Source organism: Emydura macquarii, unplaced genomic scaffold (assembly GCF_026122565.2).
Source record: "Emydura macquarii macquarii isolate MOO-44397 ecotype Brisbane River unplaced genomic scaffold, CSIRO-AGI_Emac_v2 contig_1045, whole genome shotgun sequence".
NCBI lineage: Eukaryota > Metazoa > Chordata > Testudines > Chelidae > Emydura > Emydura macquarii.
This window is the reverse complement of record NW_027131182.1, coordinates 5,877,003-5,949,091: the sequence shown is the minus strand read 5'-3', so window position 1 is coordinate 5,949,091 and position 72,089 is coordinate 5,877,003. Positions and strand designations below refer to the sequence as shown.

General features: G+C 43.6%; 1 protein-coding gene across 1 annotated transcript; it reads left to right on the top strand.

The window, feature by feature from the left end:
• Positions 1 to 29,661: 29,661 nt before the first annotated feature.
• On the top strand, positions 29,662 to 59,925 carry MEX3C (mex-3 RNA binding family member C). Its single transcript, XM_067545410.1, has 2 exons — positions 29,662 to 31,486; positions 56,810 to 59,925. The coding sequence occupies exons 1-2, from the start codon at positions 30,778 to 30,780 to the stop codon at positions 58,033 to 58,035; spliced, it is 1,935 nt and encodes a 644-aa protein (XP_067401511.1). The 5' UTR covers positions 29,662 to 30,777; the 3' UTR covers positions 58,036 to 59,925.
• Positions 59,926 to 72,089: the final 12,164 nt, after the last annotated feature.

Below are 72,089 nucleotides of genomic sequence, written 5' to 3'. Positions count from 1 at the left end.
GCTATCAACATCATATTCAAATACATTTTTATAACTGTTTCTAAGTGCAGATTGGAACCTCTATGTTAAAGGAGCCAACTTCATGTCAAAGCAATCAACTTTTATCAGCAAGCCTCAGTGCAGTTGTTGATTAGCTATTTTCCAATTAACCTTTTCACCTCCCCCCAAGTCAGAGAGTAAATTTATTTGCACGGGTAACTAGGCACAAACGTACACGTTCCATTAGACCCATGTTGGCAATGCCCTTAGCTAAATTTGTCGTTTTTTGGCTCCTAATCCAGTTACTACTTCCTAGTCACATCCCATCACATACTATTTACAGGTACACAAGGTTTCCATGTAAGAGACCAATATTTTCTTGCACCAGGAGATGTGCAATCCTATGATGTTTTCTCTCATATAAGGCCAGGCCTTCTCTGGCCTCAACACAAGACAGTGAGCCTGAGTCTCCACTACCTTGCTATATCAGAATGGCCATGTTTTACAATCAAGTTTCCAATACGCTTAGATCTGAAAGGTCTCCAGATCTGTTACTTATAATGCCGTAGATCTGTGGTAGACTCTTTTAAGAAGCAGGTAGTAAATATGGACATTGAAGTTCACTGTAATACTTCGGTCACTTTTAAGTCTATTATTCAGTGTTAATTTACTATAATAATCTCTATGCATTGACAAGTCTGATTGATAGTATGGGCTAAATTCACACACATGAGTGGGAGGGAAGAGGGAATCTTGTGCCAAGCTTGGGTGGAGTTGATTTAACTATTCAAGCCATCTGTAAACAAGTTATCATGTCCACAAATTAAATGGCCATCTGGAGGATTTGGGATAGCAACTGTTCTTTGGGGGGGATGCGATGTGATGGCCTCCCTTTGAATTTGCCATCCAAGGTCTAATCATATCCTCCGAAAAATGTTTGAACTCCACAGGCACATCCCACTCCTTCCACTAAGGTGTGTGCCAAAAATATCTATTTCCTTGGCCTCGAAGGCCAGTTATCTTGCTTGGCCTGAATATTTGATAGTGATCGTTTTTTCCTAGTTGACAAGACAAATCCTCCTCTCCACTGTGTTTGTCCATCTCTTGTACTCCCTCACCTTCGATCCCCACCCCAGATTTCATATAAGCAGCCTGGTTTCTTAAAAACTCCAGCAGAGTTGGCTCCAGCCTGAAAATATCCCAAACCAAATAAACAAATACATTTACCAGCACAAGAGCTACTTTATAATATGTTACTGTGAGCCTCTGAATTCCAATGTTTAAGAAACGGCTCCAAGGGATTATTGCAGAGCAAAGTTTCCCAGACTGTGGTTTGGGAATCACTGCTGGCTGGCGGGGAATCCACGGAGAGCTGGGTGGTGACATGGTGCTAGCTCTCCTCATTTCCAGCTGTTTCTACAGGTGTCCAGGATTTTCATTGCAAGAAGGAGCCTGATCACCTCTAAAAGCAGCAGGCGGCAGAGGCATCCTAGTCTACTAGGGGTTACTGCTAAATAACAAGAGAAGAGGAAACAGGAAAATCCATCAGAGACTAGAACTACCATTGGGCCTGCAGGCTGCTAGACAGCACTTGGAAAGGCGTGTCCAAGGGAGCAAGAGAGAAAGGAACAAGGCAATAGGTCATGTGTCTAGGGGAGCAAAGGGAGATGCAGGGCAATATGCAGGATTGCAAGGCCTAAGCAATCAAAAATTCTGAGTCGGGTCCCCCAAAATCATGAGATTAGCTTAAAAATCATGAGATATTAAAATAATAAATACGAACTTCTACTTATTTTCTTTCTGGTGTTCAAGCCTTCAGGGCTCATGTTTTCTTTGAGGCCATCCAAGCTCAAAACCTGCTTTCTTTTTTAAATGAAAGCTGAGATTGTCATGGAATCAGAGGATTCCAGAAGCTGGGGTATAAAGAAAAACATCAAGTCTCAAGAGACTCACCATGAAAATTGTGAGAGTTGGGATCGCTGAGTATGTCCAGAGGGGAAGAGAAGCAGAAGGCAGGGAAGCACGTCAAGTGGCTGAGGAAAGAAAGGGACCAGATGGCCCAGAAGCATATGCAGGACAGCAGGGGGAAAGAGAGGAACAGAACAGATTGTGGGGGGAGATGAAATGAACAGCAAAAATAGACAGTGTGTTTAATTTTTTTTCAAAGAGTAGCCAACAACAGTACATTAAAGGCAGTTTAAACTGCATTACTACTGTTACTTTTTCACATAAGTCATTGCTGTAGTTGCCATAGGGATGTTATGCAATTGTGATTGGGGGGAGACTCCTACTAGGCAATCTTTCTCTCAAGTTGATGGGGCAGGATTAGAGAAAGACAGCAATAAACTACGAAAATGAAATAAACAGGAGTCAAAAGCTGGAGGTTCTCAGGAGAAAGCAGTGGGCTTTTACAAGAAGAGGTGAAGACATCAAATGATTGGAAGTGGTACTTGTCAGAGTTCAGGGTAAATGCACCTGTATTCCCCCTCTGTGGTCCAGCAAGAGCACACACTCTCAGGCTTCCAGCTCCCCACGTCACCTCTCTTGGTCGAAGACACGCGTCTTTCTCCCTCTTGGCTGGGGGATTTCCAGGCTGCACAGGGCACTGTGTTATTCCTAAGCCATATAGAGTGCCTAAGCAGGCCAGCATCTCTGCTGTGCTTTCTCTTCTAAGGCTATAATTATCCACCGTTAAGTTACCACACATTCTTTCTAAACACGCACAGATATTTTGAAGGTAAAAGCATTATGGAGAAATATTAAAAATAATATAAGAAGCTACACACATTCTAACTTTACCAGAGATCACCCCTGACTCCAACAAGGGCTCAAACGGTGAGCAGTCCTTCAAACCCCACGAATAGGTTTTTCTATGGTCCAGGGCTCTGCACGAGGGGGGACAAGCAGGGGCACAGGCCCTACCAAATATTGGCGGGGGTAGAGAACTCCTCTGGCCCCGGGCTGCGATGGGGGTAGAAAGCTCCTCCGGCACCACGGACACGGAACACACCCCCCAACCAGTTAAATTTAAATTCCTGCGCATGCCCCTGTTGTGGTCACAGGTTGTTAATCATCTGGGCTCAAAACATGAATCTGCGAGCCCCATTTTTATCCAGTTTGGGCCACTGATCTTGTCTTCACGTAACAGGTGATCAGCTGACAATGGGTGTCTCCTCCAGGGTTGCTTCAAAAAGATGGCTCCGAAGGTTAAAAGTTGCCTTCCTCCCCTTCCAAATATTTGCTAGGAATCCCACTTAACTTTGTTTGTCCAGTACATTGTGTCAGAGCCCTCTGAAGCTCAAAACACTTCCTAAGATGTACATTGGCTACGTCTCCTAGAGAAGGTACCTTCAGTCTCACAATAATACATGCACATTTGCATTTTTGATAGAATGACCTTCTAAAATACAGAAACTTAATTCAATAACATTTGTTCAGCATATTGCAGGGAATTGCCATATCCGTCACACTACTAAGAAGGGAAAGAATGGTAACAGGGAGGTATCTAGCCACTACTCACTTCCATTTGGAAATCCAGAGGAAATCTATCTGCAGGCTGGACTGAGGGACAATTTCAAATGCATACGATACTCTTCTTTACTTCTTGTCACAATCTGTTATGTAGTGCTGCTCTTTACTATCACATTGGTTCTATATATGTGTCGTATGCTGGGTTGCAGATGTGGCTGCATTTTAGTGAGGGTTGAAATTGTCCCTTCGCCTCTTTTCTGTTTCAGGGCATGTCTACACTACAAAATGAAGTCGACTTAAGTTAAGTTGACATACAGCCAGCACAGTAATTAAGTCGGTGGTGCATGTCCACACTACGATCCTCGTGTCGGAGGAGCACATCCTCACTAGCAGAGTTTGCATCAATGCAGAGAGCAATGCACCATGGGTAGCTATCCCACTGTGCAACTCGCCACCATCTAACACAGGGAATGGTTTGCAATGCCTCATGGGGGCAAAACATTCTTGCAAGGGTGACTGGGAACATGGCGCCAACGTCCCATGATGCAGTTTTCTCCTCTAATTTCATCTACATCCCATAATATTTCACACCTGTTTGCAAAAGCCTCGCATACCCACGTGTCCACCATCTTTAGAGAATCCTGGGTCCTGCACAGCTCTGCACCATTGTGGTGAGCGTTGCAAACGCCTTGCGCCTGATCCTGCAGTATTTCCAGAGCCACCAGAGGCGCTGCCACGCGGAATATGGCAATTCTTTTCCCTGCTGGACACCATGGAAAGAAACAATTCCTGGTTGTTGTGGGCACGCCCAGAGCGGGGGACACAGCGGGAGCGACCTGCCCCACCTGCTTCCCCCAGGGAAGAAGGGGGCTGTCCCCACACTCCATTCAACCTATGGCCCGTCCACTTGGACTGCCAGTGAGGGGTGGCTGCTTGATGCGACAGTCCCCCCCAGGACTGGGCTGAGACCCAGCAACTCATTCCACACAGAAGCTGCCCCAACAACCCGCCATATGTGAGGGTAGTGGAAGCTAGTGGTTAGAGCATGGAGGGGCTGGGAGCCACTGCTCCTGGGTTCTATCCCCAGCTCTGGCTTAGGGATGTAAAAGGTTAACCCTTTAAATGATAATCAGCTATTTAAACATTTTAAACAGCTGATTATCGTTTAAACGGGGGGGGGGGAGGGGGGGAGAGAGAGCAGCAGCTGGGCTGGCAGGGAAGCCAGAGCCCAGCGGGGGGGAGGAGAAAGGGAGGGAAGGGGACAGGCAAGCCGCAGCTGGGCTCAGCTCAGCTCCTCAGGAGTGAGAGCTGCCCAGCTACCGTGGTGGAGGAGAGCTGCAGCTAGGCAGCTCCCACGTGGCAGTGAGGAGCCAAGCCCAGCACAGCTCCCCCCCCGCCCAAACCTCCTCCCCCCCCCCCCGCGTTTAACCATTGAAACATTCCATTTTTAAATGGATTTTTTATTAAACTAATTTTTACATCCCTACTCTGGCTCTGACTTCCTGTGTGACCTCATTCATATCCCGCCCCTTCCAGGTGCCTCAGTTTCCCTATCACCTTCCTTTTCCCCCTATGCTTTGAAGTAAAAAAGCTGAATTAAGTTTCCAAAAATGAACTTTTATCGCACACACATACAAACAAACCTCTATATACACGATAGAAGTAAACTTTAGAAATACTGGGGACGGGACTTGGGAGGGGGAAAGCACCTTCATCTTTTTTTTAAAAACCATATACCAACCTTGCCTGTCACACATCAGTGTATTTGCAGCTGTGATTGTCTGCACCCTGACCCAGGATGGAATGGAAGAGAGAGGTCATTAGCCCCTGGCGCCACATGGAATGTGTGTGGTGGGAGAAGTAGGGTGGTACTGGAATGCAGTTCCAGACGGGCTGCAAGAGGAGGGCGACCTCCAAGGGGTTGCGTCTGAAGGTCAACCAGACACCTCTGTTTGCTCCTTCAGAAGTGCGATCATCTCCCGCTGTGCGTCATGCTCATTCTCCTGAGTTTTTCTCCTGTCCTGAATGTCCATGCCCATTTTGTCCGAGGGAGTGATCCTCCGTGCCTTCTGCTCAGTGTCCGCTGATCCACAGGCTTGCACAATCTCTAAAAGCAGGTCATCCCGTGTTCTCTTTCTCCTTATCTGGCTTAGCTGTTCCGCTGATGTGGAGGGAGACGTGAAGGCCACATTTGCAGCTGCAAAAAATACAATGCACAGATGTATTAGTGTGAGTGCTCTATGGAAAACTTGCTATACTGAAATCACTCCCCTTAATCCAAGCAAGTGTAAAGCAGAAACGAGAGTCCTGTAGCACTTTAAAGACTAACAAATTTAATTTCTGCAGGCATAAGCTTTCGTGGGCTGCAACACACTTCGTCAGGTGCAAGAAATAGAAATCAGATAGGGGGTGTATATATATATACGTCCAAGGGTAAGGAACAACAACGGGGAGGGTACGTGTTAGCAAAGTCCATTCAGTTAGAGTGGATGAGGCCTATTCACAACCATTCATTAGAAGGTGAGAATGTGTGAACAGTGACAATTACTTCTTGTAATGAGTTAACCATTCCAAGTCTCTATTCAGACGCAGTTTGATTGTGTCAAGTTTGCAGATGAGTTCCAGCTCTGCAGTTTCTCGCTGAAGTCTGTTTTGGAAGTTTTTTTGTAGAAGTATGTAAAGCAGTACATTTTCATTTTGGTCAGGTATTCACTGAGCATGTGGGCTGTGCCATCCATGGTGAGTATATGTAATCCTTCTGCCAGACAGAGTCGGCAGCAGCAAGGGCCGGGTTCTATATCTAGGAGTCCCTGTCAATGATACCACACCAAACTGGCTCGAGCCCCCGCCCAGTCACCTGGGAAATCACACACTATCCCCTGGGCATCCCAAAGGGCAATACTTACCCTCTTGCAAGCACAGAGTCTGAGTGTAGAGAGTAAACCTTTTAATAGCAGAAGAGAAGTAACACTGCAAACAGAATTCATGAACTCAATGAGCCCAACCCATCCCAGAGTACTGGGGCACGTCCTTTGCCTCTCCCTTCTTGGTTTCCCCTGTACTGACATCATAGTTGCAATGTCCCCCTCTACAGGCTCCTGCCAGACTCAGGCTTGACCAGGCCTCCTCCGCTGCTGCTTCCTGCCACCTCCGGGCCTCACTGAGTCCCTGCTGCTGGCTTCCGCTGTGTGCTGACGCCAACTGCTCCTGGCTCCCGCTGTCTGCTGGCCCCCCTCTGTCTGCAGATGCTAACCAATCCTGGCATCTGCAGGTGCTGACTACACCTGTCTCCCACCATCTGCAGGTACTGCCCACTGCTGGCACCTCTCTGGTGGTTGTCAGTCAAGGTTTCCCAGTCTCTCTAGTGATTCAGCTCTTAGTGAATTTCAGGTCGTGGGAAAACCTTCTGCTGACACAGAAGCAACATCCCTGCTTTTAGCAAACCAAAGACTCTGAGAGGAATCATTCATTTTACCATTTAACAATGGGAGGAGATTGTCAATCCATACCTGAGAGTAGCCCTTTTCCAAGGCTGGTGTAATCTCAACAGCAGACTCCTCACCCTCCCCTTCCAATGCTGAAACATCCGCCCGCCATTCTTTTGGGGCTCTGTTTGGGTGAGAGTGAATTTTTTATCAGAACAGGCTAAACACGGATCTGATGCCCTTTATTCATACAATCGAAGAACAACATTTCATTACCCCTGCAGTTAACACAAAAGTGACTTGTAACACAATACCAGACACATTGACCATTTCCCATCATGCTCAACACTTAGTGTGCTTATGTAATATGCTGAGTACTTAATTGTACTCATGAAAATACAAAGCCCATGCAAATAAGGTGCCCCCTTTCAGCTGCTGAGCAGGGAGAGTGCCACTCAGATCTTACTTACATATGGCCCGGGGGAGACAGGGAAGGGAGAAGCTGGCACAAGGTGGACGGGTGCACACAGGTACTAGTGTTTGCTGTTCAGGCAATTGAACCAAATACTGGCTCCGTTTCGCACATGCAGCAGTGCCTTTAGCAGATATCTCACTCCTAAAGGTAATGGAGGTGGAAAGGTAACAGCTGCTGCACGTGTCTGGCTACAGACCTGGTCCATATAATGCTAACCTGTGTGTTGCAATGATGCCTGCTGAATTAATAGATGAGTGGCATGGGACAATGTCCTACCGTGGCAGAAGAAATAAGGCAGCCCTCTCCAGAAACCTTCAGCAATGGATTGCAGAATATCTCCAGGAAAGTTTCCTTGAGATCTCCATGGAGAATTCATGTGACATCCCGGTGTACATAAACAAAGTGTTTTGCAGGGCCCCCTCGGCCTAGCAATGAGGGTGGGCAATGAGAAGCAGATAACCCATGGCGGTAGGGTGGCTATTTCACTACCACTTGTAGCATGAATAAAAAAATAGTAAATGAGAAAATGTGTCCCCGCAATATCAATGCCAACTGCATACTTACCAGTGGTTTCTTCCCCAGCGTCACACTCTTCCATGCTGGAGCGCTGCAATTGGCTGGACTGCTTTGGGGTTACAGCTTGTGGCTCGCTGCAACAAGGGATACCCCACTCACCTGTCCCCCATTCTCATCCTCCGCTTCCTCATACAGCACCTCATCCTCAGAGTCGCCTGCAGTGGCCCATGACTGCGACTGGGCCAATGTATCCACTGGGCTCTTGGGTGTGGTGGTGGGGTCGCCACAGAGGATAGCATGCAGCTCCAGATGATAGCGGCGCTGCCCCAGAGCGATTGTTTGCCTTCTGGCATGCCTGCTGCAGTTTCTTGGCTTTCACGCAGCACTGCTGCAGGTCCCTCTGGTAGCCCTTCTCCCCCCATGTCCTGAGAGATCTGCTCACAGATGTCCACATTTCTATGGCTGGATCTGAGATGTGCCTGCACAGCCTCTTCTCCACACAGACCCAGGAGATCCAACACCTCCAGTGTACTCCCCGCAGGAGCGCGGTTTGGAGCGTGTACCCAGCATGCTCCGCTGGGCAGCTGCCAGGTGAGCTCTCCACACTGACCAAACAAGAAATGAAAATTCAAAAATTCACAGTCCTTTAACAGGTTTGTTCCTGTGTGCCTGGCTGCTGGGCAGTGGAGTTGAAAACAGTGACCAGAGCGGTCACAATGGAGCATTATGGGACCTCCTGGAGGCCACCTAAGTCGACATAAACAACGCAGTGTCTACATTGCCACTGCGATGATCCAACTACACCGACTTAAGCACTACACCTCTCGTGCAGGTGGAGTTATTAAGTTGACGTAGCCAGAGAGTTATGTCGGTGGAAGAAACACTGTAGTGTAGACGCTAACTTTGTTAGGTCAGCGTACGTCAACCTAATTCTATAGTGTAGACCAGGCCTTCGTTTTTAAAGCCCTGAGTGCTGTATATATAATCAGCATTACATACTTGTAAATTACTACTATCCCACCAAATCTTCCTGGTTATCTTATGTTATTTTGTTGCTCCTACCCCTATTCTCTGCTCCACTATTAGCAGATCATAGTAGTGTCAATCCCAAGAACCACCCTTACTGCTTTTGGGCTACACATGGAAAGAAAATTAAGAATGGAATATTTTGTCTATTTCATAAGACCATAAGAACGGCCATACCGGGCCAGACCAATGCTCCATCTAGCCCAGTATTCTGTCTTCTGACAATTGCCAATGCCAGGTGCTTCAGAGGGAAGGAACAGAACACGTAATCATCAAGTGATCCATCCCGTTGCCCAGTCCCAGCTTCTGGCAAACAGAGGCTAGGGACACTTCAGAGCATGGTTTTGCATCCCTGCTCATCCTGGCTAATAGCTATTGATGGACTATCCTTCATGAACTTATCTAGTTCTGTTTTGAACCCTGATATAGTCCTGGGTTTCACAACATCCTCTGGCAAAGAGTTCCACAGGTTGATTGTGCGTTGTGTGAAGAAATACTTCCTTTTGTTCATTTTAAACCTGCTGCCTATTCATTTCATTTGGCGACCCATAGTTCTTGTGTTGTGAGATGGTGTAAATAAAACTTCTTTATTTACTTTCTCCACCCCAGTCATGATTTTATAGACTTCTATCATATTCCCCCTTAGTCATCTCTTTTCCAAACTGAAGAGACCCAGTCTTATTAATCTCTCCTCATATGGAACCTGTTCCAGACCCCTAATAATTTTTGTTGCCCTTTTCCAATTCCAATATATCTTTTTTGAGATGGGCGACCAGATCTGCACGCAGTATTCAAGATGTGGGCGTTCCATGGATTTATAAAAAGGCAATATGACATTTTTTCTGTTTTATTATCTATCCCTTTTCTAGTTTACACTATGCAAAGATATTTCATCAGTCCAACACATGGCCGTTTTATTTGTTTGGAAACCATTCCTTTGAAACCTACCTGAACCACTCTCTCCCTTTTGCCTCTGTGATGCTTACACATTACAGAGAAGCCTCAGATACAGCATCCAACCTGGAGCCATGACAGCGGATGCTTCAGCCCAACATAAAAAGGAGCTCTGACTTCTGTGTTACGGGTGGGTGTATGATGGGGCTGGCTCTGATGTTCTAACAGCTGCACAGAGCACAATGATGAGGCAGATTCTAGTGGTGCATTGAATACTTTTTGACAAGGGAAGCGCTATACTTCAGCTAGTCAGACAACAACATGCCTGTAATCCACAGCAGAGAGCGAATTACAGAAACACAAATTCCAGGCATGACTAGGCTGCCTCACAAACCCCATTGCTCTGAGAGCTGAAACAATCGATATACTGTTTATTCATAAGCTTAAAACCACTGAGGTGTAAAATAGCAGCTGTAGTGTCAAGTACAAGGCACTATTTCATCACTATTTAGAGAAAGACAAACAACCTTGGGCTCTTGTCTGGAGCTGTGGCAATGCTTTCCTGCTTGCATGGAACAAAGGAGCTCTCCATTTTCTTCTTGGGCTTCAGTGGAACCTCTATTGGCAACAGACTTGGAGGAAGTTCTGTCTCTTATATGCCCACCAGAAGCCTAATGCGATGATTAAGGGGCTGGAGGGATTGGTTTGTTAAATTCTTATAAACCTCTCATATATGCATAGTCTGTAGCTGGCAGGCTTATAATACACATCTGATGAAATAGTGTTGATCTATGCTGATCCAGTTATTTATATTCATGGAAATCCATTCAACACCTTCTGTCTAGCAGCTCACGGTTATATAGTAGTTTCTCCCCTTCCTTGGTTGCTTTTGACATACCACATAACTCTGCCTGTTCAAGTTTGCTTGAGCCAGCATAACTAAAGCACTCAGATATGACAGTGATGAGTGCAATAGAGAATGCCTGTAAATAAATCACGGGGTGAAATTATATGGCCCATGTTATGCAGGAAGCCAGACTAGATGATCACAGTGGTCCTTTCTGGTTCAAAATCTATTAGCTTCTTTAAATAACTGCTGCTTCTATGCCATGTCTAGTCAGGATAACATCATGGCCCAATGACATGCGAGGCTGGTAAAATCGATTGAGGTCATTTTCTGCGCAAAGAATGGAGCTTCTAGGAATGGGTTCTCCTTTCTTGGAAGTTCTTATTCTTAAATCTTTATAATGATTGCCCTTCCTGAGTATAACCAGAGAATCATAGGACTGGAAGGGACTTCGAGAGGTCATCTAGTCCAGTCCCCTGCACTTATGGCAGGATCAAGCATTATCTAGACCATCCCTGACAGGTGTTTGTCTAATCTGCTCTTAAAAATCTCCAAATGATGGAGATACCACAACCCCCCAGGCAACTTATTCCAGTACTTAACTACCCTGACAGTTAGGAAGTTTTCCTAATGTCCAGCCTAAGCTGCCTTTACTGCAATTTAAGCCCATTGCTTTTTGTCCTATCCTCAGAGGTTAAGGAGACCAATTTTTCTCCCTCCTTCTTGTAACAACCTTTTATGTACTTGAAAACTGTTATCATGGCCTCTCTCAGTCTTTTCTTCTCTAGACTAAACAAACCCAATTTTTTCAATCTTCCCTGAAAGGTCATCTTTTCTAGGCCTTTAATCGTTTTTGTTGCTCTTCTCTGGACTTTCCCCAATTTGTCCACATCTTTCCTGAAAGGTGGTGCCCAGAACTGGACATAATACTCCAGCTGAAGCCTGATCAGTGAAGCGTGGAGTAGAAGAATTACTTCTCATGTCTTGCTTACAACACTCCTGCTAATACATCTGTAACAGGGCACTCTACATACCACTGGACTGGTGCCTCCCACTGGTCATCTGGGGATTAGCTCCAGGCCAACACCCACATATACTGTCTGTGCACCATCACTCTCTTGCTACAGTTTCTGTAGTGCTCCCTGCAGCTGTCTGGAACCACAGCGTCTTCTTCCTGGTTCACCCCTCCAGCTGAGTCACAATCTGTGTTTCCCTCTTTCAGGGGAGGTTTGGCTCCACAGTAGTCTGATCACTTTCCCAGTGGCAACTGCAGTCTCTCAGCCTGCCACTCCCTCAGTGGCACCTGCAGTGACTTATCCTGACACTTCCCAGTGATGGCATAATTTGTTCCCAATCAGCCTCTGAAAAAAAGCTTTTTTTTTTTTTTTTGTCATCCAGTGGGGAAAATGAAGCAGCAGGGATGGTTATTTAGATCCCTAAAGATAGGGCACTCCCCTTTCAAACATCTGCCAGGCATTTTAGTAACAAAGGTGCACATCATGCTTTCAGGTTGGTGGGGAGTCCATGCCCCTTTTTAATTCACTATTCATGAACATTTGCATGAGCTAATTTGTTCATATGACTGTCTGGAGAGTGGCTGATTTTCATGGAAAGGCCTGTGTTTGCAGACAAACAAGGAGATTTATTATTTTGTGTGTTACTCACCTGTTTCAAAAGCCTCAGTCATCCACTCAGTGAGTAGAAGCAATACCAAGTGAATTAAGTCATTATAACAAAGTGGCTTCCCCCTTAAATGCTAGAGACGTGGGGCCAGCCAATCCTGATTACTGAAAAAACTGCTCCAGCCCACCTGTGACACATTAACAGCCTGGATGGGGCCTGTTGGAGGACAGTTTTCCCCCCCGATAATGGGCAGCAGGAGGTTACAGTGAAGGAGGGAAATTTAGAAAGCTGTAGTAGAGCTGATGGAAGGGATCCTTCAGGGAAGGTCCTGAGACCCAGGGGAGTTGCCCTAGGTAGGAGGACTGGGAGTAGCTGTTAAAACAGGAGGAAGATGCTGACACCATTAGAAGTCTAGGCTTAGAAGTCAGAGCCTGAAGGCAAGGATACAACTAGATAAAGCCTGAGAGATGGTGAATTGAGACCCTGCTGTGGGAATGAGGCTGGGGCCCCCTACTAAGGGGAGAGAGTGACACAGAACTGCAAATTGGGCCTAGTTGGATGGTAAAGACTAAATACATTGGGTCCCCAAAGGGGAGTGTTCTAATGACCTTTTGGACTGTGGCTGTAGCGTTACTGGGCAACTAAGAGAGGAGACAGAGGCAGGATGCTGCAGTGACCTCTGGCCACAAGAGGGTGCTTGGGTGGCAACTGATCCTGTTACAATCACATTCTGCTAATAGTCAACATTTACAGCTTGCACTTCCTGTAGATTGATGGATGTTTGTTTGATTAACTACTTATCCAATCAATTATGGATACATTTGTTTAAGGGGAAAAAACAGGTCACAACGAATAATTTGGCCAGCTCCAATCCCATGTAAGAACTTGCACCCTACATCCTAACCAAATTCAGTGATAAAGGGGGAGGGCAGCCAGAATTATGAGATGATTTGCGTCTGCTCCCTAAGTAGTGCGTACTGCATCAAGAGACTGTGTGTAAACCCTGCTGACGTCTTGCTCTTTCACAGTTGTCTTTTTTGTTCAGGCATCCTGCAGTCAAGAAAAACCAGTGGCAGAGAGCAATACACAAGGGAAAGTATTGCACTGTTTATGTCCTACCCATGACGAGACCCATGTAGTGTTAAAAATATTGTTGAAGTAGTTCACGCTCAAGAGGCTCAGGTGAAAAGCATGGCTTGTTGTTTCCTCTGAAGCAAAGAGGGTGTAACAGCTCTTCTTTGTGCAAGTAAATTGTTGCTGTTTGTTGGTAGCATAAACACCTCTCAGGTGTTCCACCTTGCAAAGAACATTCCATGATGTTTGTCTGACTGTTCCAGGAGCCCATTTACAGTGTTTTTATCAGAAAGCAGAATCCTTTGACATGTCAGACCATGATATGAAATTGTTTTCAGCTGACTTAGATGTTATTGACATTTTATCTGTGTTTTTCCTGTAAAATCACCTGTCGAGCTCTGATATCTCACATATTTTAAAAATGCACTTTAAGCGCTTGGGCCCTACAACAGGGAATTAGCGACGTGAGGGATATGGCGCTATTTCATTGCCAGAAGAAACCATCTGGCTCCAAGGCATATTCCCAATGTAAACGCTGTCAGAGAGTAGTGTGGCTGCTGGCTGTGTCACTGAGTATCTATGGAGAGGTGTTTGGCCAAATTCTGCTCATATTTACACCAATACAGAGCTGGACTTACTCCCCTATGACAGTGGAGTGACTCTGGCTTTATACCAGTATACTTTTAATCAAGTTGCCAGCAGTAATCCCTCGCTGCTAAGGGGGTCACCCCCACTCCCACCCCATGAACCTGAAAGCTCCAAACTTGGGCTCTAAACAAAAGCAGCAGTCAAGATGAGTTCACAAAACTCTCTTCTGATTTCCAAAGACCCTTTGGGATCTCTGCCCCTAAAAAGTGAGGCCTCAGCCTCTGGGATTTCTTCCCTTTTCTGAATGAAGTAAATTTCAGCCCTTCAGTCTGTATTTATTTCACAGCCTGTCTTTGGAATTCCTTCCCTCTTTAAGGTTGAGCTGAAAAAGTCCTTAGGGGTTGGGGGTAGGGGAAAGGGACGCTGGGGAAGGAAACCCAACACAGTTCCTGAACCCTTCTCCCTTGAAGGGAAGATGAAAAAGTCTTTAACCAAAACCAAAACGGTTTTACAGTGATATTGGTAATGTTTCTATGTCCTTGATCAGCACCACACTGGGTTACTCAGACATTTCTAGCGTTCCTCTGCCATTGGCTTATTTCCTTTTATATGCTCTAGAAAGGCTAATGGACTCCAGATGTTTCCTTACCCTGCTGGCTAAACCGTGCCCTTCCTCGTCTGAAGTTCCAGGACTTCCTGACCTGGTCACACTCCTTAGGACGCAGGCGGATGGTACACCCAGTCACTGTACTGCAACTGAGGGGTGAATTTGGCCCATTGTTTCTTAACTATTCCCTTTAAGAAGACAAGATGGAAGAATGGAATCAGAAAGTTCTGGGAGGTTCTATGACTGTTGGACTCGGACAGTGGAGAAGAATAGCTGAGTTTGGACAGCCAGAAAGGTACAGGGAGGTCTGAAGAGAATGTGGAGGAAACATTAGCTGGCAGCAGGGTAAAGTGTGTGTGAAGAGCAGTGTCAGGGAAGAAAGGGAGCACAGAGACAGAACCAAACTAAAGAATCTGTATGAAAAGACGAGTGCCCTTTGGTGTTCCCTCTTGCTGCATTGAGCGTAGGACAGGTTTGAAATGATGCTTGACAAAATGTAAACAGGAAAACTTCTTTTTCTCCATTGATTAAATTCTAATCGTTAAGGGCTCCAGGCTGCCCTGCACATGGTTGCTGAGAAATCTTCCATCAGGCTGCAGATTCCCTGGAATCGGGGCAAATCTCAGGGGATCTGCCAGAGACATGGGGTCAGCCATTTGGAGGCTCTGTGCCCCTGTACCACTTCTGGGTACCTCTGCCCATTCAGTCCTGGCTCCCAGAAAGTATTGGTCATTGGAGCTATGTGTCAGGCATGCATTGACTCACTCCTTCCCCACAATGTGAGGTACTGGAATGCAGCCGACAGGAGTTAATATAGCCTCAGGCTATCTTCCCCTTCAGTTCATGGTGGGGGACAAAGAAGCCTAGCTAGTTCCTCCATGGCCTCCAAGTCTGCATAGCTGGAGCCCTCACCAAGGGGCATCAGTGGTGCCGGGGGAGATAACTTGTCGCAGTGGCATAACTCTCCTTTCCACCAGCACAGGCTCCTTCCACATGGATGCAGGGCAGGGAATTCACGGGGCCTCAGACAGTAACTAGCCAGCTCTTCTGAAAAGGTGAATAGCCTCCTAGGGTGACACACTGAGGCTTTGGTGTCATTCATTGTGAGGTTCAAGGTCACACCTACCAGCATCAGGGACTCTGGTGTCATCCATGCGTAGTCACATTTTGGTGCGTACGATGTCTTGCTTGGGATAGCGGCCCACAGTTCTGGGTATGTTACCCCTCTCAGCCTCAGCAAGTGAGAGCTTTGCTGCTGCTAAGCTACGTGTCAGCTCCCCGACATACCAGCTCATTTGCCTTGCCAGCAAACTCTTCAGGACACTGCCTGTCCAAACTTTGCCTTGCAGGTAACAGGGAGCCCAATTCCCAACTTCCCCAGAGATACTCTGCTGCCTCCAGTCCCTCTAACTGGACATTCACATTGCCTCCAAAAAGACAGAATGCAAACCAGCCTGTTAGTTTAGCTGAAGGCTTACAAGTCAATGTACTACAAGCACTGAGATGGTTTTGTAATAAAACAAGAATAAGTTTATCAAAAAGAACAGAAGTTTAAGTGATTATAAAAATAAAAGAAACAGGTCAGGTTACAAGTAAAACAAAACAAAACCCACTTTCTAGTAACTAAAACTTAATTTCAGCAAGTTATCATATTTGTCTAATTGGCACCAGGAATTGCTGGTGCTTCATGTAAAGACTAGCAAAATTAACTCCAGCAAATTCATAGATTCCAAAGTCAGAAGGGACCACTATGACCATCTAGTCTGACCTCCTGGATAACACAGGCTATAGAACTTCCCCCAAATAATTCCTGGGGAATATCTTTTAGAAAAACATCCAATCTTGATTTTAAAATTGTCAGTGATAGAGAATCTACCATGACCATTGGAAAATTGTTCCAATGGTTAATTAAAAGGTATGCCTTATTTCCAGTCTGTTTGTCTAGATTCAACTTCCAGCCATTGGATCATGTTATTCCTTTCTCTGCTAGACTGAAGAACCCATTATTAAATATTAGTTTCCCGTGTAGGTACTATGGACTGTAATCAGATCACCCCTTAACCTTCTCTTTGTTAGGCTAAATAGATTGAGCTCCTTGAGTCTATCATTATAAGGCTGGTTTTCTAGTCCTTTAATCAATCTCATGGTTCTTTTCTGAACCCTCTCCAATTTATCAACATCTTTTTTGAATTCTGGACCCCAGAAGTGGGATGATTTAGTTGGGGTTGGTCCTGCTTTGAGCAGGAGGTTGGACTAGATGACCTCCTGAGGTCCCTTCCAATCCTAATCTTCTACGATTCTATGATTGATTCTAAGTGGACACAGTATTCCAGCAGTGGTTGCACCAGTGCCAAATACAGAAGTAAAATAATCTCTTTATTCCTATTTGAGATTCCCATGTTTATGCATGCTAGGATTGCATTAGCTGTTTTGGCCATAGTGAAAGCTCATGTTCAGCTGATTATCTACCGTGACCTCAAATCTTTTCAGAGTCACTGCTTCCCAGGATAGAATCCCCCATCATTTAAGTATGACCTACATTCACTTTAGCTATATTAAAATGCATATTGTTTGCTTGTGCCCAATTTATCAAGCGATGCAGATCACTCTGAATCGGTGACCTGTCCTCTTCATTTTTTACCAATTTTCCAGTTTCTGTGTCTTCTGCAAACTTTAACAATGACAATTTTATATTTTCTTCCATGTCATTAATAAAAATATTAAATAGAGTAGGGCCAGGAACCAATTCCTGCAGAACCCTACAGAAACATCTGCTCAATGACAATTCCCCATTTACAGTTACGTTTTGAGACCTATCAGTTAGCCAGTTTTAATCCATTCAATGTGTGCCATGTTAATTTTAGATCATTCTATTTTTAATGAAAATGTCATGCAGTACCAAGTCAAATGGCTTGCAGAAGTCTATTACATCAACGCTATTACCTTTACCAACCAAACTTGTAATCTCATCCCAAAAAAAATCAAGTTAGTTTGACAGGATCTATTTTCTATAAATCCCTGTTGATTTCCATTGATTACATTACTCTTCTTTAGTTCTTTATTAACTGAGTCCCATATCAGCTGCTCTATTATCTTGCCCAGAATCAAGACTGATAGGCCTATAATTACCCAGGTCATCCTGTTTACCCTTTTTAAAAATTGGCACATTTGCTTTCATCAAGTCTTCTGAAACTTCCTCAGTGTTCCAAAACGTATTGACAATCATAATTAATGGTCCACTGAGCTCCTCATCCAGCTCTTTTAAAACTCTTGGATTCAAGATCATCTAGTCTGATCTTCTGTATAACACAGGCCATAAAATTTCATCCAGATGCCCCTCTTTTGAGACCAAAATCTTGTGTGTGACTAAAAGCATATCTTCAAGAAAGGAACCCAGCCTTGATTTCAAGCCTTAAAATATGCAGAAATCACCACTTCCCTTGGTAGTTTGTTCCAATGGTTAAACACCCTTGAAGTTAAACTTTTAAAAAATGACAAATTTGTCATCAATTTTTGACCAGCTCTCTTTAGGGGATTATGCAAATTATGACCAAACACTGAAATCCATGAACAGTTGCAATATGATAGTAACTTTCCTGGCTTGAGAACATGTTTGAGAATGAGAAACGTATTTAAATTCACAAAGAAAAAAATATGACTATAATACAACAACAACATAAGTTTAATTTCCACTACAGAGAGATGAGTTTTCCACAATGAAAGGTAACAGGGTGCAGCTGGAATGATATTCTTCTCCATTCTGCCTGCTATTCAAACAGCAAGCTCATGGTTTGGATAATATCCCTATAAACAGGAGCGGACAGGAACATTAGAAACAGATTGTTACATGCTACTTGGGAGTGAGGCTGTTGGGAAGAGATAAAGAGAGTCATGTGATCCGGATGTGGGTGGTCATGCCTAGTGGTTGGAGCAGGAGTCAGGCCTAGTGGTTACAATGGGACTCAAAGCTCAGGTCAGAGTCAATGGCTAAGGTCACAGACAGAGTCAGTGGTCAGGATCAGAGCCAAATGTCAGAACCAGGTTACTTGAAGTGAGCCAAGTCTAGGGCTAGGGCAGGAGCTATTCCAGCCATGGGCAAATGCTTTAAACTGCTGCTTGGCTTAAGAGACAGCCTTCTGACTCTGCCAACCAATCAGGTGTCATAGCCAATCAGCTACTTCAGGCCAGTTGCGCTCATTAGATTGCCCAGAGAGATTGGCTCTGCTGCAGGATTTGATTCCAGGCAGAGCAGTCTCAAGCAGGTTGTCTTCAAGAGGAGATCCCCTGAGAAGAGAGACAGGCAAACAGCCAAGGAAGAGAAACTAACACTGGGGTTCTCAGTTTTTTTTGCTGGGACCCCCTTTGAAAATATTTCAGGCTGTGATGACCCCCCCATACCATTCCACCATCCCCATGTCGTGCCACCCTTACTTCTGTACTGCTGCTGGGGGTGGCGCTGCCTTCAAAGCATCCAGTGAGCAGCCGCTGCTCTCCAGCCACCAAGCTCTGAAGGGCTCTGGCTATCAGCCATGCATGGGGCTGACAGCAACAGCCACTGCATGTGTGTGGCCTGACAGCTTGCGACCTCCCCCCGCTCCCCCCCAATAATAACCTCACGACCCCTTGAGGGGTCCCGACCCTCAGTTTGAGAACCCATGAACTAACAGGAAGCTGGGTAAACATGTAAGAACAGGGAAAGGGATGTGAACATGACTAGGAGAAAGAAAAATGGATAGAACCACAGAATTTGGGAGAAAGTGAAAGAAGTAGCCAAAAAAAAAAGTGAGAAACCTGCCTTAATTAGATCAGGCTAGGGCAAGAGCAAATGGGACAAATGCCCAACTTTGCCAAAAATGTCATGACGTCCCGGCCAAAATGGGACCATATGGTCACCCTAGTCTGAATGGAAATGAAACCTGCCTCCCAGTTAGTGTCTCTGCACTGATGAAAGTCTTTGAAATGTTTGTATTATTCCTGGCCTGTCTTTTGCTTTAATTAGAGGGGCTCAGGCTCCTTTCTAGGTTTGCAAGTAGTGGAGAGCCTGTGCCAATGGCAATGGGGACTCAATCTGTGGAAATCCACTTCCCAGGAGTCAGAATGGACGAGAAGGACCCAGGCAGAATGGAGTTCAGTAGCAGGTTAGGCTTCTCTCCCTCTGAAGCTCACAGGGGAATCAGCGCAATGCAACCTGAAGCTGAAAGACAGCAGAATTACCAGCTTCAAAACCACTCTACCCTTCTATCCCCTCACCTACCGGAAACAACACAAATTTCACCTCCCAAAGTCTTTCCTCCTTTACACATTTTTCCTCACAAAGGAGAGAACGGTGCCCAGAGATAACAGCTACTTATTTCTCCAATTCATAAATGACTACCTGTAAGGCCATAATGAGTCAGCCCTGATTAAGTTAAAAAGATGTAAGGGTGATGATACCAATTCTGATGATTTTAAGTAACATGGTCGGCAGGGATTCCAGGTTGCAGCTGCAACTATCAGAATAGGACTCCAGGTCATCCAAGGTGAGGGACATTTGCAAATCTCATAATCCTCTTCTTGTAAATACATATGATCTGGCTAAGGCAGGCATATGATAGGATATCGAGTGTTCCCTTCTGAGGGAGATCAGGTTCAGCTTCTGAAAAACCCAAACATACTCTGTTTTATGAATATGATATCAGTTGGGCTGCTGTCCATATGTGATCATGGATAGAGATACAGCATCAAGCTCTGCAGGGGTCACCGACTGTGGCCCAAGCACCGAAATGTTGTTCTACAGGTTCATAGTCGTGTATTTTTTGGTTGTTGAATCAGGACTGACCTCCATGAACACCCAGATAGAAGAGCTCTCATAAAGCACTGCTCTAGTTTGGAAAATATATGCCTATGGTTCCATATAAAAAAAAAATAAAATGTGTACTGCAGACACCAAATGAAGCATACAATAAAATATTAGAGGGAGAATCTTCAATTTAGGTGGGATTTGTTAATATATTATAGGTAATGTTACACTGGTGGGCCCAGGTGCCTTTCTCAACTGACTCCACAAACCCAGTCCACACCGTATGTCATGTTCAAATTCATCCCTTTCCTGCAATTTGATTTTATTAACAAAGACAGAAAGCAACAATAAGATATCAAAGATCAGTTCATGCCTTCAACGCAGGCTGGACTGCCCTCAGCATTCCTCCCGAAAACTGCTGAGCCCACACCTTAGAACTTCTCTCACCCATAGTGCCATACTCAAGTCAGGTAACAAGCCAACAAGTCAAAATAACTTAATTAACCCTTTCCCAGAGGGATCAACGCCTGCTTAAAGGGTGGAGAGTTTCAAGCAGATACGGCTGTGTTACAATTGGTTTTAGAATTCTGTAATTGTACTACTACTCATTTACATTTATAAATGAGGAGATTTCAACAGGCATCTGTGGCAAATAGGTTTGTTTTTTTTTTTTTTTTTTAATTAATGTTGACCTTGCTAATCAGGTACACTTGAAAAGTAATCCAAGGAGCTCTAAAGTTTGTGTGAGATGGTTCTTGTTGGGGTATTTTGAAGGGTGGAAGGACAATATTTGAGTGGGGAGAGCATGCAAAGTTACGTACTGTAGTTAGGGTGACCATATTTCCCAAAGGGAAAATGGGACACCAAGTGGGGCTAGACCTTCCCTCACCCCCTCCCCACACAGGGCTGGCGTTGTTGCTTGCTCAAGGCATATCTGCCCCTGCAGAGGGCTGGCAATGCTGCTCACCTCCCACCCCACGTTCCTCTGCACCCCATTTTTTTGACAAAAGTGGGCATTTGTCCCATTTGCAGACAAATGCCCACTTCTGCCAAAAAAGTCAGGATAGCCAGGACAGGGCTTAAAAACAGGACTGTCCCAGCCAAAGGGGATGTATGGTCACACTAACTGTAGTACATGTCTTTTATAAAGTTACTTCCAATCTGTTATGAGTCAAGCAATGACATTATTCATCTGCATGAACAAAAAAGTGTTTTTAGTAAAACAGTTATGTTTGAAAGTAAATACAGGGGTAGCCCTTAACCTTCACAATGGCCTTAAATAGCAAAATATTAACTGTTAGATAACTTCCCTATTGGAAGTGTTTCCTATAGTAAGAATATGGATGCACAAGGGAATGTGAAATTATCTATTTGTATTATTGTAGGGTTTAGGAACCCCATTCACAGTTTAGGATCCCATTCTGCTAGGTGCCATTCAAACACAGATCAAAAAGACAGTCTCTGCTCCAAAGATCTTACAATCTACACATAAGACAAGAAACAATACATTTGTCTAGGTAACTCTGTATCCTATCCCTACCCTCCACCGTATCTACCACTCCCCCCTGCTTAATGTCATCTGCAGACTTGCTGAGGGTGCAATTCACCACATCATTCAGATCATTAATGAAGATGTTGAACAAAACCGGCCCCAGGACCGACCTCTGGGGCACTCCCCTTGAGACTGGCTGCCAACTAGACTTTAAGCCGTTGATCACTATCCGTTGAGCCCGATGATCAAGCCAGCCACCTGCTAGTGTTCTTGGTGCTTTAGACAAGATCAGCGCTTCACACAGTCTTATGCCAGAATTAAGTCGAAAGTTTCAGAGTTTTCATTCTGTGTTTTGGTTGAGACATGGTGTACTCTCTTTCCAAATATTAACATTGTGAGCAAAAAATTGCAGAGTCAAAGCCTTGACATTAAAACAGCCTGCAGTTTACTTGGTGGTCTTCAAGATGCTTTGCTGGAATTATGGTCTTCTGGGTTCGTTTCATGTAAGGAAGCTGCTACATCACAGAATGAGATTCATAGATTTCAAAGCCAGAAGGGACCATTGTGATCATATAAACTCCTGTACAACACAGGTGACAAAACTTCCCCAAAATGATTCCTACAGCATATCTTTTAGAAAAATATCCAATCTTGATTTAACAATGGTTAGTAATCAAGAATCCACCACAACCCTTGATAAGTTCTTCCATTGGTTAACTACTCTCACAGTTAAAAATGTACACTGTATTTAGGTCCGAATTTGTCTAGCTTCAGCTTCCAGCCATTGGATCATGTTGTACCTTTCTCTGCTAGATCAAAGAACCCATTATTAAATATTTGTTCCCCATGTAGGTACTTATAGACTGTATGTCATGCTGTCTGGAATGGCTCATGACCGTCTACCTCGGGGCAGGCACCCAAAATCTGGTAGTACGTTCTATAATTAGATTTTACCGACCCAATAACAAATGTGACCTCCTGGAACACTAGAATAGTCCTAACCTGGAGTCATGGACAGTCCCTTTAAGTTCTCCAATCCATCTTGCTGCCCAGGCAAACTGGACTTAGTATAAATAAAGTTAAGATTCTATTTAATATTTTTAGTAAAAGTCAGATATACGGGCAATAAACAAAAATTCACAAAAGGCCGCAACCTGTCCCTGACTTTTACTAAAAATACTCTGGGGGAGGAGAGACAAACGGAGCTGCCAGGCTTGCGGCTGCTCCAGCCCTGCTGCTGCTCCCGCCACTGCTGCTACAGCCCCAGGGGGGCTGACCAAACCAGGGCCGCTGCTCAGGTTTGATCTATGGTTCCTAAAGATGACAGAGATGTAGTAATCTGTCATTTCAAAATGTCTTCCAGGGCAGACCTAGAGGTAACCCTTGGGGATCTCAGCCTTAGTTTAGTGTCTCTGGCCCTATGAGAGTTCAAACAGCAAAGAGATATAAAGATGCTTATAAGAAGAAATTGTATCACCTTTCCCCAGAGTTCAACAAAGCTTTTTGTCCTAGATGGCCCATTATCTCTTGATAGTCCTTCTTGATGAGCGGAGGGAACCATTCTTCCTGTCCGAGTTCACAAATGCAGAGCAGGCATTTTTTTACAATTATAAAATAAACATGTTACCTTATCGCATGGAATACAGACATTACAGGTGAGATTAATGCCTGTAGCAATTTACAAGCATTTTATAGAGTCTAAACACTAACTACATGCTTACAAGGCTAATACCTATTTTGAACAAAACTAACATGCAGGTGAGCTGGTTTGGTTTCCAGCTATGACTTTGTCATAGCTAACACCTACAGCCTTGGTTTACCAGCATCATACTGTGATCAAGTCACCCCTTAATCTTCTCTTTGTTAAGCTAAATATATTGAGCTTCTTGAGTCTCTAACTATTAGGCATATTTTCTAATCCTTTAATCATGCTCATGGTTCTTCTGCGAACTCTGTCCTATTTTTCAACATCCTTTTTGAACTGTGGACACCAAAACTGGACAGTGTTCCAGCAGCAGTTGCACCAGTGCCAAATGCAAAGGTAAAATAGTCTCTCTACTCCAACGCAAAATACCTCTATTTATGCATCCAAGGATGCATATTTATGCTTTAGTCCTTTTGGCCACAGAGGAGTTCTGCGGAGCTCATGTTCAACTGATTATCAACCACAACCCCCAAATCTTTTTCAGAGTCATTCAATATCTAATATTCAATATTAATATTAAATATTAATTATTTTTATTAATTATTCAATATTTATTGAATGCTTTTGTCTATTCTGCATTATTATTGATAATTCCACCATTTCCATCTAGTAATGGGCCAATACCATTGTCAGGATGTTTTTTATTCCTAATAACCTTTAAAATCTCCTTCTTACTGTCCTTAAATCTGTGTGCCATAGATTTCTTATTGCATCCCTTTGCTTCCCATATCAATTTTCTACAATTCCTAGCTTTTAAATTATATTAATCACTGTCAACTTCTCCTTTCTTCTGTTTGTTATATTATTATTTTATAGCTGCCTTCATTTCACTTCTAAACCAGGCCTTCTTCCTCAATTGTGGGATTGTGATTTTTGGGCATCTAGTAAAGTTTTCTTAAACAATTGCCAATTACCATTCACATTTTCTGATTAAATTCTTCCTCACAGTTGGTTTGGATCATTAATTGTTTTCTAATGTTAGCAATATTCATGCAGTTCAAAGAGAAATGATCTCAAAGGAGGAAAGAAATGCCACGTGAACTTGCAAAAGATGGAAGGCCACCAGATCCTGAAAAACTTTTGAATGCAAGGTTTTCAACTCCATCTTAGACATAATATTAACACAGTTGGATGATAGGATGCATAAGATGGAGTCAGAGAAAGGTTTGGTTTTTTTATTGGGTAAGAAACTTAAAAGTACCAGCAATGAAGACTAAAGAGGCACACATAAAACTCACCAACAGCAACTCTGAGGATGAAAACTGTAGAGTTTTGAGAATGAGATTGAGCTCTTTGCCAGTCTTTGCAAGTGAATCGTTAAGGCACCCATTGATCTCCTTAGGTACATTCACAAAAGGTCTTTAGATGAAAGAAACAGCACTGCATAATTTTGCTATCTTCCCGTAACCGCAGCTGCTAATGAAATGAGTTTCAGCCAGCTAAAATTAACCAAGAGCATCCATAGGGCAGGAAAAGGTTAAATGGTTTGGCAGTTATTTCTATAGAGAACTTGGAAGCAAGGTGCATAGACTTGGAGGAGCTAATTAATAAGACTGCTTCAGAGAAGACTAGGAAAGTCCCTTTGTAAAAGTTCTTAGTGGTAATTGCATTTGTTTTTTTAGGGGTTGGGGCAGATTTGAGTTCTGGAACTCTCTCCTATAGTCAAGCAACAAATTGGTTTTTGCAAGAAATGATGGAGGAGGAACTTCCCTTATAACTTTAGCTCAGTGTCTGGAAAATCTGGGTTCAATTCCCCCCTCCCCCCCTTTTCCTAATGGGAGAAGGGATTTGAACAAAGATCTCCCACCACTCAGGAAAATGCTCTAGCTACTGGGCTATTCTGATGTGGGTCTCCCTCACTCTCTCCTGTTGAAGGTGTTTCACTCTGGATAAATAATTAGATTCTGGCACTCCGGCCTTGCAGATGAATGCCCTACACCAGGCTATAGAGCAGGTTCAGCAACCTATGGCACATGTACCAAAGGTGGCACGCACGATTTTGAGTGGCACTTGCCGCTCCCCCCTTCCAGCCCCACCCTTCTCCCATGTGGGCCCAGCGGCGCCATGGCCAGAGCCCCGCCAGTCCTGGCGCAAAGCCACACCGCACGGCAGCCGCTCCCCCCTCCCGGCCCCAACCCTCTCCCACATGACAGCACGTGGGCCCAGCGCTGGGAGAGGGGCAGGGCTGAGAGGGGGGAGCGGCTGCCATGTGGTGCTGCTTGGGGCTGGGGCGGCTCCTGGCCAGGGCATGGGGGAAAAGGGGTAAGATATGGCACACCACGTCCAAAAGGTTGCCGACCCCTGCTATAGAATCATTCTCACTTCTGTTCTCCTTGACCCAATGACTACTTATTTATATACCATGGACAGCTTCAACAGGAGAGATTTAGAGAGCCCTACACCAAAATATCCATGAGCCCAGTAGTTAGAGCACGCTCCTGAGAATTCGAAGACCCATGTTCAAATCCTTTTTCTCTCCATCAGGCAGAGAGGGAAATTGAACTGAAGTCTCCCACAGCCTGAGTGAGTGCTCTACACATTGGGCTAAAGTTACAAGAGAGGCAACTAGGCCTTCTCTTGCTGGATTTTGAAAGGGCCCTGAACTAAGCAATGAGCATGTCTATTGGATCAGGCCCCACGGTCGAGTACCTACCTTCCCCGGGTTTGAGGATCGCACTGGAACTTAGGCATCTGGACACCTAAAGTGAGGCAACATGTGCCCAGAAACAAAATATTAGGTACCTAGAGAACTTTTACAGCAAAAATTTAAGCACCTACAGCATTAGTTAGGGTTTTTCTGACTAAATGTGGTGACTAAATGTTGGACTTAGACACTTAAAGTAGCAGTTAAGCACCTAGGTCCATTTGTGAATCTGGCCCTAAGCATCTTTATAATGGTAAACAATTGAGGTAGCATGCCCCAGTTCCTAAATAAAGGGCTTTAGAAGAATATAATTGAAGTCAACAGGACTTCATACCAGGCCAATTTTGGAGACCAAAACTGCTACTCAAAAATAAAAACATCCCAGTAATACTATGCAAAACTGCATCTCTTTTTTAAACTCTGTGCCATTGTGACCCGTCCGTGCCTAGGGTAGCCACCTGAAAATGCCAAGGTCAGGGCAGGCTGCAAAAGGAGAGCAGATTCTCTCAACGCTGGTGGGTGACACTGAAGTCAGACTTCCCAACCAGTCACAAACAATGCTTCTGATTCCCCACACTGGTTATCAAGAAGCCAAAACAAAAATATACACAGCCCCCTTCACTGCATTTCAGTCTCTGGCTCCCAATCAGCCACTAGGTCCAGTATAGAGACCAGTTATTTAAAACTCTATGCTTTTTACTAAAAAGGTTCCTCCTGACCCCAAAGGGTCAGCCACAGCACCAGATCAATATAAATTTGGATTTTACCCAAAATACTATGCTGCCAGCCAATCCTTTAGTAACTAAAACTAAAGGTTTATTATAAAAAAAAAGAAACAAACTATAAGAAAAGTGTTAAAGGATTAAAGCAATCACATACATACAAATAACTGGAAAGTCCATATATATCAGGTTTCTAGTAGAATTGTGGAGTTTGCAGGCTTGTATAGTCCCTCTGGTATACATCCAGTACCTGGATGGGTCTGTCATTTGTTTCACAGCTTAAGTTCAGTTCAGTTGTAGATGAGTTGATCCAGAGATGAATGAAGACTGACTGAAGACAAAATGGATGTGGGGCAGCTGCCTTTTATGTCCTTTGGCCTTTCCCATGCTGCTTGTGGAAATTTACAGGAATAAGATCGAGTCCAGGGTCACATGAGTAAGTCCTGGTGACTCATCAGGCTTCTCCCTGGCTTCTCCCCCTGGGCCCATTGTACCTGTGAATTTCCTTAATGGGCCATTAAGCAGGCTAGTGCCGCAGCCATCCTGTCTGGGCTGTTGCCCAGAAACACAGTGCAATATGAAATACAGATAAAAACATATCCATAACTTCCATTACACACATAACACATGAACATAAACATTATCATCTTACTTAGCACATTATAGCCTTTCTAACGGTACCTGACATGGCATATCCCACATTAATTATTATGATTCTGATGTGGTGATGTTAACAAATATAATAAATGCCCCCCCCCTCCCCCCATTCCAGCCAGCATGACAGCCATATTATTATTTAGTTTGCAAAATGTTCTGATTAATAAACTAAAAAACAGAGATGATTATCATAATCAGTTTGCAAAGGAGGGACAGACTCTTGTATAGATTGATATCCCTCACTTTTTCAGCACATTTCTATTTAATTTAAAAAGAAAGTTTCCTACTGTTTGACTTTACAAATAAATCAGGCAAATAATGAAAAAAAAAGGTTAAAGGAAACAACATTTAAATTAATCAAGCTGGAAAGATAAATTAGTTTTGAAGCATCCTGCATTGCTCACTCTGAATCTATCATGCAAAGTATGCATTCTTTTCTCCAGCTCAGACTTGCATTGCATGGTTCCCTTCAATGGCTGACAACCCCTTGAATTGTTTGGGCAAATATGGGAGACGCTCATAAACTGTACACCCACCAACACCTGTGTGCTAATATTGCATTAGAAAATATAACCAAAGCAAATTTAATAATATCCTGTACTTTTTTCTTGCTGCTGTATTCAATAATATGTCTTAAATAGGGTGGATTTACCAAGGCTATTGTACAGGGAATGAACAAAAAACACCACTTGTGCTAGGGAAAAAACTGAAGAGGGTGGATATACTAGACCAATGAGAGTGCAGGAAAAATGCTTGTTCTTTCTATCCATGCAGAAAGAACTATTGGTCCGTCTCTGGTTCTACACTGAGTAAACATCGCAGCCTGACTAGGTCCAACGTGGGTCAAAGGCCCAGAATGAGGACCAGAAAAATAATAGTGCAAGAGTTTTTTTTCAATGTGAGATTAATTTCCTACCATATGGAACATTAGCTCTGATCCTGCAAACATGTATGCACATTAGTAATGTTAAGTAGGTCTGGGTCTGTAGGATCGAGGTCACTGGGTGGAATTTTCAAAGTTTCTGCTAGCTGTGGACTAGTTGAGAAGTATGGTGAAAAGCAACTTTAATATTGAGGCTGTGTGCCTGATATATGCCTTTTGGTGAGGAATGCTGCTGGAAAATAACAAGAATATCAGCCAGGGACTTTCATTTACTTTTGAGAGAGGATAGTTTGAGAGCTGTGAAACTTGTGGGAGGGTCCAAGGAAAACGGCCACAAGTGTTTAGAAAGAAAGACAATGCATAGCTTATATATGAAAGGCTGAAAATATTGTTATGAGCTGGGTGCAGACTTGTTATAGGTTGAATTAAAACTTGTTCAAATTGATGTGTGAATGTGCCCTTCATCTAAGATAGTAAGAGATAATTAAGGGCCCATACCTAAAATGTGGGGATGGGGGGCGAGAGACACAACAACAGAGCAAGAGGCAGAAGTAGACAGCAAGAAAGCCAAACAGTAGCTGGTGAGCAGTGTGACTCTGGGAAAAGGGAGAGAGCTTTTGGGTCTGTTGGATAAAGAGGCTTGACTGTGTAAGCTAAAAAAAACTGCTCTTTTTGTTCTTAGTTCCTCCTGTGTTCAAACCAGGACTCTATACATTCATGATATATTTATACAGAAGCAGGACTTTTTACATTCCTTGTAAATAAATACAGATGCATCAACAGGCTTGCTGCCAGATAGGAGCAAAGAGGGCAATTTCCCAGCAGCCTGGCAATTTTAAAAGGGGCCGGGGCCACGGGAGGAAGGGTGAAATCTTCCCCTCTGAGAGGCTAGCTCCCCAACCTGCCCTCTTCTCCCCATGGCCTCTACCCACAGTCCACCTCACTCCCCACCCACATGGGCCCACCCTACCAGCCCACCTCCCCACTTGGCCCCCCTCCTCTCTTCCACACCCTCCTTTCCCCACTTGACCTCCCTGCAGCTGCATCCCCCCCCCCCCCCTCAGCTGTCGCTCAGTCCTCTGGGGAAGGAGGAGTGTGGAAGAGAGGAAGGGGGGAAGGGACACAGCAGGGAGCAGGCTGAGTGCCGCAAGCCCTTCGGGCAGATTGGGGGCAGGGCCGTGGGTGGAAGAGGCGGGGCAGGAGTGTCGTGCCCTAGGGCCTGGGTGTGACCCAGAACCAGAAATTCATGCCTGTCAGAGGGTGGACCTGGGCTATGCATCAAAGAGAAAACCAGACTCCATCGACTTCTGTTTCCAAGTGGAGCCATCCCCAGGGTCCTGAAATTTCTACTAGTTGCGTTCAGGACGAGAAGGGGCAACAATACTCGCCCAGGGTGCAGTGCGATCAGTGCTGGGGCTTGCACCAGCTGTAAACCGCATTCTGGCTGTACAGGGGCCACACACCAGTAGCTAAGTGATACCTGCGCCTTAATGCAGGATCTCAGCCCACACGCGCTCTCACACACCCTGGGCAAAGGCTGAGACTTTCTGGACACAGTCTGGAAAAGCACGTTCCTGGTATTCTACATTTTAAATAAGGAGGGGCTGGGCTACTAGAGGGCAATCCCATACAGCCACTCCGCACGTCCCAGCAGCTACACTCAGCGCACGCACACACACCCCTCGGCGCACTCCCGGGACACGCGGACTCCGGGCACAGGCAGCCCCCAAGGGCCGGTCTCTCTCCAGCCAGCGACACACACACACACCCAGGCGGCGCCCGAACCGCCTCTCAGGCCGCCCCCCGCGCACGTGTTCGCGGGCGGGCGGCTCTCGGCCCTTTTCTCTGTGCTAGCCCCGTCGCCTCCGCTCCTCCCCTTGCAGCAGAGCCGCCATCCGGCCGGCCTGACCTGACCCCTCACCTCACCCAGGCCCGGGGAGGAGGCGGAGGAAAGGGGGACCCGGCCCGGCTCGGCCTCCTTGCCGTCACAATCAGCGCTGTGCTCGCCGGCGCTGGGCCGCCCCGACAATCAGCGCTTGCTCCGGGGCGGGGGCGCTTGCTTGCTTTTCTCTCCCTCCCAGTCCTGCCCCGGCACCGGCTCCACCATCCAATCGCTCGGCGGCGAGGGGCTGCAGCTGCCTTCGCCGCCGCCTGCGGCTCTTTCTGGAGTGCGGAAGCGATGGAACAAAAGAAGCGCTGAGCGCGGCGGCGGCGGCAGCGCCCAGGCCGCGCCCGGAGCCCCCGGCCCCCGCCTCACTCGGTGTCCCCGGCAGCGGCATGGAGAGGACGCTGCCCTGCTAGGCTCCGCGGCGGCGGCAGCAGCAGCAGCAGCAGGAGGACCCGGACCTAGCCGAGCCCCCTCCCCCGGCCATGCCGAGCGGCAGCGCCGCCGCCTGCCCTCAGGAGGAGCCCCCCGAGCCGCAGCACCTGCCCCCGCTGCTGCTCCAGCAGCCGGACACCCTGCTGCTGCGGGATCGCCTGGCCGGGCTGGGCCTCCACGATCACGGCCTAGCGGGCAGCGGGGAGGCGCCAGTCCGGCAGCGGCTGGCGGCCTGGCTGCCCCCGCTGCGGGAGCCGGGGCCCGACGGGGCGGAGGAGGAGGAGGAGGAGGAGGAGGAGGTGGCACTGGCGGACGAAGGGGACCTAGAGCTGGAGGAGGAGGAGGAGGAGCTGCTGGCGGGGGAGGAGGAGGAGGACCCGGCCTCGCTGCTGCTGCTCTCCTCGTCGTCCTCCTCCTCGCCCTCGCAGCAGCCGCCGGGGGACCTGCCGCCGCCGCCTCACCCGCTGCTGCCCGGCCTCGGCTCGGTGCTGCTCTCCCCCGCCGCCGCCTTCGATGCGCAGGAGGCGGTGGCCGCGGCGGCGGCGGCCGGGGTGCTGTACGGGGCGGACGATCCCCAGGGCATGATGGCGGCGATGCTGTCCCACGCCTACGGCGGCGGCCTGGGCGGAGGGGCGGCGGCGGCAGGCCCGGCTTTGAACGGGGAGCAGGCGGCGCTGCTGCGGAGGAAGAGTGTCAACACCACCGAGTGCGTCCCGGTGCCCAGCTCCGAGCATGTGGCCGAGATCGTCGGCCGTCAGGGTGAGTCCAGTCCCGCCCCGCCGCGCCCCGCTCGGGGGGACAGGGGGCGCCGGCAGCCGGGGCGAGTCGTGCCGGCGGAGATGGGGATGCGGCCTGGGCGATCCCAGCAGAAGGGGGAGGGGGGAAGCTGAGGCCTTCCCGCTTGGTTGGATCGGGGGAGCGGAGCGGGCCTGGTGCGAGCGGGGAGGGGAGGCCCGGTTGTGCGAGAGAAGGCCGCCCGGGTAAGCCACGCAGGGGAGGCTCTGGCCCGAGAGGGGCAGGGAGGCCCCGGTGATGTGCCGGGGGGATAGGAGGCTAGGGAGAGCCCGGACAGGCTGCCGTGCGGGGATGGGGTAACCCCGGGGAGCCTCCTGCGGGTGTTAGCCTTGGGTGGCGGTGTGGGCAGCATGGCAAGTGACCCTGGGGGACGATCGTGGGGGACGGAGAGCGCCTCGCTGAGGATGTGCCATGGAGGGGGGAGCTGGGGACTCTGGGCCTGCCCGTGGAGGGCAGGAGGGCGTGCCCCAGAGAGATGAGGGGGGCCCACATGCAGGGTCCAAGCATAATTTTTTCGGGGCCAGTACAAACTTGTAACATGGGCCCACTCCCACACACACACCCATGGGGGTTGCAGCCTTGGCCGGGCCCCTCTGGGCCCAGGTGAAGTGTACCCTTCTTTCCCCCCCCCCCCTCATGTGGGGGCCCTGCCCACATGGGGATCTGCTAAGGAGAAGGGGGTGGGAAACTTTCCATGGAGGATGGTGGGGGGACCAGCCCCTGAAGAGGGGTTGTGAGTGAGCCTGGTCCAGGAAATTTGACCAGAGGAGACGTGGGGTGAGGGCTGAGCCTTGCTGGGAGGATAGGCAATAGCACCCTGGTTGGGTGAGCTGAGCTCGTCGCGGATGGGCATGGGCCATAGTTCCCCTGGAAGTTGGATGGGATGAGCTCTGTGAGGGGTGAGAGTACGTTGGTGGCAGGATGACGGGCAGGGGTGGGGTGGGGAAGCCTGAAGAATGCCAGAGCAAGTGCAGTCAGATATCACTGACTCCGGCAAGGTGGTGGTGAGTATTAAAAGGGGTGGGACTCTGTGGAGGTGAGATTCACCAGTCAAGTTCTGCTTGAGGTGGCCTGAAGCTTGGGTGAACCAACGGGGTGGTATGGCAGAACTGAGCTGGCACAGGACAATGCTACTAGAATGGGAAACCAGAGTCTGCTTAACGGGCTGGCATTACCAACCTGACATGGAGGGGGTATAGCTTATCTACATTGGCGAGAGGATGCTGGACAACAGCCTGAGCATAAACCTGCACAAGCCACTGTAGGCAGGCAGAGGTAGTGTTCTGAGGGGGTAGTACTGTAATCTCTTCCTCTGCAGATTGGTCAAATCAGACTACTTGGTTAAACTTGATAAGGTTTTTTTCCCAATTTTAGTAGCAGCAGCTATTCAGATTTGGATAATGGCATGAAAGAGCTGAATGAATGCTTCTCTTCGTTCTCAATCAGTGGGGTGAATTCTTCAACCAGTCCCTTAAACTAACTCCCCCAGTCTATTTTTTTTTATTATTTTTGTCTAGGGATACAATAACTGAGGCTCACGGTTGGTGGGAAGGGGTCCTTGCATGTAATAAAACATGAAACTGGAATGGCCTGGGAAGCCTGCATAAAGAGCTGAGTGCAGGATTAGTTCAGACTCATACATTTAGTGGTGATTACTTGTTTGTGTGTGTGTTAATAAACTTTAAATCATATATTTCAATATAATCTGGTTGTGTACAAATAGTTTGTTTTACTTTTAGTGTGGCTTTTTAAAAATACAATCTATTAAATTGAGTTTGAAATTTACTAGCTTTGGGCCAGATTCTGCAAATACATGCATGTGAGTAATCTCGTTGACTTCTATGAGACTGATAAGTGAATGAAGACTCACTTGCCTGAATGTTTGTGGAATTACATGCTTAGGCCTTTATTATGACAAACTTCCATTCATGCTCATTCAGACTAATAAGATGATGAGACTTCTACAATGAGTGAACTTACTGGGGAATAAATGTGTGTTATTTCCCTTATTGCTATTTTTAACTGTCACTTGTTTGACTAAGTGTTCTTGCTCTCACACTCCAGTTTTTGCTTCCTGTTGATCTTACTGCAAAGTCACATGTTTGTTTTTCGAATCATGCTTTCATGATAAGGTCATGGTTGTGATGTCACAATTTCAGTATTGTCGCTTTCTTGTGATATCAGGTGGGAGAGAAAGATGAGGGTGTTTGGTAAAATCATTTTGTTCACAAGTGTTTCTGGTAAGTGTCAAAGTAATGAAACAGAAAATTAGAAGCACTTTTTTAATTTGTAAAGAGAGAGAACCTAAACAATCAGACATGGTTGCCTAAAATTAGGTACCTAAACAAAAGCACTCTGTTCCTTTTTGTGTTACATTGTTTACATTTGCTGGTGTGGGTCAAATGGTGAGTTAAACTACACAGTCCATGGTATTTCCTCAAATAAATGTTAACTGAATAGTAACATTAATATAAAAATAATCAATACAAAATAAGTGGCGCTAGCAAGATGCATGCTAAACACAGTTCATTCACTGAGTTTACTTTCCCCTGTCCTTTGTCTGTGTGTTATCTGTTTGGACTATCTGTAAGCTGCTCAGGTCAAGGATTTTCTCTTTTATTTGTTCATGAAAAGCATATACACACATACCTTTTATTTAATCATTTCTGTGGTGTAAGTAGTTGAAGGGTTCATTTTAGTAAACTTCAAAATCAAATGTTTACAGATTAGAATAGTAATATGCTCCTTGATTCCCATTTGCAACAGGGTTCACTACAGAGGTCTAAGACCCTTTCTTTAAAAGTGTCCATGAAAACAACAAATAATTTCAGTATTCAGAAGTGAAAATGCTTTCCCAGGAAATAGGCATGAACGACTAAAGACTTGGTCACATGTCATGGGAAAACAGAATTGAAAAAACGTTTTCTGTATTTCTCTACGTCTTTCAGAGGATAATAGAAATTAGATGAAAAAGACTCATTAGACCATCCAGTCTATTCTTCACCAGTTTAGGGATTGTTCCTTCTAGTATATTCTTCAGTACTTTGTCTTGTTTTAAATGACTCTCACAATAGAGTTTGCAAGAAAACAGGATCTTTGTTCCTGAAGTGTTCATCTGTTCCACCTCCTTTTATTCCTCATCTGACATCATATGTTTTAGTGTGTGATAAAACACTTAGTTGCTGAGGAGAGGATCATGTCATAAACAGAGTGATAGTTTCAGAAGAGGAAAAGCAGCAGAAGCAGAAGAGAAACCTCGGTAATGAAAATCCTATCTTTTGTTACCAAATCCACTGACATAAAAGCATTGCTTTTCTTAAAGATGTATTAGTCTCTCTTTAATGAGTTGCCATCTCAGATAGCTAAACAAATGGTTGGTATAGAAGTGGTATATTTATCAAAAGAATTTTCAAAATTGTATTTAGAAATACCTGTTACTGTTCTAGTATTTTTATTCATTGAATGGGACTGTTCTCTCTCTCACATACACACACACGCATTCTAGCTATGTATTCATAGAACAGTGACTCCCAAACGTTATTGGATCATGTACCACCTTCTTAAAGTGTGAGGTGAATGGATAGCACATCAAACTCTCACATCACAGTTTGGAAATCCCTGCACTAGAGAAGTTTGACACTAAACACTGCCTTCCTTGTGTCCATTCCAGTATTAGTAAGGACACTGCAGATGCACCATTCAATGTGGCTATCCCATCATATCTCCTGAACATATGGTTGCTTTCTGATTTTGAACTAATGCAGCTTTTATAACACTGTGCCTGGCTCTTCTGTTTTATAAGATTTTTCTTGTTAAATATAAAGAATATTTGTATGCAGTGTTGATGCAATTTAAAAGTGTCCTGTGAATGATCTTTCAAAAGTTGGATTTGTGTCCTTTGTATCTCTTGTTGCTGCTCTGTGATGTGCAAAGAGAACCTGAAAGGTGTTTTCTTAATATGCATTTCCTGATTGTTTCATCACTGAAATATCAGGAATGTCAAGTCTGGTATGGATTTTCCTGGAGGACTCATGGGGGTCCAAGGAACATGTTTGTTGTGAGCATTTAATTGAAGGACTTAGGGTGATTGGAACTTAACAAAGATGTTCTTTAGCCAAGAGGAATTTTTAATTGGGAGGGAGGGGACTGCCAGCATTCTTTATATAACAAAGCAAAAAAGATGGAAGCTGACTCTTATTTGCCAGTTATATTTAAACTTACAATATCCTTAATGCCCATCCTGGAGCAGTTGGAGGCCAAGTCTACATTACAAGTGGTAGAGCGGCATAGGTATGGCTCCATAGCGATACCGCTGTAACCCCTTAGTGTCGTACAGAACTACAGTGACTGGAGGAAATTTTCCATCACTGTAAGAACTCCAACCAGTAGCTAGGTCAACTGAAGTACTTTTCTGTCAACCTAGCTTTGTCTAGGGTTAGGTCGACATAGCGGTGGCGCTCAGGGGTGTGGATTTCTCTCACCTTTTGAGTGCCATAGCTGTGTTGACCTAATTTTAAACTGTTGTCCATGCTGAAGGAGCTGTGTTGTGCGGATATATTCAACAGGTGAACGCTAACCAAGATGCATAGTGTGGACACCCTGCACTTGTTAAAATTACAGAGGTTCTGTTGAAGTGCAAGTTGCACATGTGTGTTTCTCTTGTGTAGACAAGGCTTCGTTGGGGGTTGCTACTTCAGGCCTGGTCTACACTTAAAACAGGTCAGCATAGATACAGTACCTCAGGGTGTGAAAAATCAACACCCCTGAGTTCGATTGTTATGCCAACCCACCCCCTCGTGTGGATGAAACTAGGCTGGCGGAAGAGCACTTAAGTTGACCTAGCTACCGTAGCTCGGAGAGTTGGAATTTGTACAGTGACAGAAAAATCCCTCCCATTGTTGCAGTTTGTATCAATGCTGTGGGGTTACAGCAGCCTAGCTATAGCGCCATACCGGTGCCTCTATAGCGCCCATAATTTTAGGCATGGCCTTGGTAGCGTAACTGTATACTCTTCATTCCTAATCTTCCTGCTGCAAGCATTCACATCCCATTAAAAAAACAGTTGGTGGAGGGTATAAATCATTTGTTCAAATGAATTCATACCTTTCCCCTCAAAACAATAGAATTTTCCTTATCTCTGAAACCTTAAGTTTTCCACAATGTGGAGAGAGCTTAGGAGCACTGGTAGCAAGAAGGGGAGGATAAGTCTTCTGATTAGCAACCTGCTGGCTGGCTTGACAAAGATTGGGTTAAATAACTTGCACAACGTCACATAAGCATGTAGCCAAACTAACTAAAACCTGTTAACTTGGGCTGCCTACCTGTGTCCCCAACATTGCTAACAGCAGTGGGAATTTAAAAAACAAAAACAGGACAAAAATGTGTTTTGGGAATGATGGTGGAAGGAGATTGAGTGAAGTCATCCAGAGGTTCCAGACATACAGGATTTTGAGAAGGAAAAATAAGCTACAGAAGTTTTGTCTACAGTGGACTTTTTTTTTTAACCTCCTAAAACTTATTGTTGTTGCTACCATGGATACACTTCCCTGGTGAGAAGCTCTAGCATAGACAAAGTAAATAACTTATGTAGCTGCTAGTGTTTTAAAAACAAACGGTTGCTACTATTCAAGTGAGAACCATTTTTACCACCTGCAGTAGTTGAACATATTGTATAGTGTGTTTTTGGTTTTTTCTCCTCAGTCATCTGGACCTTCTTGAAGAAGGATTAGATGACACGGTGGCTGAAATGCTGGCTGCCCCTAGCACTGTATCTACACCAGGCTCCATCTATATTAAGAAAATACATTGCATTAAAATTGTGAAATCATGCGACTTAAAATATATTGGCAAGCAATTTTGCCCTTCGTATGACAAGAACAGTTCTGTGTTTAAAAACGTGTTAGCTTGTTGTGGTTAACAGTTAGGGGGAACATTAATGGTGGGGTGGGGAGGTACAAAAAGCTATTGTAGAAAAGTCTTCTGCGTCCCTGAATATTAACTGTCACCAGCCAACATACTTTTAAATATGACTGTACTTGTCTTCAGCAAGGGTAAAGGTATAGCTAACGTATTAGTTAATACTACAGAGGCAGGGTAATATCTTTTACTGTACCAACTTCTGTTGGTGGAATGGACAAGCTTTTGAGCTTCACAAAGTTCTTCAGGTCTCGGGAAGGATACAAGATATTACCTCACCTACTTTGTTTCTCTCATAGCCTGGGACCAATATGGTTATAACAACACTACAAACATTCTAATACTACAAATTTTCCAAGTATAGAGAGAGCTTCCATCATTGCTACCATTAGTGGAATTACAATAGTGGGGCATTTTAGGGCAGAAACTAGTCAAGAAGCAGCCAGATAACTCTGAAACCTAATACTCCATTGAGATGAACAGAAGCAGTTCACACCAAATGATGACTTCAGAACTTGAGGCCCAAACCTGGATAGCTGGTCCTCCCCGTCCCCCCGCCTTCTACCATCAAGGACCTGATGTTAAAACTAAATATTTCCCTTCCCCAACTGAATTAATAATGAAGATCAATGCTTCTTGCATACAGCAAACTTGGAACTGAAATGTTTTCAACATTTTGATTTAATTAGTTCAGGTTCTTATTTTTCTTTTTAGGAAATAAAATATACTAGAACCTTTCTTGAACAAAAATTCTTCTTCGTTAAGGGTCTTGAAACTTAAAAACAATAAGAAAAAAAATCACTTGGTAGCTGATCAGCTGTTTTAGAAGATTAACTTGTTTGATTTCCCCAAATATCGAGACCAAAAAGTGCTAAATATTTACATTTGTGCCTTGGTTTTAAATCAAGATCCATAAGGGCAGTCAGCAATGTCATTAAGTAAGTGCTCCTTCCCTGAATTGTACATTTACTGTTGACAAGTTCAGTGTTCTTGAATACAACTTGTGGACAGTCATTTTAAGAGATCAAATTTGCTGAATTAATATGGCTATGTCTACACTGCAGTGGTGCAGCTGCTGTTGTAGCGCTTCTGGTGAAGATGCTGTAAGGCAACGGGAGACTACTCTCCTGTCAGCTTAACTCCTGCCTCTGTGAGAGGTGATAGCAATGTCTCTCCTGCTGACAGCGTTGTCCACACCTGTGCTTAGGTCGGTATAATTGATGTTGCTCAGAAGTGTGTGGATTATTCACATCAATGTAAATTATACAGAAGTAATTTGTAGTGTAGACGTAACCTATGTGCATTAGTGTTTAAAACTGCATAAGTTACACGTTTCTAGGAATAAACCTAATTTGCATGACTGAAATGATTGCACGTTTTAGCCTATGTAGTATTTGATCACCACATGCAAGAAGACCACAAATTAGACTCAGTGTAAAAAGCTACTCAACTTATTTGACAAATGCCAGAAATGTCTAATTGAATGCTGACGCTCCAACTTTTCTTGTGACACGGATGCTGGAAATTCAAAAGTTATTACAAAGATGACTTTTTTGTCATGTCATCTCAAATGCTTGGTCTGGAACTTCCAGTTTTGTTTCCCTGATCAGCTCTTGGTGAGATGTAGTGCTTAAGGCTTTTTTGTGAAGTTGATGTTCTCTATTTTGTAATTAGTCACTTCAGAATAGGGATATAAGAATGTGCTTCAGTCTATGGCAAACTTTTGAACATTTGCTAAAGGTTCAATGGATTTTATGCAGTTTGCCAAAGGGATTTGTGTCTCATGCTATGTAAAAATTCAACCCAAGTTGCAAAGTTTGTTAAAAAGCCACAAAGGCTCAGCAGAGATCATAAATCCCTTAAGGATTTACATGCTGCCTGAGAACCCTTGTTTAGCTTGTGGTGTTTGATTTCTCTCCCATCCAACTCATGACTGAAGTGTACAGTTTTTCCATTTATCTTGTGGACTTTGATGTGCGAACATCTACGTAAGTCCAGATTAATGTACTTCTAAATTGCACTGGACTAACTAGTTCTGGGGAAAACTATTTCACAAGCTGAGTCAGCAGAGCTACCGGATCGTGGAAGTTTCCCCACATGTTACACACAGACTTCACAGTCTCAGCAAGACCCTGACCCTGGTGCATGGCACAGGCTTCACTAAATGCAGTGCTCCATGGGGATCAACAAGAGGTCTGTTTAAAACCATATTTTGTAAGAATTGAGCTGAAAGGCCAAGGGCCAGTTCCCAGGTGCAGATGATAATGAAGATGATTTGGGGGGGGAAATGCAAAAACCTTTTAAACTGGCATTGGGTTATAAACTTGTCAGTAACTTTAAAAAAAATCCTGTTAAGTCTTGGAAGTTTTAGTTCAATAATAATTTTTTAAAAAATGAAGTCCAGGAAATTCAAAATTCAACTTCATTTCAGATTTCAGATATTTCTTTAAAAGGAAGCTCTCCCCCAATATCTTCTGTCTATCCAGGTATTGAACTCTGTTAATGTTTTTCCCGCACGCACACTTTTCCTGAATTCACATTCACATTCTGAAAGACATTACAGCTGCCTACTTTAAATCTCCTAGGTTGATGGTACAAGCCACATGCTATTGCTGTTCCATATAGGGAGATCCTGTGTCCTATGCAGCAAACTCTGTCAAGAACTTCTGCTGCCCTCAAGTACAAGAGGACAGTATCCCTTGGGTTTATTTTACATTGTTAACTAGTGGTTTGAATTGAAAACACATCAGTGTGTCATCAAATCTGTTGGGAAGGCAGCTGACAGTTTTGGTGGTTGGGCCTTCTGACCTACAGGGATATATGGGAAGTATCTCTGTTTTCTTGCCTGGGCAATTGGGGGCGTGGGAGGGATGGCATATTGAAACTGCCCAAAAGTTGGCCGCCAAAACCTGGCATATTGAGACCTTCCCAAAATTGGCCTCCAAAAACTGACCAACTTAATTAGGTAGTTCAAGTTCGCTTCCATCATTTCCTACCTTTCCCCTCTAGACTGAATTAAGGCTCTTGGCTTAAAGGTGCCTACTTTCAGATAGCTATTGGAGTGACTTCAAGAAAATACCTCAATTGTTATGTGTAAGGTGAACTTTATAAATTGGGGCAGGGACTGTCTTTGTTCTATTTGTGCCAGATGCACTGTAGAACAGGGTCCTGATATGTGAGTACAGTAGTGCTACAGTAATACAAGTAATAATAATAAAAGGTGCTGCCCTCTGGCTTTTCTGTTGGGCCAAAGGTGTTTTCAGAGTGCCTGGCACTGGTATCCATCCATCTCTGGCATCAGCATATTCCTGAACCTGCGCAACTTGCTGATTTGAGACCTCGTCTCATGAGACTTGCAGACTTTCTCAGTCCATAGATCTATAACATATTGATAGTTGAATTGGGACTTGTACCTACCTGAATAACCTTTCATAAGGGCTAGCATGGACTACCGTAGGGCCAAAATATTTCTTCCAGAAGAGAGATTCAGAGACACTTAACAAGCTATCATCCTCTGAGAGCTTAATCTAAAATCAGTGAGATTTTACCTGAGGCTAATGACGTAGATGGCCACTCCTCATCTTAAACACCTTTAAACAAACTTATTTCAAGTTAGCATGGTTAATTAGCAGCAAAATACACTCCAAATATGGATGACATTGAAGCTTTACTGATTATTCACCCATTTGTCTACAAGCTGCCACCATGTGTTGAAGTGAGTTTGTTTCAGTATCGCATCCCTAACTGTTGTAATTGTAACAGATGTGTCTTCATTGAGGATCCCATCACCAGAAGCTGAGCATGCAGGATTGGTGAAATATGTGGGAGACCAAGTTCCATATAAATGTTGAGGAACTGCAAGTTATAAAGTGAACTCTAATTTCTGTTGCCACTGATCAATGACTGCATTGTTCAAATGCTAACAAATAGAACTACAGCTGTATATTATATCAATACAAAAGGAGGTGCAACTCTAGCAGCAGATTGGTGACTGCCCAAGTGAATCCCCTATTTCTCAGTCTGACGGGCAAAGAGAACACAGTAGCAGTTCACAGGCTTCAGGAACATCACAGAAGGTGCATCAAACAGATGGGTCTGCTGTTCAAGAAATAGGGCCATGCATCCATCGCCCTTTTTGTGACAAGCGGCACTGCATGTCCTTAATTGATTGTCCTTTTATTCCACCACTGGTCATAAAGATAGATAGAGCATGAATTACACTGGTTGCTGCAACATGGGCCAAACATAATTATTATATAGATATTTCTTACCATTATCAGACCTGTTGTCTTGCGTTCCATCCCAGTCTGGAATTGCTTTGCCTTACTGTTTGAATAATGGGACATTTAATTACTTTTGACCTGACCTGTTTTATATAGTCTGTAGCAGAGCTGAGGAGACCAAGTTCAATTCAGAGTCCCAGGCTAGTGCCTCAATGACCATCCTTGCTCCATGAATATCATGTGAATCAGAACATTGACCTTGTGATGGTGTTTCCAAAACCTCATTTTCACTTGAGGGAAATGACTCTATGTATGCCTCAGATGTCAAAAGGTCTTAAAGTTTTTATTTAACTGTGTCATTTAGGAAATCCACAAGACTTCGTGAGTCTGAAGGGCACAATGTACAGAAAACTGCTTCACTTAATCAGTGCCTGTGTAGGACTAAACTATTCTCTGGTCTCGGGAGTCTACCTTGTAAATTATAACATCACTCTTCTAGGGCAAGGCAGTGTTGAATGCACACCTCATAACACATCCATCATAGCAATGCACAGACTTACAAGTCTCCTGACTTGGCACCTGGAGCCCATTTTCAGAGGGTGGTTCTGCTATCTTTGTGTAAACTAGAACTTGTCAGCACACCTTCCCGAACTGCTAGAATTGTAGTCTGTGCTAGACTTTACATGGGAAAATGCAGAGACCCCCTTCAAAGAGTCAGTTACTTGTGGCTCGCTGAGAGTGTTGCCTCTGTGTAGTACCATCATCTCTTCTGTATTCAATCTTGACAGAGTGGTTGGGACCACACAACTGTTACATAATGTCACCCCAACTGCTCAGTACTATAAGAGGACATTTATGCAGGCAGGTTCATTAAGCTCTGTGTTGACAGGAGTGGAATTGGGGTCATATCCCATCAGTGTGAACCCACAGAAGCAAAACCTTTTAAGAACCACAGTTACCGTAGTAAATTTTATTAATGATTTTTAAAAGGCAGTGTTCCTCTCCATTGTCGTCCCTTAGATGTTTTGCAAGGAGCCTTCATAAGTCTGTCTTAATAGCTGGAGGAGGTCTGATCTTGCAAGATACTGAGTGCTTTCAGTTCTCAGTAGGGAGTTCAGCACCATAGATCGCTTTTTTATTTGTAGCACCTCTAGGCCCCAGCTAAGGCCAGAGCTCCTTGCGGAAGACACTGTATGCAGTTGCACGTAAGAAAAAGCCTCTCCCTGTTCCAAAGAGCTTACCATCTAAAATCTTGGATAAATCCCTTTGGCCCAATGCATATTTGGCTTGTACTGAATGGTCAGTGTAAGCACAACACAATTACATTGCATTCAAAGCACTCAAATATAAAGCCAAAGTCCAAAAGAGCAGACGTTCGTTCATTATAAAAAGGAAACAACTGAATTATAATGAAAGTGTTGTAAATAGCTATATATAGAATGAGTCAGTATCAAAAAGTTCCACAGGTCAGTAAAAAGCCTCCATAACTGCAGTGTAATTAAGACTTGATTCTGATTACAGTGGTAACTTAATGGGGAAGAGAGCAGAATGTCATCTTTACAAAGTTATTTTAATTTTTTTAACATGTGAGACTCATACATTGTTTTCCTTTCTTCCACTTGGAAAAGCCCCTCCAGAGTTGCACTTATTCTTTTGTACTATTCAATGACTTACTTCCCTGTAGTATTGCTTGCCTTTATGACAGACCCCTGCAGCAGGACTGGGATCCCGTAGTGGGAGTGGGATAAAAATTCAAGAAACAATGGGGGAGCGAGCATTGGGAGGCGGGACAGGAGCAGGATTAAAAAAATAGCCCCATACAGGGCTCTACTTTATGGTACTATTGTATTTACAACTAGAAGTAAAAGATGAGGCATCTCCTGTTTATAGCCACCATTCACAAAAACAGGCTGAAGCTAATTGCACCTCAGAGTTGGTGTCAAAGGGGGATCAATGTGCCTACCTTGACATCGAACATTTTGGAAATAAATTCTTCAAGAACTGCTTCTGTGAGTTGTGAATATCCCTACGGCAACAAGCTTGGAACCATCTAGCGGAGTGCTGCCGGATGGGGCTGCATGAGTCACGACTCGTGGACGCAAATGTTCAGAGGAAGGTTAAGAAAGAGACTGCCGTCCTGGGTGGTGGTGGGAAGCTGACAAAATTAGAAGGACCAGCCATTTGTCTGCAACATCATCATCTTAAGTCACTACTTACCAGGAATCAACCATTTAGTTGCTAGCATAAAGGAAAACAAAATAGGCAGGCATCTGCTCCTTCAAATTTGTCAACATCTGCACCATCTTTAAAGCATCACTTGTGAGAGAAGGCCTGAGAGTCCACGTCTGTCTTTCCTGCTTCTTTTTGGGACCATCTGCTTCATGAATGAAGTGCAATTGCTAAGGATCATTGGGGATTAGAATTCAGAGGCTGACAATGCAGTCCAATCCAAGGGCAGCATGGTATAACCACAGATCGCTGGCCTGGGACACAGGAGACAATCTGGGTTCTGTTCTCTGCTCTGTGATTAAACTGCTTTGATCTTGCGCAAGCCACTTCACCTCTCTGTGCCTCTTTCCCTTTCTGTCCTTTGTCTTATCTGTTTAGTTTGTAAGATCTTCAGGGTGGGATCTCCCTTACTATGAAGTTGTACGGTGCCTAGTACAAAGGAAGCCCCACTTTTTTAGGTCTCTAGCTGCTTCTGTAATCTAAACAAAATCCACTCCACACTGCTTATCCTTACTTGGGAAATGGTTTAAAAGTAGCTGCTACAACCAGTTCCAGGCCTGTTCTTTATGTGCTTCTAAACTTTCTGGGCCTTGGAAATGACTGATCACTTCCTGCCTGAGTGTCTCAAGGTCACACCCTGTCTGATTCCCTTCTGGGGCAATAAGGCCCTGAAGTCCAGCTGCCTAGATCCTGGAACAAATGCATCAGCCCTCCTGACTCTCTCTCTCCCCCCTCCACCCCATCTCCCTGCTGCTTAGACACATTCCCTCCAGAGTATACCTGGCTGTAGGAGCTCTGGTTTTCTGGTTGCAGCGCAGCACAGCATGGCAGGAAAGTAAAGCAAGAAAACACTTAGCAAAATAATTTCATATACATACAAACTCGTTACTCTTAAAAAGAGCAAGAGTTACAGATCTATGGGAAAACACAAACTCCTGAATGCAGTCCTTTGTGACCTTATTGCCTCTGTGAGTCTTTTAGGCCATGCAACTCTTCCAGCCTTGTGGCAGTGAAATGGCCTGCTTTGCCAGAGAGCATTCCCAGCCTCCTTCTTTCTTGTCCCTCCATTTATGCCGGGGAATTTCCAGGCTGCAACCCCCTCAGATTCTGGGCAGAGTTCTTCAGCTTTGATCGCCCTCCTGTCATGCTCATTGTTCCATTGAGGTAGAGCCATTTAAAGTTGATGGCCCTTGATTGCTCTGTTACAGCTTTCCAGACACTTTGGGTATGAAGTTCCTACTCACAATGAATACTCAGCCACCATAAGCTTACATTCAAAATGGAAGTTGTAATACAACATGGCATTCACAAAGCAAAAATGGAATTTCAGTTGACAGAGAGAAACTCCCCAAACTGTCACCAGTAGCTGTTTCTTTTAAATGGCAAATAAAGAAGAACCTCAGTAGCATGAGGTTCCGGGCGGGGGGAAGGAGCGGGGAGTTTCTAATCCTATTTTTTTCACTCCAAACAAAAATGGAGACAGAGAGTTTTTTTACTGGATTTGAAAAGTCTGAACAAATACATCGAGAAGTTTATTTGCATTTATATCCTTTCACTCTCTTGAAGACTGGTTTGGTGTTCTTAACTTCAAGGGTGCGTTTTTACATCAGAACTATCTACTGATTGAATGGAAGGCCACTAGTACTGTTGTAAGCTACTCCCTTTTGAAATTTTACATATCTAGGTGTTCTTGGTGTTATGTTGTCGGACTTAACCTTCCTAGGCAATATAAAAGATGTGCAATCTTTAATACTACCTGTTTAGCTACCATATCAGCAATTGTTTGCAGTACTGTTGTAGCAATGCTGATCCCAGGATAAGCTCTGTGTAAGTTCAAAAGCTTGTCTCTTTCACCAACAAAAATTGGTCCAATAAAAGGTATTGCCTCACCCACCTTGTCTGTCTAATATTGGCAAGGAAAGTAAACAAGCTGCAAGCTTTGATGGCTGGACCTACCTTCATCACATTCTCTTAAGAACAAGGTTTATTCTAAACTTTTACTCAGAATGGATTCTGAGTTAATCTTTTAACTGAAATATCCGTAGTTTGGTTGGTTTTTTTCCTCCAAATTCGTGTTCTCTGAGGGAGACTAGCTTATGTAAACTTGATGTTAAGCAGGCTTTGAGTTACAGTTTAAATAGGATTGAACCCCTTTCAGATATTTCTCTGTCTTGATGATTACTCTAGAGGGAACTCATTTCTGTTCCGGGGTCTCAGTATTGGAGACTCTGCATATGGACTGTGTTTAGCTAAGGTCTTTATCCCTAATGGGTTGTGGACTCACTTGCCTAGATGTAAGATATGTTATGGTATGTCTAAATAATGTGTTGACTGAAATTGGTCTGGCTGCCATGTGGTACCCCGTTCATGCTTTCACTCAGTGCTATTCTCTTGACCTTTGATACCATTTTGATTATCATTTTTCAGCAGGCAGTCCTGCAATCTTCAGTTAATACCTGCGAAGGTTGCAGATCTCTCAAGATCTCTAGACAGACTTACATGCGAGGAGTGAGTGGTTGTGTACACATAGGTACCAATAACAGGGAAAGTAGAAGAGAGGTCCTGGAGGCCCAATTTAGGCTGCTAAGTAAGAGATTGAAGTCCAGGACCTCCGTGGTAGCATTCTCTGAAATGCTTCCAGTTCCACGCATTGGACTAACTAGATAAAGCAGAACTGCAGAGTCTCAATGCATGGATGAGATGATAGTCTAGAGAAGGGGGGGGAGGGGGGAGGTTAGGTTAGGTTAATTAGGACCTGAAGAATCTTTTGGGAAAGGAGGAACCTATACAGGAAGAATGGGCTTCACCCGTGCCAAAATGGAGCCAGATTGCTGGTGTGTAAAATTAAAAAGATCATAGAGCTAGGAGAAAGCCAGCCGGTGCAGTGGAGCACCTGGTTTGAGCAGAGGCATCTCTGGGGGAGGATCTGTTAACAGGGATTCTCTATAGCCTAGTAAAGAGGAGAGGATAGAAGCTGATAAAGTACAGGTAGGAACTGAAGAGAAATAGTCAAATGAAAAGTCCCATTCAGTTACATCACATAAAGGCAAACAAGTTATAAGTGCTTGTATACAAATGCTAAAGTGTAAATACTAAAATGGGTGAACTACAGTGCCTGCTGTTAAATGAGAATATTGATTATAATAGGCATCACAGAAACTTGGTGGAACGATGATGATGATCAGTGAGACATGGCAGTACCAGGGTACAAATTACATAGGAATGACAGAGTAGGTTGTGCTGGGGAGAGGGGGAGCATGGGGAAAGAAGGGGAAGTGGTACTATTTATATGAAAGAAAGCATAGAATCAAATATAATAAAAATCTTGAATCAAACTACCATAGAATCTCTATGGATAGAAATTCCATGCTTGAGTAATAAGACTATAGCAGTAGGAATATATTGCCAACCATCTGACCAAGTTGGTGATGGTCCTTGTGAAATGCTCCGGGAGATTAGAGAGACTATAAAAAGGAAACTCAGTAATGAGCAGTTTCATCTATTACCTTTTTGACTGGGTACATGTCACCTAAGGATGGGATGCAGAGGTAAAATTTCTAGATACCATTAATGACTGCTTCTTGGAGTAGCTAGTCCTGGAACCCACAAGGGGAGAGGCAATTCTTGATTTAGTCCTACATGGCATACAAGATCTGGTCCAAGAGGTGAATATAGCTGAACCCCTCGGTAACAGCAACCCTAATGTAATTAAACTTACTATACTTGTGGTGGGCACAGGGCAAATACTAAAGGCCATCATAGTTGCATTTAACTCCAAAAAGAGGAACTACACAAAGATGAGGAAGCTAGACAAATGGAAATTAAAAGGAACAGTCACAACTGAAATGCATGCAAGCTGCATGGAAACATTTTTTAAAACAACATAAAGTCTCAAATTAAATGTATACCCCAATTAAAAAAAAAAAAAAAAGACCAAAAAATGCCACCATGGCTAAACAGAGTAAAAGAGGCGGTTATAGGCAAAAAGGCATCCTTTAAAAATTGGAGGTTAAATCCTACTGAGGATAATGGAAAGGAGCATAAATTCTGGGAAGTCCTAGTGTAAAGTATAATTAAGCAGGCCAAAAAAGAATTTGAAGAGCAAATAGCAAAAGCCACAGAAACTAAGAGCAAAAAATGTTAAGTACCATCAGAAGCAGGAAGCTTGCCAAACAACCAGTGGGGCCACTGGATTATTGAGGTGCTGATGGAGCACTCGGGGAAGACAGAGCCATTGCGGAGAAGCTAAATGAATTCTTTGCATCAGTCTTCATTGCACAGGATGTGAGGAGAGTTCCACACCTGAGCCATTCCTTTTTAGGTGACAGATCTGAGGAACTGTCCCAGATTGAGGTGTCAGAAGAGGTGGTTTGGGTACAAATTGATAAATTAAACAGTACTAAGTCACCGGGACCAGATGGTATTCATCCAAGAGTTCTGAAGGAACTCAAATATAAAATTGCAGAACTACTAACTGTGGTGTGTAACCGATCCCTTAAATTAGCTTCTGTACCAGATGGCTGGCGAATAGCTAATGTAACACTGAATTTTTTTTTTTTAATTTAATTTTTTTTTAAAAGGCTCCAGAGGTGATCCTGGCAATTAAAGGACTAACTTCAGTACCAGGCAGATTGGTTGAAACTATAGTAAAGAACAGAATTATCAGACTCATAGATCAGCACAATATGTTGGGTAAGAGTCAACTCGGCTTTGGTAGAGGGAAATCATGCCTTACCCATTTTATTAGAATGCTTTGAGGGAGTTAACAACAAGCATGTGAACAAGGGTTGATCTAGTCAGTGCATGTACTTGGATTTTCAGAAAGCCTTTGACAAGGTCCCTCACCAAGGGATAAGGAAGAATGTCCTCTTGTGGATCAGTAGCTGGTTAAAAGACAGGAAACAGGGCAGGAATAAATGTTAAGTTTTCAGAATGGAGAGGTAAATAGCAGTGTTCCACTAGGGATCTGTAGTGAGACCAATGCTCTTCAACTTACTCACAAGTGATCTGGTAAAAAGTGTAAACAGGGAGGTGGCAAAGTTTGCAGATAATACAAAATTACTCAGGACAGTTAAGGCCAAAGCAGACTGTGAGGAGTTTCAAAGGGATCTCACACAACTGAGTGACTAGGCAACAAAATGGCGAATGGAAATTCAGTGTTGATAAATGCAAAGTAATGCACAATGGAAAAAATAAGCCCAACCATATATACAAAATGATGGGGTCTAAATTAGCTATTACCACTCAAGAAAAGTGATCTTGGCATCATTATGGACAGTTCTCTGAAAACATCCACTCAATGTGCGGCAGCAATCAAAAAAGCTAACTGTGTTAGGAGCCATTAGGAAAGGGATAGACAGAAAATATCATAAAGCCACTATATAAAACAATGGTACACCTACACCTTGAATACTGTGTGCATTCTGGTCACCCCATCTCAAAAAAGATATATTAGATTTGGAAAAGGTACAAGAAGGCAAAAAGAATGTTTGCGGGTATGGAACAGCTTCCATAGGAGGAGAGAATAAAAATACTAGGACTATTCAGTTTGGAAAACAGACAATTAAGGGAGGATCTGATAGAGGTCCTATAAAATCATGAATGGTATGGAGAAAATTAATACGGCAGTGTTACTTACCCCTTTACATAACATAGCCCCTCCATTGGTGTCATCCAATGAAATTAATAGGCAGCTGGTTTAAAACAAACAAAAATAAGTACTTCTTCACACAACGCACAGTCAACCTGTGGAACTCATTGCAAGGGGATATTGTGAAGGTCAAAAGTATAGCTGGGTTCAGAAAAGAACTAGATGAGTTCATGGAGGATAGGTCCATCAGTGACTATTAGTTAGGATGGACAGGGATGCAAAACCATGCTCTGAAGTGTCCCTAGTCTTTGTTTGCCAGAAGCTGGGAATGGGTGACGGGATGGATCACATTTTGATTACCTGTTCTGTTCATTCTCTGTGAAGCACCTGGCATCGGCCACTGTTGGAAGACCGCATACTGGGCTAGATGGACCATTAGTCTCACCCAGTATGGCGGTTCTTATGTTCACCATGCTCCTGTATAGTGATTGCTTCTTAATCACCCATCATTGGGGTTGTTCTGAGATCATATGAAAGGAGGGAAAGATTACTTAACAGTAAGTATTCTTTGACTATATTGCCTCTGCAGATCCATGCTTGATTCCAACTTCTGAAGAATCACTTTGGTGGAGTCACTTTAGTTTCAATAAAAGGAAAGCATTGAGGTAAATTGGAACTGCAGTTCCTTCCTTAATGTGTATGAGTGTGTCTGCATTACAGTGGCATAGCTATGGCACTGCAGTGGCATATGTAGACACTTCCTACATTGATAGAAGCTGTTTTTCTGTCAAGGGAATTAATCCACCTTTTCAGTAGGCAGTAGCTGGTCAGCTTACCTGTGTCTACATCAGGGGTTAGGTTGACTGAATTACAATGCTCAGGGCACATAATTTTTCACAACCGTGAGCAACATAGCTAGGTCGATAGAATATTTAAGTGTAGACCAAGCCTCAGTGTTTGACTGCATGAGTAGGGGCTCTTTATCAAGTCAGTGTGGAGTTTTCCCCTTCTAAAGCTAGGAGCATGAAACTTAGCATCTTAACAGTTTGTCTCATCTAGTTTATGATGTCAAAGTCCATAAGTCAGACCTCAATCTGACATGGTTATTATTGCCTATTAACTAAAGATTAGAACTGTATAGAGCATTAGTGCAACCATTTCAACTCTTCCATTTCAGAACATCAGTTTTTTCTCCTCAACTAGTTTAAAAAAAAAAAAAAAAAAAAAAGACTTGAAGCCACAAGTGGAAACTTGATATATCTTTAAAATTTGTTTGGCTGTCCTATGCTTTTTCATAGGCATCACTGTAGCTATAGTACAGTTGAGACATCTCTGCTCTACACCCATATTTTGAGATTCAGATCTGAACAAATAAAAGCTCTGTAAAATTGGTAGGTACATATATCAGTTCTGAATCTGGAGGGGCCCTATCTACAGTGACAGAACCTGGTAGGCATGAACACACAACATCTTGGAAGGAGCTGTTACTAGAAAATAATCCTTGCCCTCTAAAAAGACATAATGATAGATTGCATGGAATAAATAAGGAGGTTCTTAATATAATTCTGACAGTTTTATTTATCACAAATCACCTTCCCTCCCCATTTATGAGCCAAACAATTGTACTCTCTTCTTATGTGACCTGGGTTGTATTTTGTAAATATATGTACATTTTAAATACAAAAAACATGGAGAAAACTAACTAGGTCAGGCAGCTTGAAGCCACTAGGGTTAGCCAAGTTTCTGGCATTACATTTTTCTTCTTAAACTCATGTTTGTAATAGCCACCCAGCCCTAGCTGATAAACTAACACACATGCCAAATCTGTTTTTAGGCTTTAAGAATGTTTATATAGCCAAAGACCTGTTTTGTCCTTCAGATATTTATTTGAGCCTAAACACATGCTTACTTGAGAGATAAGAATAGCTCTAAAGCAGGTAATTAAGTTTCTTGGGTAAGTACAATACCTAGAGCTTATAAAATTTCTGGTCAGACAAGTCTGTCTTTTAAGAAAAATGGGGAGAAGGTTTGAAAATGAGACGAACCAAGGAAAGCCAGAATACTGGGAGTATCAGCTTTAGAACTTCAGCCTTAACACGTTTCTTTGTATATGACCTGCATAAACCAATCCGTGAATAGTTAAGGCTCCAATCCTTCCAAGACTTGGGCATTGTATACACTTGTTAAATATGGGGTGGAATCTTAGCGCTTGTCTACGCAGTATGGCAATGCACATGAAGGGGTGTGATTTCTAAATCGCGCTAACATGCTGCACGTTAATTGGTCCGTGTTGACTTTGCTGGTGCACACTAAAAGTTCCATAGCACACTTTAATGTAGCGTGAAAGCACCATGTTAAAGTGCACTAGGGAATATTTAGTGCATACTAGCCAGGTCTGCATGGACCAGTTAATGTACAGCTCGTTAGTGGGCTTTAGAAATCGTACCTCTGAAGAGTGCATTACTCCGTCATGTAGACAAATCTTCAGTTACACATGTATAAAAGGTCTTATACAGGTATAGCTTTATTCGTGTTCAGCAAAGCAAAATAAGCTATTCCAGTATAAAAATACCTTATACTGATTTAATAGCATCTATAATAGACTTTTACTGGCATAACTATGTCAGTTGAAAAAAACCAAACTCACCCCTTGCCAACAATTATGGCAGTCTACATTTAGTTTATCATGCCTTACTCCGTCGTAAAGTTAAGCACAGGTGTAGGCCCATTTAAAATCAGTGGAACCATTCAGGTAATGGGTACATCTACACTACAGCAGCACAGTGTCAGTGGAAGGGGTATTTTCCCTGTAGTTAATCCACCTCTCCAAGAAGTGGTAGCTAGGTCGGTGGAAGAATTCTTCTGTCAACCTAGCTATGTCTATAGCATGGGTTAGGTCAACCTAACTATGGTGCTGAGGATGTGAAGTTTTTCACAGCCCTGGGCAAAGTAGGTAGATCAGTCTAATTTTTAAGTGTTGACCAGGCCTCAGTCTAAAACAAGACAGTACTCCGTGGCTATCAGACTTCACTGTTCATGTTTGTTCACATCTGTTACCGGGATAGTCTACGTTGTCTTGCATCAGCATATCTACTGTATATAATAATCTGGAGACACCATGGGGAGTGGAGGATTTCTCTTTGTATCTATGCGTTTTTGTCTCTGACTCGAGGCTGAGAAACCTCTTGATTTGTTCAGTGGCCATGTGACTCTTAATAGCTCAATGATTCCATGTCAGACTGGAGGCACCGTGTTCAGATACAGCACACTGTACAAGGAAATGCTATCAGCCACACTGTGCATCATCACCTGTGCAGTGACTAATAGAGAGTAGGAAGCCAAAACAGCTGAGTAAAAACAAATAGAAAAGTCATACTAATGGAACTATATAATGAGGTTGATGATCTTGTTTTGACATGGCTGCCTTTTACAGTAGTCTGTTATGCATGTCTTCCAGCACTCCTTGCAAACTAAACTGAGTAGGTATTGATTGATACTTTCATAGGTCTCAGGTGTCGTGGTGATTTCCTTCAGTGGCAGTTCTTTCTATCCTTCAGATAAAGTTTGAGAGTTGACCTTGGAGTCGGTGGAAACAGTTTTCTTGTGAAGCCAATTTTTAAATGTCTAAACAGGTATTGTTCTATCACTTTTTGCAAGTCGAGGCAGATCGAAGGCTTTGCTTTCTAGACTGGTGAGTCATATCTTAAAAGAAAGCCATACTCCTCTTGGTCAGTGCACCATTCTGAGTGTTAACATCTTGTGAAACCTTTCTTACCATGTGAATTGTACTGGGACTGAAGTTTATTAAAAGCAACATTTTAGGATTTTTCAGCTGAAATGACAAGTGTGACACTGCAGTTAGCAGGGCTTTGGTATTGAGACAGAAGACTAGCTACCAGGGAAACTTGTTTTGAATGGAAAACTTCTTCAGATTGGTAAAGCACTATAGAAACCAGTATTTAGTAGGCTCAAATCTCCCATTTTAAATCAAACTTTATGCCAGATCCACTCTAAAGTGTTTAAGGCTTTCTTTAAATGTTCATGTTTCATACCCTCTATGAAATAAGGACATAGTATCAGTTACCCAAGTGGACTGAAAGAAATGAAAGTAATTTTTTGCGTTTGGGCCATAATTGGTGCACATTGGGGGCGGGGGTGAGACTTCATTTGGGGGTATTCCAGTGTAAACAAGGCTTTACTGTATTGAAAAGCTCAGCAGCAGCATATTGGGGCTCACAGTTTAGCCTCAAAGGCAAATTTCATGTTACTTTGTCAACTTAGTGCTTGTGATGACATCAAAAGCCAAAGGGCAGGCAGGCTGGGCACTTAATCCGAGTGAGAATCCCACAGCACAATCCAGGGTGTGGAGGGAGAAGAGGAAATTACCTATATTGGGAGCTGAATCATACATTAATGTTGTTCGTAGTGAAATTGAGCCTCTCTCCAAAAGCTGATTCTCAAAACTTCTCATAATGTTTGTGACATCTGACTTTTTCTTGGTCTTCCCACTCAATTGCTGGTGACAGTTGTCCTACTAAATGGATTTGAATATTAGCAGGCTCCACTCCCAAATCATTTGCATAAAATCTTTCTTTATAAAGTAAATGAAAGGGACATGTCAGCTTCATTTTGGGGGCGGGGAAGAGTGGTTTGCTAACTTTGTAAAATTTCCTTTTCTGCAATTGTAAAATTTCCTTTTCCCTTCTACATAGTATAGCCTGGAATATTTGATCGAAAATCCATTTAAAATCATTTTAAAGAGCCTTTTATAAGGTTATTTTGGCTTCCTGCTGGCAATGAGGGGCCTGTTGTGCAAAGGAGAGCAGTTGGGCCCAGTCCAGACCCACACTGTTTGTACCTGTCGTCTTCTCACCTGTCTGATTTCTGGGCTGCCTAGGGTAGAGCTCCCTGGTGATAAAAGCTTGAGGGCACGAGCAGCTGACCTGGGGGGCTAAAATTTACTATGTAGATGTTCTGGGTCAAACTGGAGCCCAAGTTCCAGGACCCTCCACCCTTGCATGGTCTGGGAGCTCGGGCTCCAGCCTAAGCCTGAACACAGACATTTTTAGGCCCAAGTCCTTCAAGCCAGAGTCAGCTGACTCAGGTCAGCTGCAGGCTTTTTACCCCCATGTAGACATCCTCTTAGTGCCTAAACTCCTTGCTAAGATCTGCAGAGGAGCCACAATAGGTTATGACGCCCCCACGTGCGCGCTCACACACGCACACTCCTGATTCTAATCATCAGAAGTGTTACCTGAAACAGTAGTAAGTAATGACAGTTTGGGTGGTTAAGCTGATAGTTTCCCATGCTGAGATGCCCTTTGGATTTTTTTCTATGGTTGTTCAGCAACTAATGTTAAAGTTGGGCCCCCTTTAGGTACGTTTACATTGCAGCTGCGAGCGTGAGCCTCCCAGCCCGGGTAGACAGACGTACACTAGTGGGGCTGGAGCTACCACTCTAAAAATAGCAGCGTGACTGTTTGTGGCTTGGGCTTTCAAACGTAGGGGGTCGGAGCTGTAGCCCGCGTAGCAATGTCCACGCTGCTATTTTTATTGCACCAGCTTAAGCTCTGCTAGTGCGAGTCTGTCGATCTGGGCTAAGAGGCTTGCCCCCAGCTGCAGTGGAGACGTACCCTGGTCATACAGAACTTTTGCAGATCACTGACCCAGTCTGTTTGCTTCTTTTGGGTCCTGATGATGTGCAACCTGAGTTCAAGTTGCTTGTGTGTGCAACATGCTAAAAATCCTCCGATATCTTCGGAAGAGACCTTCCAGCCATTATGTCCTCAAAATTACAGTTTTGGCTTTGAATTGTAGAAGTGCAAAGCTGCTTAAATTACTCATTTCTACTCCTTCAGCACACATCATGTAAATACAGCCTGAAAATTCCCAGCAAGCACCTAATGTACAAAGATTATACCAAATTATGTATGATGAAAACTCTGGCAGACTATTATTCAACAGGTTGATAGGGAAGTCTCCAGTTATCATATGAGGCAAGAGAAAAGCATAAATTATACCAGTACTCGTTGGTAATGAGGACACTCCTTGGTAAACGTCGTATTTGGAGGATGTTAATGAAATTATCTGTAGCTCATAGTATGTGTGTTTTCTGTTTCCGAACTCCTGTCAGTAATGTTTGACTTGTCCGTACTGAGCACTTCTGAGGAGGGGATGTGGGGGGAGGAGAGAGAGAGTCAGTGGAGTGTGTTAATGCGTGCTGGTGTGCCTTGTTTGTGTTTTCATCGGTTTGCTTGATCATGCCAGGTGTTCAGCATGCATCTTGAAATGACTGAGGGAAACATACAATTCTAGTTAATTTCCAGGGTGCCCATAAATGTATCAAGTGCCATGTGGTGGCTGAGCCACCTGTACCTGGCTTTTGCTTTGTGATGTGAGGGCATTTATCTAAAGTTTGTTGTTTGTTTGTTTTTTTTTAAACAACTCGTGGAGTACGGTTGTAGACAAGTCTGCAGGTGGCTGCCAGTGTGTTACATAGGCCTAATTGACATGGCAGTGAAAGTCTGCCAGCATCTGCCCTACACTGGTGTTCCCACTGTTACTACCACTATTGGTAACATTGAAGATTCATCACAAAGCAGTTGACGAAAACAGAGCTGAAAAGAGTTGGACTGAACAGCTGAGTAGCAAAAATTCTACCTTTTTTTTTTTTTTTCTCCCCAACTTTGTCACAGATGAACCCGTAGCATGAAACTAAGTAACTGAATTTCTTTTCTTTTAATCTTAAATGTTGGCTCCTCATAGAAGATTGTTTTTGTCAGTAGAACTGATAGCCCATGAAATGCATGTTGGTGCTGTAAACACCACGCTCGAGGATATGAACTTTTAGTGCATCACGTACAACTCTCAGATATATCTGTTAGTTTAGTTTCACTTTGCTCTCTGGGGAACATTGGAAAGGTGCTGTCTATAATAATGTGTTTTTTAAAAAACCAAAAACCTATGGAAATAACACTGCCTCAAAGAATAAACTGAGCACTAGAAGGAGTTCCCTTGACAATAGATTCTGGTATTAAAACTTAATGTAAAAACACTTTTTAAAGTGATTTTTTTTTCTTAATCAGTTGAATAATGTTACTGCACAGAATGTTAGTCCACCCTTGTGGTCATCACAGATGAGAATGGAAATAATTCAGAGAGAAGCTTTTGCTGCTTTCACTGACTCGTTTTGTGAGAGGAACAGGTGGCTTCAAGTTTCACCCTTGCAGTTCTTTGACGCTTGCAAACAATTTAAAACAGGAGACTGTTTTCTTGTGGTTTTCTAAAATCAGACTCTTTACTAAACATGTGTTTCTTTCTTCTAAACAGGTTGCAAAATAAAAGCACTGAGGGCCAAGACGAATACTTACATTAAGACCCCTGTTCGTGGAGAAGAACCCATTTTTGTTGTCACTGGACGAAAAGAGGATGTAGCCATGGCCAAAAGGGAAATTCTTTCAGCTGCCGAACACTTCTCCATGATCAGAGCGTCCCGCAACAAAAATGGTCCTGCTCTGGGCGGCTTGCCATGTACTCCCAACCTACCTGGTCAGACGACAGTCCAAGTCAGGGTGCCTTACCGTGTAGTTGGGCTAGTGGTTGGACCCAAAGGAGCGACCATCAAAAGAATTCAGCAGCAGACACACACATACATAGTCACTCCCAGCAGAGACAAAGAGCCAGTTTTTGAGGTTACAGGTATGCCTGAAAATGTAGACCGTGCGCGTGAAGAAATAGAAATGCATATTGCCATGCGCACTGGAAACTACATTGAGCTGAATGAAGAAAATGATTTCCATTACAATGGTACAGATGTGAGCTTTGAAGGAGGCACTCTTGGATCTGCTTGGCTTACTTCCAATCCTGTTCCTTCTAGCCGCACCCGAATGATTTCTAATTATAGAAATGACAGCTCCAGCTCCTTAGGAAGTGGCTCCACTGATTCCTATTTTGGAAGCAATAGATTGGCTGACTTCAGCCCAACAAGTCCATTCAGCACAGGAAACTTTTGGTTTGGAGAAACGTTGCCTTCGGTGGGCACAGAAGATCTTGCAGTTGACTCTCCTGCATATGACCCCTTACCAACGCCTTCCCAAACCATCTGGACCCCTTTTGAACCAGTAAACCCACTCTCTGGCTTTGGTAGCGACCCTACTGGTAACATGAAGACTCAGCGTCGAGGGAGTCAGCCATCCACTCCTCGTCTGTCACCTACGTTTCCTGAAACTCTGGAACATCCACTTGCTAGGAGAGTAAGAAGTGACCCACCCAATACATGCAATCAAGCTGGCCTTCCAATATACATCCCTGCTTTTTCTAATGGTACCAACAGCTACTCCTCTTCCAATGGTGGTTCCACGTCCAGTTCACCGCCTGAGTCTAGACGAAAGCATGACTGTGTGATATGCTTTGAGAATGAAGTTATTGCTGCCCTAGTTCCGTGTGGCCATAATCTCTTCTGTATGGAATGTGCCAACAAGATCTGTGAAAAAGAAACACCATCATGTCCAGTTTGCCAGACAGCTGTTACTCAGGCAATCCAAATTCACTCTTAAATATATATAGATATTATATATGGACTTTTTAAACTCTTAAAGGCATGGGTGTTATGGTGCCCCCTCCTTCCCCAGTAAACTTCCTAATTAATTCTGACTGTTATTGGGCTTTCTTGGGATTAGGCTAAAGTTGTTAGAAAATTTATACTTTCTAAAAGGCTGCTACGGTAACACTAAACCTAGATGGTCTCTGTCCAGTGTGGTTTAAACAGATGGCATATTTAGCAGAGACACATCTGGTATAAGACTAAGGCACAGTGGGGGGGGAAACTTTAATCAATTTCACAACCAAGAAAACAAATTCATCTTACAGACTTGCCCAGTGATCTGTGTTAAAATGTTGGTAACTTCTATATTCTGGAGGCAATGACCCTCAGAGCTTAAAGAGAGAATTAGTCTGCTGTGCGAGGTTCATGGTATTACTGATGTATCAAACACTTCCAGTGCTGCCTTCTTTACACTGCCAGTTTTTTGAAACAGGGTTTGGGTTTTATTTTATTTTTTTTTACCTTACAACAACTTACGCCTAATTCTTCAGTATTGCAAATAACTTTTTAATGCCTAGTTTAATTCTTTTGAATGGGTAAGGTTGTTGGCAGTTTTAAATAGATCACTGTTAATTATGGGGGAGGGACTGCCAAATTGACCTTCATCTCATCCAGTTCGTTAACAATGGTATGTTGAGAGGATCAGGAATGATTTGGTCTCCTTAATCGTGAATTCCTACCCATTGCTTTTCTTAATGTAATGTGGAATAGCCTTCCTGTGGCTTGATCTCATTTCAGTAAGGGCTTTGGGGTGCACATACTTTGGCTGATAGTGAGGATGCTAACATTCCATTCACTAGTCCAATCAAGCTGTTCTTAAATTACATTTTAGAGAATATATCGTTCAAAATGTGAAGCATTTTTATGTTCAATCCATACATGTCTTGCACGTTATATAAATATATATATATTTTATTTTAGTAATGTAAAGGAAGAAGGGGGGAGGCGTGTATGTACTCTTGTATAATTCATGAAAGCAGCTGTGACCATGGCCCTGCAATCATTTTACTTCATTTCAAAAATGTGTTTCAAATCATAAGGAAAAATGTCTTTTGAATGTGCTGCTTACATTTCAACCTGTGGATGTCTCTAGCTTCTTCATCCTCAGTATGTTCCCAAATCTGTGCTGGCATATGAAAAAAAAACCACACACACACACACAAAGTGGAGTTCTAGTGGAATTTTCTATTTTTTTTAGCATTATTTTCCCAAGACACAAAAAGCTTTTTTTCCTCAGTATAGCAAAACAAATTCTATGTATTGAACTAGTAAATATACAGAAATTTTATTTTTTATTTCCACTTGAAGAGTTACATTTCGTATAAAAGTTTACAAATAATGGTTTTTATTTTACGATTTTTTCAGTATAAGAATTGCCTTGATGGCATATTATGATGTAATGCATAACTTTAATGCTAATTGCTTGTAGAATAGTTAAATGTCAGTATTGAAACCTAATCTTTAGCTGCAGTCTTGTAGATATGAACAAATGTTCACCAAGCATGTATTTTGTATTTTATTGCATTGTACACCGCGACTGATAAGCCAAGGAATTGACAGATACTAGGTGCGTGTACTATTTCTATAGACCACAAACTAACAATGACAAACTATCAATATAGTTTAGTATTTGCTAATTTTACTACACTTTTTGTTATGTATATGTAGGGAAGTCATAGGGATTATAAATTCAATTTGAGTAAAGTTTAAAAACCATATATTTTATGATAAAGGGCCTTTAACTTATGATGGCCAAAGCACTGATATTATATATTTGCTGTAAAGAGAATTATAAGAGTTTTATTTTTCTGATATTAAAAGTTACTTAATAAAGACTTGTTTCCATTAACTTGAATGTTTTCTGATTTTACTGTCTTCATGGTTTTGTGAAACTATAATTGTCTAACTTAGCTCAGGTGCTTTCTAAGTGAATAGTCTTTTTTTCAAATTTCTTCACTCTTTAGTTTAGATGACTTCACATGGAAAGAATCTTTTTACCTCTCATTCATTGCTAATTTTACACATAATCTTTAAAAAGCAGCAATGGCCGACCAAACTTCAGAAAAGTTGTTGTTGGACTAGTAACATCTGAGAGCAAATAGTCAGAATAATTGAGAAATTCTCTGTTCCGAGCACATCTAAGATAAATTTATTTCCCTTCTTAAATATTCACAAGTGCAACAACAGCAGAAGAGAATTATCCCTTATTTGGTTGAATTATTGCTTCCTTGTTTCAGTATTTCAGCAGTATCAGTTCCATGCTGATTTCAAGTTGCAGGTATAATTTTTTTGCCTTTCCAGTGCAATTTAAATGTTTAAACTATCAGGTGCGTTGCATTTGGTATTAAACTGAATGTGAACACACGTGTGGCAGTCTAAAGCATGGTATCTCTTCTACTTACTAAGGGCCAGATTCTGTCACTCACCCTCATTTTGGCCCATATCTTGCTCAACAAGCAGCCCAGTTCTTATCCATCTTAGGAGCTTACAGCTCCCATTACAGTAGTATCTGAGCATCTCACAGACTTGAATGCATTTATCCTCACAACCCCCCTGAGAGGTAGGGAAGTGCTATTATCCTTATTTTACACATAGGGAACTGAGGCACCGAGCAATTAGGCTACTTTCCCAGGGTCACACGGGAATCCTGAGGCAGAGTGGGGTATTAGATCCAGGTCTCCTGAATCCCAGGCTGCTGCTCTAATCAGTGGGATACCCATCCTCTGATTTCAGTGAGCTATAACTCAACATGAGTATGAGTGAGGAACTTGGCCCTAAATTGCCTTCAGAAACTGTCCAGAACCAGGAGTGTGTGTAGTCTAACAGTGTATAGAAAAGAGATTTCTACCACTCTGCCAGATTCTGATGCCTCTGTTCAGGTGACAGATGATGGCACTCAGGGTAGGATTCTGTCCCATTAAGATTAAAAGGGAAGAGTGAAGATGAATGTCCCTATAAAGAAAAGGCGTGCTCTGTTGACTTCTCCGTTTCAACGAACTGGAATCGGGAGAATTTTGTTGTTTGAACACCATGTTGTACTTCAGTCCAAGCTCTTATGAAATGATAGTGTAGCTCTTATAGTAATCAATTTCTAGTAGGCATGGTTGAAGTGATTGCTCTCTGCCAGTAGCAATAGTAAGTGTATTGAATAAAAATCATGCTATTTATCTTCAAGCCTCTAAACGTGCTAGGCCCTGATTATTTTAGACCCAGCCTGCCACTCTCTAATCATGTCCTACCCTGACATTCGTATTCCTCGGCATGGCTAGAGATGCTTGAGTCTCTTGTGCAGTAGACCCACTGCGGTGGAACACCCAGAAGATGTTGGTGCTGTCCACCTTCAGCTTTGAATGAAAGATTCCTCTTCTCTCATTAGCTTTTTTTTTCTTGGTAGACCTCTGAAGAGGGCAAATAAAGTTTGAATTCACTATATACTCTCTTTTAATGTGTCACATGGCAAGGGAGTAACGTCACTCTGGCTGTGAGCAGATGCCACAGTTGCACACATGTTTTATAATATCAAATACATAGCTGATTTCCCAGCAAAATCTGTCTCTTAGCCAGTTAGTGTTCCAGCTATGTCAGATTGCACAAGGCTGGCATTGGCTTAAACTAATTTTAGTTTTCTTAAGTATTGTATTACACTCTATTTTCCCTGTATCAGAAACACTTCTGATCAGTGACTAAAGTTCAGAATTTTAGCTTCTGTTTAGACAGGAAATTTAAGAATTAAATTTCTTAATTCATGGAAATTAAGCAATTTCCATGAATCTTTAATTCATTGGTAAGTCAATGGCTGACAGATTTTCAAAATCCCATGGGGTTTTTTTACCTATGTGATAAAACAATTATTAAAACTAAACAAACTTTTTTTTAATCTATATCTCATTTCGGCTTGGGCAATAGAAAGTCAAGACCATTAAAATTGCAAACACTCTAAGGGAATGTCAGTTTAAAAACAAAACTCAGGTAGTTTTTTAAATGTGTCCTAAATTTTGTAGGTTTGTTTTAACACCATGTACATTTTGAGCCAAATTTGAGTTGGTCGGGTCACTTAGTTGCCACTAATGTCCCCACCTACAACATCTGGTCTAGTGTGCTTGTAACGTGAGTAAACATGCAAGTATGTTATTTCCGTTCCTCTGTTTGGGGGCAGGTGCAAGAGGCAAAAAATGATAGTTTTTTATATACACTTTCAATTTTGAAAACTGCGGATACAAACGAGAATTAACCTTTCAAAAATCTGCTGACCAGAAAATCATTTGTTGCACAAAAAGTGAATCCTGTACAGAACTCAGAGTTGGAGGTTCCAGAGGTAAAATCCTGACACACGTGCTTTCTCCATTTTAACCTCTGATTTTGTTTTCTTCATCTGCATAATGGAGTTAATACTTGCTTCACAGGGGCGTTGAGGATTAATTTAGTGTTTTTTTTAAAAGCAATCTGAAGACTGAGTGCCGTCAGTACATATATTTCAGTGTGGTCAGCAAACGTCTTTCATGAATCACAAATGGAAGACCTGAATGAGTTTCTGTACTTATACAGAAGTGATTTATAGTCAAACTTTTATGATTGACACTTTTATTTTTCCCTTCTGAAAACAGCACAGAGAAACTTCAGGGGCGAGGGGGCAGGGATTGTGATTCTGATATTTCTTCTTTTAGCTTTCATGAAACCATTATGTAAGCTACTCCTCGGGGCATGAAGAATTGTATCAGGTTACTCGGTGGTTATGGCAGAGGTAAGCAAAAGAGAGAGCAAAGATCAGATTTCACTTACACAAAGAGCCAAGATACGATATGCAAGAACGCTTAGTCTGCTTGCTAGTGGGATGATATTAAATACGACTTCAGTTAGAACATGGTCTGGTGGAGGTTTAGCAAATACAAGTACTGTCTGAATGGAGCATTCCATGGAGGGGGGCGGGGGTAGCAGCAATGCTGCTCTCAGTACATCTGGATTCTCTAGCATGCCTAGCCCCCTTTTTGAGCACTTTGCTGCTACGTAACTTTGACCACGGATTTTTAAAAAAATAATCTAAAATGAGGCTTCTAAATGAGCTGATTTTTCCAAGAGGTGCTTGGCACTCGGCAACTCATACTGAAGTCAAGAGGAAGCTGCTCGTGCGCTGAACCTCTGACAATCAGCCTACCTGGGTAGGAGCCGATCTGTTAAGACCTTGTGCTCGTGGCACCCTGTAGTGGTTTGTAGATAGGCTGCTGCATTCTCCACCGGTCCGAATTACCTAAGACTGAAGACAGTCACTGAGATCAGTTGCAATGTTTAGCCCAAGATCACATGATGTGGCTCGTTAGGGCCAGACAGGTGGAAATGGGCATTTTTCATAGCTGTGGCCATCCTGTCATCGAATAGTAAGAAGTCCAATCGAGCCCCAAAACGAGCTATCGTGAGGGCAGCTAGTGTCAGCAGAGGGGGATGGATGATAGGGAAGGAGACACGTTCTTTTATATGCTTCCGTCTTCCTTGGATTCAGCTTCACCCCGGTGTTGACCTTGGCTGGGCCCCAAGAAAGCTCTGTGGGTGTAATGTAGAGCCAGGTGTCGTGTAAATATTGATCGCTCTGCCATTTGTGTTCTCTCCCCTGATGCCCTCCATGCGGACATTGACTAATGCAGGGAAGATGATGGCGCTTTGTGGCTGCTTATAACTGAGTCTAAAGATGGAATATGGAAGTATGGCTGTTGTCTATGGACAGGAGGAGATCAGCCACCAGTACCATCTATTTACCAGGTCCTGGGCATTGATAGGTGGCACTGAAAATGTTTTGGCTAAGCTTAATTTAGATTTTGGGGTGGGAAGGGGAAAGGAGGTTGTAGGTTGTCCATTACTGTGATATTTATGCACTGTAGGTGCTGGGTGGTAGCTTCAGGTTGCGAGTGTTGAGAGCGAGCTTTTTTTTTTTAGTACTAGCTGGACTCTTGAATGTTTGAGTGGTTGGTACATTTCTCCTTTTCCAGGTCTGCCAATCATTTCTTAACCGTGATTCCAAAGGTTCTCTCTCAACACCCGGGGAAAACATTTGGGGAAGGGAGTGGGGGGCCAAAATACAGGTTCCTTACCTGAGCGAGGCGGCTGCATAGCACATCTCAAACAGCGTTTGGGAGCAAATAAACCACGGGCTGATCTTCTCTGGCAAAGAGAAAAGGAGGAACATCAAACAAGGCAGTGTTTAAGTTGCAGGAGCCAACCCTGAGCTAATATCCTGATAGCTTGACTTTTCTGATGTATCTACTTACACAAGGGCGGTAAGTCCTCTTTTTTCAATCAGATAAGTGGCAAAATTACCCACTGCTCAAAGCATTCGGCTATAGGGCCTGTAAGTTGCAAGTAGAGTTGGCCTAAAATGGGCACATTTTTCACAAATCTTTCAAAGAATTTCAAAACTTTTCAACCAGCTCCTTGCATCAGGTGTGTGGTCAAGAATAATCTCCGCATGAACGAAGAGGGGGCCATGGTGTGAGGATGGAAAAGAAAGCAGCTTATTGGACTCTGAGGTGTCAGGAAAGGGCGTAGAAGGGTTACATTTGTCTTTTTATTCCAAGGTGCTACAGAAACAGGAGGGAGCAAGTGCCACTGAAATGCCTCTGGCGACCACAGCATGCTGCCCAACTGGGAGAAAGGCAACAGTTTGGCTAAGACACAAGGACAAAACCCCCTTCTCAGGGTGTCATGGGATCTTCAACATCTAGTCTCATGCAAACGATGGAAAAAAACGTAAACTATACTCCCATGTATTGCCCTGAGGAGGAGAAGGGATTGTGTTAATCCTGTGTGGAGATGAATCTGTGGTTCCAGAATGTTTAGGTAGGGTCAGCCTGATGCCTTTTATGTTCCCCTATTTAAAAAAATTATGTTGCTAACATTTTGAAAAACAAAAAATGGGTTCATTCCACAGCTGCATTTAAAATTATTTCAATTTTTGTTTAGTTCTCATTTAAAATACAAACTACATACACTAGGTAGGAAATGCAGCTGTCATGGGTTCTGTTCCACATCCCTGGTGAAGGGAAGAAAGCACTGAGGCACCCTTGTTTGAACATTTAGGACCCCAAAGCAGTGTTATGCTGGGATTGAAAGTGGGTGACTTAGAATCCCTTGGGCTGCTGTTTCCCCCAGGGAATGCCTGCAGAAGAACTCTAGACAGCTATGATCCTGATGGGCACTCTAGTCAGATGGGTGGAAGGAGGATTGCTTGGACTGAGCTGCCATGCAGTAGATGCTAATCATCCGTTGCTTTCCATGGGTGTAGAGGCTAAATAAATAGCATGAAATATTCTACATATAAGTAAGATCTTCGACTTCAATTCAGCTATGACCATTTGCAGAAGTGCAACGGAGCGCTGAGTATTTTACACTAACTGAGGTGCTGGGGAGTTCTGTGAGGTGTATTTAACACTATTTATATTTTGTGGATTGTGAATGCACAATCATCTAGCAGAAAGAATCCTTTCACTGCTGCTATCCCAGGGCCTGCTCTTCCGAGGGGATGTAATGAGTCAGTCTCTGGGTGGAGCTCACTTTACCAGCCAGCCAATGGAAACCACTTACCACAGCAGCAGGGGAAAGACTCCATAAACTGCCTTGCACTCAGAGAGGAAGGGCTAGGACGGTGACTGCAGAGATCACGGAAATTAGCAGGGACAAAGGTTCGTAAGTAGTTCGGAGGAGATGGGCCAGTACACCGCAGAGATTTTTACAAGACACACTGTGTATTGGTGAATGTGGAAAAAACGGCTCTCCTCCACCAAGCTGGCTAGATGTGACATGTGTCACAGGGTAACTGCAAGATGCATATTGGATACATACTTCAAGGCATTTAAGAGTGATTGGTGGCTTGCGAGTGGAAAAACAGAGAGCTGAGCTTTGGCCTTCAGCCAGAGAGGAATGAAGCTCTGCCTATAGCTCAAAGAGAACAGCAGGCAGGCAACTAGTTCAGCATGATCTATGACTCCTGTGGTGTCCTGTACAAGGCAGTTGGGTTCAACTGGAGACCTATTGGTTCAGTCATCTCTGGGGAAAGGGTCCAAGTTTCTGATGAAACTCGCCATCTCTCAACAGTGAAGAGGCTCCTCTGAGCCTGCCTAGTTAGGGGAGGCATGTGGTTTAATGTAGATTTCATCTTCAAGGTTTCATTGTAGAGTATTTCTAATTCCTCGTTGAATAAACTGGAGTAAATTAGTCTACCTTATGTTACCCTGTGGGTGTGTTGCTTCTAACGTGAAGATGATAAATATACGACATACTAATTTTCTTTGCTCTCAAGACAAATTAAGCAATAAAATGAGAACAGAAAGGCGATGAGGTGGGGGGAATAATCTTCCCTAATAGATGATACAAATGGATGCCAATTGGTGCATAGAACATTAACCCTCAATCAACCAATGTGGACTAAACCAATGCTCGTGTGTGTGAGATGTCCATGAGAGTACATTGGAAAGGAAGCTGGTGCTTGTGCTTGTGCTGAAGTGGGAATTTTCTGTAATATTTTTACGAATCATAGGCATGGCAGTGACTGACTTGACGAAGGATTGCTGCCAACTGGGTGCAAAAGGGTTAAGAAGCTGCTCTCAGGGCAGAGTCATAGACAGGAGGGAGTTGTCAGGTAACTGTCTGGGGCGGTATAAATGGGTTGTTAATGGACTGGCTGAAGCCACCTACATCAATGGAGGATCCGGAAAGACCATGGGAACCCCAGTGACTGAACAACTGACCCCTAACTGTGGGAAACTCCATCAGGTGAAACGTGACCTCTGCAGGAGGAAGATAATGGTCTGAGAGGTGCCAGGAGGCTAAAATAAGAGCTGGCCTTCATAGAGACATCAGTCTTCACCTGGCACTGAGAGACAGAAGAAACCAAGATGTTTCCTCCAGCAGCATGGCTCAAGAGAGCCCTGGCTCGGCCAATATGGACCATGTCTTAGCGTTTGCTTCTCTGTGTTAAGCTGAGAACTGCCTGCTGCTGTGTTTCCGCTAACAAACCAACCCTCCTCTGTTTTGAAAAGGCCGCCTCGTGTCACTGCAAACACTTCCCGAGGTGCGTTGGTCCCTGAAGAGTGCAAGTGTCTCTGAAGAGGAGTTGCTCACAGCTGGACTCGCTGGGCAGTGCTCACAGTATGAAACAAGAGCGCTGGAGCACAGCTGCTCAATCTTGGAGGCAGTGTGGCCACCTGGCCTCCCCATTAAGAAAACAATGGGACCCTTTAGGCAACTGACATGCTGAAGGGGCTTCTCCAAGGGATTGTTTAAAAGCTGGGGTGGATCCACAATACTCCTATATGAAGGTTGCCCAACACTTTCATTATGCTTCTTTCAACCCTTTTATTTGTGAAAGTCGAACACCTTCACTGTTTGAAGCAGGCTTTTGAAATCTGGCCCGGAAGAAACCCTCAGGGATAAGAAGGTGATAATGAAACTTCATTAAAGTTTAGCCAAGTTACAAACTGTTAAAAAATCGCCATTTCCCCCTCTCTCCTTTGCGTCGCTCAGCAAAACTTTGGCAGCAGGTCTAAATAATTCAGCCTAACATTCAACACAACATTGGGCAAGCTGCTCAATCTCTGTGTCATGGTTCCTCATGTGAAAAACAGGGAGTGCTTCCTGGTCTCACAGGCATCTTGTAAAGATAATATATGTGTGAGGTGTTCTGATACTTTGGTGGTGGGTGCGTGTAAGTACCTAGATCAGTGAATGAAGCGCAGAGAAGTTAAGTGACTTGTCTAATCGGCCACTGATTCACTGTTTAACCTTGGACAACAAGGACCTAGGAGTCTTGTGGTCTAATCAATAGACAACACTGCCAATAATTCCTGAAAGCGTATACATATTTCCAACAGAATCCTATTATGTGCTGCTAACTTGCTAGGAACTGTTCTTAGACACTGCAATTTATCTTATTCTTGCATAATCATCTCAGATTTGGTTTAGATCATTTCTTGTATCAAAAATAACTTTATGCAAAGATATTCCCGGTTAAACTCCTATCCAGGACAGTGTTGGGTTTGGTTCTTTTAAAATAAGCAGTTATGAGCCAGCATGGAGCTTCCCTTCATTGTTGGATGGGCTTTAACACATTCTAGGGCGTGGTGCAGCCTCAGAAAGGGCAATGTGCTATGCAGAAGACTGAAACCTGAGTGTCTGCAGGGGAAGCATTTTGGAGTCAGCAGTTTCACTAGTGACTCACCTATGCTGCATAAGAAATTGCCCAAAGAGGCTTTTTGCTAAAGAGTCAATGCAGTACCTGAAGGAGTTTCTTTCTCAGCTGCTAAAATGGGCAGCAACGACTTAATGACAACTGTGAGACAAGCAACAGGATGGTCAGCGCTGAGTAAGGTGACTCATCCATGCTTCAGGGAAATGAAGAGCAACTTTATGGGGAAAATGAAGGATAACTGTGGGGGGGAGGGGAAACATGGGGCAAAAGGCATTTTAGGGAACAGCTTCACAATGTTTTATTCATGGCCAAACCATCTGCATGCATGATTGTTGCCTTCATGTATTTGATCTGATGAAACACGCCTTACTGGAAGCAGCATGATCCAATGGTTAAGACACTTCACTTGGATTGAGGAGATGTGGTTTCTATTCTGTGACCTTGCTATTGACCTGCTGGCTCAAGTCACTTCTCCTCCCTGGGCCCTTCCTCTACAAAATACATTGAGATCAACAGCTAAAAAACAGAGCTGCATGTTGTTAATGCTATTAGACTAGGGAGAGGGGCACAGACCATTAGCTGCTAATTCAGGATGGCTGGTTGATTGACCACAGTGGATTCTTAATGGCCCAGGTTTTCATGACCATCCCCAAACTGCTGTATCTGCAGAACATGGTGCCCTCCTTGCAGAGGAGTGGTGCATTGTGCATGGACACGTCTGTCTCTAAGATGCTGCTGCGTGTGAGATTGGAAGCAACAGTTGTTTAATGCAGGGAGGGGTGACTACAGTGGTGTAATTTACAGCAGCGGTTTTCAATCTTTCCAGACCACTGTACCCCTTTCAGGAGGCTGATTTGTCTTGTGTGGCCCCAAGTTTCATCTCACTTAAAAAAAACTACTTGTTTACAAAATCAGACATAAAAATACTAAAAGTGTCACAGCACACTATTACTGAGAAATGGCTTACTTTCTCCTTTTGACCATATAATTATAAAATAAATCAATATTGTACTTACATTTCAGTGTGTAGTATATAAAGCAGTATAAATGTCATTGTCTGTATGAAATTGTAGTCTGTACTGACTATAATAGTGGTTTTTACTTAGCCTGTTGTAAAATTAAGTAAACATGAGTTGATGTCCCCCTGGAAGACCTCTGCATACCCCCAGGGATACATGAACCACTGGTTGAGAATCACTGACTTACAGTATACATTAATTGAAAGTAATATTGGTGCAATCACACACACACTCTGCCTCTTGATCTGAAAGCTCTGAACCTAGGCACACATCACTTATTTCTTTAAACATGGAAACACTCTTTGTTCCCTAAGTGCAAGAGGACTGCACCTGTAAAGTTGTGCTTTAGGCCTTGTCTACACTAGGGGTTCTTGCACTAGTCTGGCCACACTGGTACAAAATCCCAGTACAGCTGCACTGCAGTGCAAACTGACGTTCATTGGTGCAGCTTACCCTAGTGCGGCACACGTGCCAATGCAAAACTCTCTGTGTAGGCGTTAACCTACAGAAAAAGCAGCAAGCAGACATTTCACACAGCTTTTTAACAAAGAAACCTTTATTTTTATCCTTCCTGTCACAGCAGACTAAAGGTATCTGTTCTGCTCAGTGTTGGTGAATCTACAAAGCTTCCTAGTCAACATACTCTTCTTGTCTGCTGGCAGTCAGTCTACTCAGGCAATCAGTTCTGAGCTAACTCCTGGTCCTCTCAACAGGCAGAATGAGGCCATCTCTCACAAAGGCGAGCAGACTCGCTCAGTGCTGCAAGACCATGAACGTTATGCAAATCTCAAAGCCGAGAAACATCAATTCTGTTCACTTTTCACCCAGCTCCAGTGTAATGTCTGGCTGCAGCTTCCAAGTAGTTAATGAAGACAGCTCTTCTTCTCTGTAAAGGACTTTCCAGAATCTTTGAGTAACACTGAACTAATTTTCTTATCTAAATTTTGTTCTTCGATTAGATCTATTTCCTATCCTATCTAAAATATGCAGGGCTGGGATCGCCTGAAAAATGGACTCAAACTTAAGGTGAAGGACCACAAATGACCTGTCACAGATGAAGGTCTCCTGTTTGTTTTAAGCAACTGCAATACTGACTCACACCCATTAACTCTCATCTTTTGAATGTTTACAGGGGACCCAGCCAGATAGCTGTAGTGTTTGCTGCAATTTCACCTGCATCTTTAGTTGTGCTGTGTCCCTGTTTCTTTGTTCCATTTGATTTCTCTTGTATGACCTGTCTATATTTAAAATGAGCCTAGGAACATATGAATGGTCATACTGAATCAGACTAATGGTCCATCTAGCCCAGTGTCCTGTCTTCTGCTGTAGCCAATGCCAGATGTGTCAGAGGGAATGAACAGAACAGGTAATTCCATTACTTCACTCAGCTGAAGTTTTATGCAGTTCCCACGTGGTTAATTTATACCCACGTTGCGGTAGTGGAGTTTTGGATGCACTGCTTCTCAAACAAGGGGTTTATAAAGAAGAACAGGTTTCTAGAGGAAACTTGGTCTAGCGATTAGATCATAGGATTAGATGGACTGCTGAGTTTTGCTTCTGGCTGTGTCTTCCTGTGAGAGCAGGGGAAAGCTATTGAAGCCCCTCAGCCTCAGTTTACTCATCTGTAAAATGGGAATAATATTTAAACCTCATCTCTGTGTAATTAATGTTTATAAACAGTTCTGGGTGGAATATCCATCTTGCAGAGTTTTTTATTTTGGTACATGTGGTGATTGTTTCAACTGGTGATTGAAAGGTGCCTGCTTGAGTTCACAAACCTTCTGGGAAACTGGAGTAATATTAAAAGACTTCGGGGAAAATGTCTGTGAAATGTCTTCTTTTTTTTTTTTTTTACTACTTAGAACTTGGCAAAAGCTCAAAGCTACCTTCAGTTGGAAATGCGAGGCTGAAACAGTGAGAGATGCAATGCAGAAGTTCCATTCCCGCCTCTGAAAAATACTGCTTTACATATTTATACAGTATTTCACAAGCTTTAGTTAATTAAATATTGCTATCATTGCCCTCATTTCCCAGACAGGCAGGGCCATCCCTAGGGAGGTGCGGGGCCCAGGGCAAAACTGGGCCCCTGGTGGCAGCCACCTGCCTCCCGCCCAGTCCTGTTGCGAAGCAACCAGCCCTGCAAAGCGCAGGGCCCAGGGCAGTTGCTCCAATTCGCCATATCCTAGGGACGGCTCTGCAGACAGGGAAGGTAAGGCTTCAGCAGCGTCAGGCTCTGTGGTCTAGTGGATTAGCTACAGCAAGGTTCTAATCCAGGTTGTGACTGCAGCCGTTGCCCAAGGTGAGTTGCTGTGGTGGGAGTCAGCTAGCTTGGGGAAGTATGATACAGAGGGAGCTTAGATAAAATAAGCCCATGCATGGGGCCTGCTTCCAAAACAAACAAACAGAGAGAGAGAGAGAGAAAAGATCTACAATTAATTAGAATTTTCAGCAGCCATAAGGATAATCAGTCTAGCCCTCAGGCACCTGTAAATTACTGTAGTCCTGAAGAAGGAGCAGCTTCATAATCTATCTCTGTAATTACATAAGAACGGCCATACTGGGTCAGACCAATGGTCCATCTAGCCCAGTATCCTGTCTTCTGACAGTGGCCAATGCCAGGTGCTTCAGAGGGAATGAACAGAACAGGTGATCCATCCAATTGGCCATTCCTAGCCTCTGGCAAGCAGCAATCCCTGCCTATCGTGGCTAATAGCCATTGATGGACCTATCCTCCATGAACTTATCTAGTTCTTTTTTGAGCCCCATTGACGTACTACTTATTACACTTTGCATTGGCCGCTGTGTGCTAGTTTGTAA

What these genes read in the sequence shown, in the direction of transcription:
- MEX3C (XM_067545410.1), top strand. Translation starts at nt 30,778, where the DNA reads ATGCCGAGCGGCAGCGCCGCCGCCTGCCCTCAGGAGGAGCCCCCCGAG. An exon ending in CGAGATCGTCGGCCGTCAGG is followed by an intron (nt 31,487 to 56,809) that starts GTGAGTCCAGTC and finishes TCTTCTAAACAG; the next exon opens with GTTGCAAAATAAAAGCACTG.